At 53.7% G+C, this 70076-nt stretch overlaps 1 protein-coding gene and 2 pseudogenes across 1 annotated transcript; 1 reads left to right on the forward strand and 2 right to left on the reverse strand.

The window, feature by feature from the left end:
- Positions 1-2734: 2734 nt before the first annotated feature.
- Positions 2735-4274, reverse strand: LOC146764339 (uncharacterized). The gene has a single exon (XM_085565323.1). It carries the CDS (start codon positions 3981-3983, stop codon positions 3075-3077), a length of 909 nt encoding a protein of 302 aa, XP_085421449.1. The 5' UTR covers positions 3984-4274; the 3' UTR covers positions 2735-3074.
- Positions 4275-13186: 8912 nt separating this feature from the next.
- On the reverse strand, positions 13187-43228 carry LOC146764340 (uncharacterized; annotated as a pseudogene).
- A 1655-nt stretch (positions 43229-44883) lies between these two features.
- Positions 44884-57656, forward strand: LOC144248631 (uncharacterized; annotated as a pseudogene).
- The last annotated feature ends 12420 nt before the right edge of the window (positions 57657-70076 follow it).

Genomic DNA, 70076 nt, shown 5'->3' on the forward strand with positions numbered 1-70076 from the left:
CAGGCTTTTTATTTTTCTTTTTCCCTCCCTGGGTGCTTCAGGCAAAAAGTTTTGCTCTTGTTTCCCCCACTATCCAGAGAGCAGCATACTTGCTCTCTTCCATATCAAAAGGTTCTCTAGAGTTTACATAAATGTTTAATGCCTGGAAAATCCAGTCCTTGAAGTTTCCAAACACTGGCCAAAATAAATTATCACTACAGATGTGTTTTCCTCCCCATTCTTTTATACAATAATGTATCATTTTTGCCCTATCCTTCCCTTTCCTCGAAGGATATTCATCCCAAGATTTTATCATTAGACCTAACGGACTGTCAGGGGGGATCTGGGGAAGCGTTACCGGGGTCCCCGTCCCCATGGAAGCAGAGGGCTTGCTTTTCCTCTGTCCCATCTCCCAGGACACCTTCAGGCACACACACACTCGTGGCCCCTGTTGGTGCCCAGCCCCTCGCGGGCTCTGCAAACCGCACTACTCAGAGCTCTGCCCGTGCCTCGTCCTACAAGGACGTCTCACGCGTTATGTCCTGGGATCCCAGCCCAACCCAGCGGATCCCCACTTTTATACTCACGCTGTCCTGCGTCTTCGCCCGGCTTCGTGCACAAAGATTACGGGGTTACCGGTATCCCTTGTGCTCAATACCGAATTTGGGCTCGTCGGTAAGGGTCTGGGAAGGAAAAGCCTGCACCAGGGCCGCTGCAGAGGCAGCGGGGCGCCTCCCTGATTAGGAATTCCCACCCGGTCGCCCTTATCCGAGTCACGGCACCAAATTTGTTATGGACAAATTCAACTGGGGAGGCTAATTATAGATAAATCAATTAACAAGAATTTATTAAGCAAGCAGTATTAAGCAAAAGAACAGCGCTGGGCGGCCGGGGAGCCTCTGCTCTGCCACGGCGCACCTTCCCCCTTTGACCTTTTTGTTTTTATAGTCCCTTTTTATTTCCAGTTGACATATTTTCTCTCAATGCACTCTGCGCCGGTGCAATTGGTTGCTGGGGGTCTTTTTTTCTGCCCTTGGTGGTCATAGGAATGAAGGCTCCTCATCTTCCTTGCAGATTGTCCTTGGCCTAAAAGTTAACTTGTATATAATTAGTTACACAGTCTTCTATGCTAATTGCATTACCTACTCAGTTCAAATTATCTCCTTTAACACTCATTTTGATGAACAAAGACCATTTTATTTATTACACCTACACTCTCCCAGTGACCCCCAGCGTTTCCATCTCTCTGCTGCCCTCGAGCTCCCGGCCCGGCCCCGGCCGCCTGCTCCCATCCAGCTGAGGTGGTTCCAGGGCCAGCAGGAGCTCTCTGTGGTGGCCACCGACGTGGTCCCCAACGGGGACTGGACCCACCAGCTCCTGGTGCTGCTGGAAACCCCAACCTGGGCCGGGCTCACCTCCACCTGCCAGGTGGAGCACGTCAGCCTGGAGCACCCCCTGAGCTGGCACTTGGGTACAGGAGAGGAATTGGTGGTGCTGTGACAGCCACTGGGATGTGCTGGGAGCAACTGGGAGGGAGTTGGAGAGAGTCTGGTTTAAACTGGGAGAGGAGGTTAGGGGTTTGGAAGGGCTAAGAAGGTGTTTGAAGGATACTGGAGAGGGTGGGAGTGGGTTCTGGGGGTCCTGGTGGGCACTGGCAGGGATTTTGGGGGCGCTTGGTTTAAGTGGAAGGAAAAGAGTGAGCCTGAAGGAGTTGGATGGAGATTGGGGATGGAAAAGCAGAGATTGGGATGAGGTTGGTTGTGCTGGGAAGAGACTGGGAGGGGTCTGGGTGAATACTGGTGAGGCTGGGAAGGGACTGGGAGAGGTTTTCGGGGTCCTGGGGCAGAGGGGTCGGCTGGAAGGAGGCTGTGGGATCCTGAGAGGGACAGGAGGGGAGACTCCGAAGTTGGGCTTCGTCTTCCTGGCACTGGGAATCAGGTTCTACCTGTGCAAGAGAGTCTGGGGGGTCCCGGGGGGTCGTGTTCCCCCTCCCTCTGAATGTGAATGCTCCACCCGAGGCCCCCAGCCCGATGTCACCCCCCTTTCTCTGCCCACAGAGTTCCTGAGCCGCCGGCGGCCGCAGCCGTTCCCCATGGCCCCTGGCCCGGCTGGGACCCCCGCTCCATCCCCACGCTGATTTTGGGGGGGATTGAGTGTCCCCCAGCCCTGCTGTCACTCTGCCCCTGCCCCCTGCTCCCAGTGTTCCCAGTAAAGCTTCCCAGTTAAACCCAGCCCAGTTCATGGGGGCACTGGGGAGGGACTTGGGGGGACCCCACGGCGGGGCCGGCCCTGGGCAGGGAGGGCGGGTCCAGGTGGGGAACACTGCCTGCTGCGGGTCTGCCCGGCAACTGGTGAGTCATCAGCCCCGCTCGCTCTCATTGGCTGACTCTTCTCCACCGCGTTCTCTCATTGGCTGAGGAGAGGCCCGGTAGTGCAGAGAAGGAACGGGAGAGATCCCGCCCCGAGCACCGGCACGGGGACAACAGACCCGGCCTGGGCACAGGGAGGGAATTTATTACCAACCAAACCACGGCAGCACCAGGAGAAGGGAAAGAAATCCCTCCAGCACCTTCCCCCACCCAACGGGGATCACCCACAACAGGGTAATCCACCATGGAGAGACGGGGACATCCGAGTTTAGACCAAAGCCAATTCTATTGACTGTACCAGGTGTTTATACAGGGATTGACTTGTATGGTGCTTATAGAGGGCTCTGTTTTTGGTAACAATTTTCCATTGGTTACACATTCTTCGTGACATCCAGTAACCTGGGAACATTTATTTTATCACAAAGACTCACACCATGTTGCCTGGTCACTTCTTGCCCAGGGAGACTTCAAGTGTGTCTGTGTCTCCCACAGTTTCTGCACAGTCAGGCCTCAGATATCGGGCCCCTTTATCAGCTCCATTGCTTTACTCTCTGTTTTATTCCCCATACAGGGGCACCAGGGCTCTGCCCAACGGGGATCACAGGGGATCATCCAGCCCGGATCCTCCCATGGGGGATGGAGCTGCAGGAGCGCACCAAGCTCTTCCCTCACTCTCTTCCCTCACTTCAAGCTCTTCCCTCACTCGGGGCACTCACAGGGCTTCCTTTAGTGGTGCCTCCGTTGGTGTCGGGTCAAGGCTGAGCTCTGCATGAAGCCCTTCCCACACTCCCCACACTTGTAGGGCCTCTCCCCAGTGTGGAAGCGCCGGTGCACGGTGAGGTGGGAGTTTTGCTTGAAGCCCTTCCCGCAGTCGGGGCAGCGGAAGGGCCTCTCCTCTGTGTGAATCCGCTCATGACTTAGAACACTGGAGCTGGTCCGAAACCTCTTCCCACACTGGGGACACTCGTAGGGCCTCTCCCCAGTGTGGATGCGCTGGTGTTTTCTCAGGTATGAGCTCCACCCAAAGCTCTTCCCACATTCCAAGCACTCATAGGGCCGTTCCCCAGTGTGGATCACTTGGTGTTCGAGGAGGCTAGACCTGTCTTTGAAGTTCTTCCCACACTTCCCACACTCGTAGGGCCTCTCCCCAGTGTGGATTCGCCGGTGTACGGTGAGGGTGAAGTTGTGCTTGAAGGCCTTCCCACAGTCAGGGCAGCGGAAGGGCCTCTCCTCTGTGTGGATCATCTGGTGCTGGATCAGGTGGGATTTCTGTACGAAACCCTTCCCACACTCCCCACATTTGTAGGGCCTCTCCCCGGTGTGGATTCTCTGGTGCAGGATCATGGCTGAGCTGTTTCTGAAGCTTTTCCCACACTCCCCACACTCGTAGGGCCGTTCCCCAGTGTGGATCCTCTGGTGCTGGATCAGGCTGGATCTCCAGCTGAAACCCTTCCCACATTCCAAGCACTTGTGGGGCTTCTCCCTGCCATAAGGCTTCTGCACCAGCTCCGAGCTCTGGCTGGATCTCCGCCTGCCTTCCTGGCTCAGGGGGGCTCTTTCCTCCCTGCAGCTCCCTGGGCTGGGTTTGCAGCTCCTCCTCCTGCAGCATCTCCGGGGCTTTCCCTCCTCCTCCATCCAGCCACGCCCTGGCAATGATAAATCCTGATTTGAGGGAAAAACAAGAGGAGAGCACCTTAGACTGGAGGTTCCTCCTTGCCCAAATTCATCTCAGGAAGTCATTGGGAATCTTGTGTCTCTAACAACCTCCAAAACACCAAGATTTAGCCCAAAAATCCCACAAACTTCCAAGACACAGACCAAAATCTCCCCAAACATCACAGCTCAGCAAAAACCTCCTCCAAAACATAAAGATTTAGCTGCTACATAAAACCAAAGCACCAACATTTAGCCCAAGCAAGCTCAGAAACACCAAGATTCACCCCGTGAAAATCGTGGATCACCCTCCACAGCCACCTGCTGCATGTGGGGGCAGCAGCACTCCTGGGGCTGGGGGGAGGGTGGAACCTTCTGCTGCTTCCTCTTTCTGCTCCTTCTCCTCCTGTGTCTCTACTCTTCCTCACACTCCTCTTGCTCCTGCTATTCCTCCTTCTCCTGCACAATCCCACCCTCTCCTGCCACCTTCATCGTTTGACCATTCTGTTCCTCAAGCCTGCTTCTCCTTCCCTTCTCCTCCTGCCCCCAGGCCCAGCACCCACTGCCGGCTCCCTCTTCCCCCCACACCCACAGCATCCCAGCGCAGGGGCAGGGATGGAGCTGGGGCAGGTCGGGCTGGGGCAGCGCTGGGCTCTCGGCCGCTCCCGCCCGCACTCGGTCCCCACTGCAGCCGCTCCCGCCAGGACAGCGCGGGGGGGCCCGGCCTTGGCGCTGCCCCACTCCCACTCCCCAAATTCCCCTCGCGGGGCCATGGGGCCGAGGGGGGGCGCAGGTGGGTCCAGGTGGGGAACGCGGGGAGCTGCGAGTCTGCCTGGCAACTGGTGAGTCATCAGCGCCGCGGGCTCTGATTGGCTGAGCTCGGCCCGAGCCCTGGGGCTGCAGCACAGAGGGGACACCCTGCTCCAGGGGGGATGTCCCACAAACGGGGGACCCATGAAAGGAACAACAGGAAAGTGTCTTTACAAACAGATGCTCTGAAGCTGCTCGGAGATACGGCCAGGAACCTGTACATAAGGAAATGACAGGAGACACCATCAGTTTCAGAAAATGTTATCAATTGATGACACAAACTGCTGCTCAGCCAAGGTCCTGCACAATTCACGAACTTCCAGAAGAACAACAACAAAGACTTAACAGAGCCATAAATATAATTTCCTATATAACAGCAGGGAACATATCAAGGTGGGTATCTAGTAGGTGGACTGAGAAGTCTGTAGCTCTCAAGAACTTCAGCCAGTGGGGAAAGCAGAGGGAGATGCGGCCAGGAAAGTTCAGATGAAAAAGAGACTGTGTCCTCCAACAATTGGAGAGATCCCATGGGGAATGTCCCATGGCCTCTCCCATTTTTAAGAATGAAATTACTTTCACAGGACTCCTCTGTCTGCTTTGTGGACAGAATCCTCTGCTGATGTCTATTTTTCCACACACCCTGGGGCTCATCCCGAATTCCTTCCACCCTCCGGGGCGGCGGGCAGGGAGTGCAGCTGAAGGTGCCTCACCCACTTTGGGTGATCGGCTCCCTTGAATGGCGGCGGCACCGGGGATTGATTGGGGACCCGGGAGTGACCAGGAGACAGACGAGTGACACATCAGGGGGGTCTGTGGAGAGTCAGCAGGGAGAGAGCACTGAAAATCTCATCAGTGAGTGCCCTGGGATCCTCGGGGAGTGAACATGGCAGGGCACCCATGGAGGGGAGAAAAGGGAAAGCCAGGGAGGGGTCCTGGCCAAAGGGGTGATGATCCCAAAATGTCTCTGAAGGGTCCCTTGGGAGAATGTTGAGGTAGTTTACACATTCCCCCAGAGGTAATTAAGGACATGGACACCCAGGGAGGCAACAAGGGAAGTGGAGAAGGGATTTGGACAACAGGGGATGGATGATGTTGGTGTGCTGGGAAGGGATTGGGTGAAGGAGAGTGCAGCAATATTGTTCAGGCAAGAAGCAGCAGGAGGAATCTGTGTGGTAAGAAAAAGGATGATGAAAAAGAGGAGGAAGAGAAAAATACTCAGGATTATTTTGTTTTCCAGCACTGTTTTATCCTCACAATTTGCCAGCTGATCCAGATCCTTTCCATCCCTGGTTTCCAGGAGAGGAGAAGAAGGAGGTCAGGATGCCAGGGGTTTCTCTGCGCTGGCAGCGGCAGCACCGGGCGCAGAGGTGCGGCACCGGGAGCACGGGCTGGGGCCTGTGGGGAGCTGCGGGGCCGGGCCGGGGCTGTGGGGCAGCCGGGGCTCAGCGCCGGGCGCTGCCTGACCCCACCAGCCCCGGGCAGGGCCGGCAGTGGCCCCCGGCCCCCAGGAGGCTGCGGGACGCCCCGGCCGCTGCCCGGCCCCGGGGAGCTGCCGGCCCTGCCCGCCGGGGGGGCCGCCTTTGGACACTGCGGCAGGACAGGCACCGGCTCTGCCACACGGGCTGGGCAGGGACCCTGAGCACAACGGGGAAAACAAAGGAACAGCTGGGAAATGCAGAGTGCACATGGAAGGATCAGGATTTGCTGTTCAGGATTTGCTTTGGGTCCCTGCAGAAAGGAAAGGTTTTGCAGAAAGCTCAGCAGCTCTCAGAGGATGAGCACCCACAGGCAGTGACCGGGGCTGCAGGAGTGGCACAAGAAGGCCCTGCAGCACTTGGGCACAAGGGCACAGCAGCTGAAGGCAAGAAGGGATGAGCAAAAGGCCAAGCTGAAGGCAAAGGCCATGGCAGAGTTCCCACAGCCCCTGAGGGATCAACCCCAGGGCCCAAGGGGGCCCCAGCACCCAGGGCATGACGGGGTCGGCCACAAGCACCTGGCAGAGGCATTGCCCTCCTGGCCAGGGCAGAGCCCACCCAAACAGCCCCTGGGAAGGAGTCAGGGCTCCAGCTGCAGCCCACAAGGACACTGCAAGCACAGACAGCAGCACCCTCAGCAGGAGCAAGTCCACCCCTGCATGGACATGGATTGTCAGGGCTCTCTGAGCTCCCATCCCACCGGGGACCCACCACACTGGAGCCCTGGAGAACATTCAGGCTGCATCTGCATCCAGAAGAGGCCTCTCCTGATGGACACAGGGGCCTCTCCATCCACTCTGAATCTTACACCTAAGGAGGGAAAATTGTAAAGGAATGTTTTCATTATTAAGGGAATAGATTCGAAAGTTGAGCTGGTATCATTTGTTTAATCACTATTAGGAGCTGTGAGGGATAGGTTTGAAATAAACTAATTTATTTCTCTTCCTACTGTCATTTTTATGAACCAGGAAGGAATTTGATGGTGGCATTTTAATATTGTAAAAGGTGATACAGAGGCTACTGCTGCTGTACCTTTGTGTCAAATGTCTGGCAAGGCCTGTGCTGAAGGGAACCCAGAGGTGTGGGCAGCCCCAGGGGGAAAATTTGATGTGGAGCCTCTCCACATTACTTGGAAGCAACCAGGACAAGTGGTGTCTAAAAGCAACACCCTGTTCCAGGGGAGGGAAGGAAGGGCTCACAGCCTGGTACGGAGTCCCTGCTAAAGGCAGGGCTCTTGGAGCCAGGGATGTCTCCCTACAGCACTCCTATCCTGCCAGTCAGGGAATCAGATGGCTCCAATGAGGAGGACAAGGAGAAGTGGCAGACAAAGCCCCTGTGAAATAGCTCAATTTGCAATCTAAAAAATACCTTTTGAGTATCTGAAAAAGAAGTGCTAATGATGCAGAAAGAGGTTAAATATTTGGTAAACACTGGGACTGAAGATTCCGGGTAGATTGACCCAGAGAGAGTCTGGGCAATCTCAGAAGTAACATTTCCCAGGACCAAAAAGGAGCTGAGACAATACTGAGGATTAACAGGAAATTACACAGCCTGGATTGAGGATTCTCTTCCCAGCCAGGACATTGTAGGAATTTTTAACATCACACAGCCTCCATGCTGTGGTATGGACAGGAGAAAGTGAGCAAAACTTGGGAAAATGAAGAACCAAAAATATTGATGTCTCAGCTGGGGCTCTTCCAGACTCAGAAAAGAAATTGGAATTGCAGGTGAATGTTCAACAGGGCCATGCCAAAGGAATTCTTGGGCCAAAATGTTTCACCCAGTGGCCAAAGTGGCCTCATTGTCTGCAGAATTGTGCAGCCACAGGTTCACCGGGAACCGAGGCCCAAAACCTGATGACAACAGGATCTCCAACTGTTCCAGTCTGCCATCAAGTTCAAGCTTTGATCACCAAAAGAGCCTCGCAATGGATGAGCAGTGCTCGGTTATTACAGTGTGAAACTTGTGCAGTGGCACAGGAGGATTCAGAACTGAGCACAGGGGAAGGGTTTAACCCAGCCTCCTGTTTGAACAGCCCACAGAGGGGCTGGGAAGAAACCCAGCACTGCATTCAAGTGACACAGCTCCAGACCCAGCCTGGGGGAGATTCAGGAGACATTGCCTGGCCTCAGGCAGAAAATGTCTTTGTGGATGGCTCTTCAAGGGCAGCAGAAGGGAAAAGAGTTCCAAGATACGCTGTTATTGAGGAAAGGGAATCAGACAAAGCACAGGTTACCCCCCATGGTCAGCTCAACCAGCACAGCTGTGTGTGCTTGTAAGAGCCTGGCACTGAAATACCCTGAGCAGGAAGGCTTCAATATCTTCTGGTGACACCATCTCACCTAACAGTGGGGCAAAAGCAATTCTGATTGCTCAGCAACCACTGGATCACTTATTAAGGTATTTTTATAAGACATAATTCCAATAAAAGGGATTGTGGAAGAAACAGACTCAGAGAGCAGAATTCATTTTACAGGAAAGATCCTCCAGGGGCTTATGGCAGCTTTAGGAATACAGTGGGACCTCCGTACCCCTGGCACCCCCAGAGCTCAGGCTGGGTACAAAGAATGAATGGGGAAAGAAAGAAACACCTTTGGAAGCTGGGGACAGAAACCAAGATGCCATGGGTACGGCTTTTGCCATTGGCTTGGGCAAGAAGAGGAGCCAGAGCCAGGGCAGATATTCAATTATTTCCCCTTGCAATTGATCTTGGGAATTCCTTACCCTGGGAATTCTCCACCTAGTGCAGGGTGGAGATAAGGGATGCACATTTAAAGCAGTCTGTGGCCAGAATCCTGTCTCTGGTGCAATCTCTCCCCCAGGAAGCTGGGCTGGCACAGAGCCTGCCTTGGCACTTTGCTGTTGCCAACATCCAAGCAGGACATGGGCTCTGCCTAAGGAGTGCAAAGCAGCACCACTGGTGGCCAAGTGGCGTGGCCCATGCCAAGGGGCCCCGAGGCCAGAAACAGCCGCCAGCACAGCTGAACACGGGGGGACCCCTCAGCCTGGGCTCCAGGTCTCTGCAGCCCCGGAGATTTGCACTTCCCGCCTGCAGCAGGAGGATGGGAGGCCCCCCTGAGCCTGCACTGAAGGCAGCGCAGCAGCAGCCAGGGCTCCACAGCGGGGCAAGGCCCTGGGCCTGCCCACACCTCCTCTGCTGAAATCCTCGGCCTGGCCACCCTCCCTGGGCAGCTCCAGCCACCGGGGCCAGCCCTTGCTGCCACTGCTGCAGCTTCAGTGCTCGCTGGGCCTGCACTGCCACAGCTGCTGGGGAGACACCGGGACAATTCCACTCTGGCTCTCACTCACACTCACACACTGCCCTGCCTGCCACTGCATCCATGGAAAATAGACCAGCTCATAGACTTGAGCATTGTTAACCTTTGATTTCTCTACTCAGGCTTGCTTTGCCTTGGCCTTGGGGAAACAAATGTTAAAGGTTTTGTTAAGGGATGTTACACCACTCAGTGGAGATGAGTTTCACACCTCAACACACTGGGAATGGCCCAAAATATACCCACAAAGATAACGACCAGCAGCAAAACATCAACCCCAGCAGCAAACAGCAACCAACACCTACCCCAGACACTGCCCCCGGCAGGGCTGCAGACACCTGGTCTGCAAAAGGCTGAGAAGGAAATCCAGCACTTCCCACCTCATTAACAGCACAAACCAAGAAATCCGGGTCCAACAGGAAACCAAATACTAAAAACTGCACAACTTGAAACTACAAAACATTAAACCACTATGTTTAGACTGGGTCAGACTGTATCAAGTTTGGGAAAATTCGAGTAAAACCCACGTGTCATGGAACAATTTTCTCGGCACACCCGGTCTGTGTGGGGATGGAGTGATTTCTGTTGCACATCCTGGCCAGAATCAAGGAATGCCTTGACTCTAACACTAAACATATTGGTGGAGTTTTTCTTTTTCCTGCAGTTCCAGTGCAAAGTTTAGAGCATTAGAGTATTTTCGGAAATAATCCCACTTCTATTGCCAGTTATGTTTGGGTCAGAGATGTGAGAATGAACTTTTACTCTGAGGAGAAGTAGAAAAAACTGAATTGCCTTGGAATTTTTTGTGTATGTTTCTGTAAGAGATACCAAAATTTTGGTCTGGGTTTGTCAACATTCACCTTTAGGCTGCACTTTGCAAAACTAGAAGAGATTTAAAGGTGACCCTTTAAGTCACAAACACTAAATGGACTATTTGAAGGAAAAAAAAAAAGCAGCAGGTTGTGGGGGGGGCATAAGTGAGGCTGCTGAAGGCCTCTCTGGAAGACAATCTTCTTTCCAGGCAGCCAGGAGGAGCTTTAGAAATGCAAATTAACACTGCCAGGACAAAGTGGGACAATGTACCTGGCTCTTCTTGCCTGAGGCAGGAAGTGGCTGATTCCCTCTGCCCCTCACCCCAAGCTCTGCCTGCTTGCACAGATGGAATCTGCACAGCTGAAGGCAGAGCCCATGCTGAGGATCTCTGACTCTGCAACAGAAACGGCTGAAGCTGCAAAGGGAAACAGCAAATGGAGAATATCGGGAAAACTTCACTAAAATAAGGGGGGGATCATCCCTCTGCCCACTCCAACATCTGCTGTCACTGTCTGTGCTGTACAGGGTGTATCAGAGCACTGGGGATTTTGCTATAACAAGTTCAGGGAAATCAGTTGGAATTCAAGTATTTGATGATGGAATAAGAAAAAAATGCTCAATTGATGCAACCCTAGCTTGCGGGAACACCCTAAAATAGGGTAAAGTATTGAATGGCCACCAGAACAAATCCTACAACACCATGGACCAGCCCCTGGGAACCCAAACCAATTCATATCAGGAGACAGATAACCCATTTATCATTTCAATGGCATTATTAAATTATAAGCTGTCCTCCAAATAAGAACCAACCAGACAGCTCCAGCTCCTGACTTTCCTGCCGACCAAGGCACTGAAATGAGGAACACAACATTTCACCAGGGAATGGGATCAGATTATTTGTGAGCAGAAAAAACAGGATTTTGGGGAAAATTAAATGGCTCAAACTGCTGCTGGTAAAGAGATCACAAAGGAAAAGTGGTAAAAAAAGCTAAGAAAAGAAATAGGGATAGCAGTTTATGTATTGGTCCAAACATGGAAAGGATGGGAATGGGACACGGTTTCGTGGCTCCCTGGCACACCAGGGATTAAAGGAATGCTGCTTCTCCTCTTCTGTGCTGCAGCAACTCTCATCTTTTTACCATGCTCCACACCTTGGCAGTGCAGCTCATCCAGCAGCTGAGCCAGGGCATGCAGGTGGCAGCCAGGCCTCCTGATCCACAAACGGCTACAAAAGGACAGCGAATGAGGGCACCGAGAATAATCCCAAAAACAAAGAGGACCCGGGAAGGACAAAACAGAGTCAAGGAGTGAATCTGCCTGGAGATAGGGCCAGGCACTTGTAGATAAGGGGAGAAACCATCAGTTCCAATAAATGTTACAAGTTGACCCAGACAGCTGCTCAAAGTCCCGCTACATTCCCGAACCTCGAGAAGAACAAAGACTTAACAGAGCCATGAATATCGGCTGTTCTACAAAAGGAGGGTGCATATTAACGAGCACAGGCTCCAGGCGCATCGGGAAGTCGGAACCTTCCAAGGAACTCAGCCGGTGGGCAAAGGCAGAGGGAGATGCGGCCGGGAAAATGAGGATAAAAAGGAGGCTGCGGACTACAGCCACGGCAGAGAGCGCACGGCAAATGCCCCACGGCCTCTGCCCCTGCTCGGCAATAAAGTCACTTTGACAGGACTCCTCGCTCTCCTCCGGGCACACGAACCTCCGGCGACGGGAATTTCCCCGCCCGCTCCCGGCCGCGGGGCAGCCCCTCTGTCCTACCCACAGCAGCCGGGCCGAGCCAGCGCTGCTCCGGCAGCGGCTCCTGCCCGGCCCCGGCGGGAAGGAGACCGCGGGCAGCCGCTCCCGCAGCGCCCTCAGCCCGGGGCCGGCACGGGCCGGACACGGCACCGGCGAGCCGCCGGAGCCCCCTGCCGCCCCCTCCGCCCGCAGTCGGCCCCGAGCCCCCGCAGAGCCCAGCGCGGCTCCCACCTGCGCCGGGGCCGCCTCCGAGCTCCGCCGCCGCCGCCTCACCGCGCTCCGGCCGCTGCCGCCGCTGCCGGGCCCGCACAGCCGCTCGGCCAATGGCGGCGCTGCGCGGCCACGGCCGCCCTCAGCCCGCCGCCGGGGCCGCGCCGCGCCCCGCTCCCACCAATCAGCGCGCCGCAACCGCGACTGACGGCACCGGCGGCCAATGGCAGCGAGCTCGGGGCGGGCTCTGCGCACGGCCCCGCCTCGCCCCGCGCTCTCGGCGCCCCCGGGCTGCGTGAGGGGAAAGCCGGAGATGAGGAACAGCCCCGGCACGGGCCCGGGCCGAGCCGGGATTGAGCTGCCCACACAAACAAACTTCTCCGCGCCTCCCGCCACGGCTTTCCCGGCCCTGCGCCTCCCGTGCCTCCGCCTCTGCGGGAAGCCCAGGAGCCTCACTTCTCCTGCCCCTCGTTAGCGCATCAGTGCTTCGCTTTGATTTCCCCCGAAAAGGGAAACCTGCCCGAAGCCCTGTGGGTGGGTGGGGCAGGGGAGAGATTTCTGTCAGAAAACTCCAAAGACTCGGAGCAGGAGAAGGAGAAGTCAGTGCAGAGCCTTAAATGCAGCTTTCCCCACGCCTCCCTGCTCCCAGCTGCACCTCCTCCCCCGGCAGGGCAGGAGACAGGGAATGGGGCCATGCTCAGCTCATCCCCCGGGGCTTCTCCCTCTGCTCAGGGACAGGAGTCGTTCCCTGCTGCACCCTGCGCTCTCTCCCGGCCGAGACTTCTCCAGGAACTTCTCGGAGCGGAGTCCATCCCCTGGGCACAGCCCCCTCCGAGTGCTGCAGCGTGGGTCACTGTGCCACGGGCTCAGTCCTGCCAGGACAGGCTGCTCCAGCGGGGCCCCTCTGCCCGCGGGCTCACAGCCTCCTCTCAGGCATCGCCGAGCTCCAGCCCGGCTCCTCCAGGGGCTGCAGGGGATCTCTGCATCCCCATGGACCTGCAGGGGATCTCTGCATCCCCATGGACCTGCAGGGGGATCTCTGCATCCCCATGGACCTGCAGGGGGATTGTGGCAGTCCAGGGCGTCGCTTTGGCTGCCCTGAAGTCCTGGGTCCCTGGCAGGGGTCAGGAACCCCCCTGTACAGACCCCCCATAGACACTGTCTCTGATCTCTGTCGATGGAAAAGAGTTTTCAATCTTACAGGATGAATTACAAGCTCTGTTTGATATAAGTAATAAGAAAGTATGGCACGTGTGCAAAAGTAAAATTTTAGGATTCTCAATAAGTGGCCCAAAGGGGACAAGATGGAAGAAATTGCATGTGTCTTGTCCTTTTTCTTCTTCATGCCCTCCATGTTTCACTGTAGTTTTGGCATTTTTCTGTTGGTTTAGGCTGGGGACACACTGTTCAACGTAGGTGACAGATATTGGCACATTATTGTAAATATAGCACAGGTAGTTTCTGGTATTTAATGTTTGTAACATCCCACTGAGGACAGAGCCCCACACGCTGCCTTGCAGGACAGAGCTGCGGCAGGGCAGCAGAACATGTTAGAGATAAACAGAATAAACAACCTTGAAAACCAGCACAGACGATTTATTACTTCTTCTTTGGCAGCAGGGCTGACAGAGACTTCCTACAATCTTGGAATCATCAATACCACAGATTCCAACAGGGGATCTCTGCATCCCCATGGATCTGCAGGAGGATTTCTGCAGCCCTACTGTAATATATGTTATGGAATTATTCGTGCTTACGTAAAGTGTACAGGTAATAAGTTGTGCTTGTATAAAAATATTCTCAAAGTTATAAAAGACCACAAGCTGCAGCCGGGGAAAGATTGCAAAACCACAGATGGCAGCAGAAAGAAAGTCCTAATACACAAAAGAAAATTTCCACCAGAACCGGCAGAATTTCGCACAAAGAGCTGGGCATTTTGCACAGAACCGCCGGAATCGCACACAAATATTCGGGAATTTCGCGCAGACCCGCCCGGATGGCGAATCCCGGAGCCGCCCGCAGCGCGCCCCGCACGGCGGGGGCGGGTCCCGCCCCTCGCAGCCCTCACCTGCCGCCCAGGTGAGCTGGTGCAGCTCGGCCGAGGTGTTTTGTGCCACTGCGGGAAGGCGTTCTCGCAGCGCAGCGCGAGCGGCGCCTGAACCCGCACCTGGGCCCGCGGCCTTCACCTGCACGCAGCGCCGCGAGCGCTTCGGGATGAAACAGCGCTGCCGAGACATGGAACCCACCCCGGGCTGCGGCCCTGCACCCGCAGCACCTGCGAGCGCACCTTCGTGTGGAGGGACGGCTTCGTCAGGCACCGGGACACCTGTGCGGGGACAGCTGGCACACCTGAGTGACACCTGGATGACACATGGCACACCTGAGTGACACCTGAGTGACACCTGAGTGACCCCTGAGCAACACCTGAGCAACACCTGGCACACCTGAGTGACACCTGGGTGACACATGGCACACCTGAGTGACACCTGAGTGACCCCTGAGCAACACCTGAGCAACACCTGGCACACCTGAGTGACACCTGGCACACTTAAGTGACACCTGAGTGACACCTGGCACACCTGAGTGACACCTGAGTGACACATGGCACACCTGAGTGACACCTGGGTGACACCTGAGCGACACCTGGCACACCTGACACCTGAGTGACACCTGAGTGACACCTGGCACACCTGAGTGACACCTGGGTGACACATGGTACACCTGAGTGACACCTGAGTGACACCTGAGTGACCCCTGAGCAACACCTGAGCCACATCTGAGTGACACCTGAGTGACACCTGAGCCACATCTGAGTGACACCTGGCACACCTGGACACAGGTACATCACACCTCAGTAACACCTGAGTAACACCTGGGTGACACCTGGGCACAGGTAATGTTACAGCTAGGGACGGATGTCACACCTTGGCACAGGTGATGTCACACCTGGGTGGGTGCAGGGACACAGAGCCACCTGTGCAGGGACACGGTGATGTCACGTGCGTGACATTATCACATCTGGGGGATGAGACACCTGGGGACGGGGGGAACATCACAGCTGGTGAGGTGACATCACACCTGGTGGATTTAGTGACATCACACCTGGTGGAGTGACATCACACCTGGTGGAGTTGGTGACATCACACCTGGTGGGCTGGAGAGGTGACAGGGGAGGGGACAGGTGGGCACGACAGTGATGTCACGCCCAGATGAGCCTGGAGGTCACACACCTGGATGATGTCACAGCTGGGCAGGAGGGGTGTGTGGACAGGTGATGTCATGGCCAGGTGAGCTGGTGATGTCACACCTGGGTGGGGGTGAGGTCATAACCAGGTGACACCACACCTGAGTGGAGAGGTGATGTCACACCTGGGTAGGTGGGTGATGTCATAACCAGGTGACATCACACCTGGATAACCAGGTCCCACCCACACCTGGGCACCTGGACCCTCACACCTGCTTTCCTCTCACCTAGATCCCTCATACCTGAGTCCCAGCCCACCCAGATGTTGGGGTGCCTGCCCACCTGGATCACCAGTTCCCAGAACACCTGGGCATCTGCACCCCGCCCAGACACACCTGGATCCACCCAGGACACCGGGATCCCCCCAGAAAACACCTGGAGCTATGGAGGAACACCTGGAACTGCCCCCAGGATACCTGAGACCCCTCCCAGGCACACCTGGATGCCTCCTGAACACAGCAGGAACCCCCAGGCACACCTGGATCCCCCTGAATAACACCTGGGACACGCCCAAAACCACCTGGAAATGCCTCAGGGACACCTGGATCACCCCTGGGACATCTGAACCTCCCTCAAGGACACCTGGATCCCCCCAAAAACCACCTGGGCCCACCCAAAACCCACTTGGACCCACCCAGGAACACCAGGGACCCCCCAAACTCATTTGGACCCCCCCCAAAGCCCACCTAGAACCCCCCAAAATCCCACCTGGCCCCTCCCCCGTGAAATCACAGGTGTGGTCCTGCTCCCCCACTGCCCTGGGTTTGAAATTTTGGGTCGATTTGTGGCGATTCTTGGTTTCCATTGATAAAACTATCTACTATGGGGTGGGGCCAAGGCTGATTGGGGCGGGGCCTCAGGGGGGCGGGGCCAGAACGCGGAGCTGGGAATGGGGAGGGGCGGGGCCTGAGGGGGCGGGGCGCTCGGTGGGCGTGTCCAGCAGCGAGGGGCGGGGCTAAAACACGGGGCGGGGCCCAAGGGGGCGGGGTCAGTGTCTGGGGGTTCGTCCTGCCCCCACCCACCCCCCCAAATTCCCCCAGACCCTCCCTCACCGCCCCTCCCCCACCCATGGGACACACCCCGAAACCTCCCCAGCCCCTCCCCCCTCGGTCCCCCGGAGCTGTTTTCACCTGGGAACCCCCAAATCTTTGGGAATTCTCACCTGGGACACCCTAAAGCTCACCTGCACCCCTCCAAAATCTCCTCAGGACCCTGCAAACCTCACCTGGGACCCCCAAACCTCACCTGGAACCCCCCAAACTCTCACCTGAGACCCCCAAACTTCTCCTGGGACCCCCAGACCTCACCTGGGCAGCTGGGAAACCACAAATCATTGGGAATTCTCCTCTGGGACCCTCCAAACCCTCACCTGGGACCCCCTAAAGCTCACCTAGGACTTCCCCAAAATCTCCTCAGGACTCCCCAAAAGCGGCCAAAGGTGGGGTGGGGCCGGGGCGATGATGTCACCTCTTCCTGTTTTCCCTCCCCAGCCATGTTCCCGCGTGTCCCCAAGTGTCCCCGGCCGTGTCCCCTCCCCGGAGTGTCTCCAGCGGCCATGGAGCCCCACGAGGTGCGACAATCCTGGCTTGGGGGCGGGAGGGGACTGGGGGCACACGGGTGGCAGAGGGACAGAGGCGTGGCAGGAGGGGACAGTGGGGACACGGGGGGGCAGAGGGGTGGAGGGGACTGAAGGTGGCAGGAGGGAACAGGGAGGGACAGTGGGGGATGAGGGGGTGGCAAAGGGACAGAGGGGACAGCAGAGCCCTCCAGGGAGGGGACAATGGAACCCTGGGAGGGCACAGGGGCCACTGTAGGAGGCCACAAGTGCCACCAGGTCCCTGACACCTCCCTTGTCCCCTCCCAAGCTGTCCCCCCACCAGCTGCTGGAGGCGATGGTGGCCGTGGTGGCCACACTGGGCAAGCTGGTGGCCACCCTGAAAGAACTGACGGCCACCGTGGCCAGGCCGCACAGGGACGTGCTGCTGGCCGTGTCCCCAGAGTTCCTGCGGGTGGCTGTGGGGACCTTGATCTTTCACCTCCAGGACTACCTTTGCCACCGCCCTGTCCCCTCCCTGGGCCACCACCCTGTCCCCTCCCTGGGCTGGACCCTGGCCCACCTCGGGGACACCCCAGGGACCACCTGGGCCGATGTGAGAGCCCTGGCCAGCGCCAGGCGTGTCCTGGACAGGCTCATGGACAGCTGGGCCCGGCTGGCCAAGGGGGCCACCAAGCTCTGTGACGCCTGCAGGGATGCGGCCACCAGGAGCGGACAGCGGCTGGAGCTGCACCTGGGGCTGCTGGGGGACTTGGTGGCCGCGTGTGACGAAGCCACCGCGTTCCCCCGGGAGCTGCAGCGCCGGCTCGGGGACATCGAGGCTGCCCTGGAGGGGACAATGGAGGTGTCCCCTGATTTCCGTGCGGCCTTGGTGGCCACAGTGACCGAGGCTGAGCAGCTGTGGGAGGCCAGTGCCCGCCTGGCCACGCGTCACCTGCTGGGGACACTTGGGGACATCAACACCCTCTTCTTCTGTCCCTCTCCTGGCCACGGTGGCCGCGTGGTGGCCGAGCGGGGCCAAAGAGCCATGGAGGACATCCCGAGGCTGCTGTGCACAGAGCAACATCACCACTGGGCTGTAATCAGGCCGGTGTCACCTCTGCAGAGACTCGGGGACATCCTGATGGCACTTTGGGAGCACTTGGGGACACTTTGGGAAGGCGTGTGGCGACGCTGGTGGGGGCAGGGGGGTGAACGAGCCTCCCCTCAGTGCCCTGCAGGAGACCCGGCTGGGATTTGGGGGCCGGGGGGGTCCCCAGGCAGCCCCCGCTGCTGAGCACTGACCCTGCCTAGGGGGGTGCCAGGACCCCCCAAAAACCGCACCCGCACCCCCTTCAGTGCCCCCGAACCCCCTCGAGCCCTGACCCCCCCCTCACCAGGCACTGGGACGAGTGGAGACCCCCCCTCGGTTTTCTGGTGGTCGAGATGACCCCGAGATTGTGAAAAGTCCTTTTCTCCCAGCCCACGCGGGCAGAGAAGGAGTCGAGATGTGGAGCTTTGCTTCTCAGGGCCGTTTATTTTCCCTTGTCTCTAACACGCTTTGTCTGCTCTGCTGAGCTCTGTCTGGCAGCTCGGTCTGTGGCAGCCTCCCTGCCCTCAGGGCGCTGTTTGCCTTTTACACTAAAAACTACCTGTACTGTGTTTACATTAACGTGCCAATATCTATAATTTATGTTGGACAGTGAATAGAATAGTGTCATCATCTCAGCAAGACATGGAGGGCAAGAAGAAGGAGAAGACAGTCAGGACACGCCCAAATCCCTCCATCTTCTTCCCTTAAACCCCGTATTGTAAAACCCTAAAATTTTACTTTTCCACCCTGTGTTAATTCACCTACCACGCTACTCAAACCCTTGTATTTTGTAATTCCTCATACAAAGTTGGCAATTTTCTCCAGGGGCTAAAACCAAAGCCACTGTTGTTCTTGACACCGTGCCAAGGTCTCTGAGCCCACTGCCAGGGTCTCGAGCCATCCTGGCAGCCAGAGGAATGTCCTGGATTCCGACACCCCCCAATTACCGAGCAGTGGGAGCCCCCCGGGCACTGCCCCCCCCTCACCAAGCACCGGGATAGGGAACGAACCCCCCAGGCACCGGGACAACCCCGGCAGCAAAACCCCCATGCACCGGGACAGGGACCGGGCCCCCCTCGTGCTCCGACCCCCCCAAGCACTGGGCCTGGATTCCCCTTTGTGTCCCCCACCCATGACGGAGGTTCCATCCCCTCCCCTTTGATCCCCCCAGAGCTGTGGGACCCCCAGGAACAGTGCTGTGACTGGGGGGGACCCCAAGCACTGAGGGGGCTTGGGGGGTTCACCAGCACCAGGGGAGTCCCTTAGGGTTTGGTCTTTCCCCCTCCCCCCACCCGCCCCGTTATCTCCCAGGACCCCCTGTTATCATCAGGGTCTCCCCCAGTTTACTGGGACCCCCCCAATACCTGCTTCCCCTCTTCACCGATCCCCCCAAAAGCACTGGGACCCCCTGAGCCATGAGCCCCCCCAGTGCACCAGGACCCCCCACTCACCTCCCATCCCCCATCCATGGGAACCCACCCAAATCACAGCAGCACAAGGAGAAAAAGCCAACACCTTCCCCACACCCAACAGGGATCACCAGGACCACGGATCATCGGGGCTCTGCCCAACTGGGGTCACTGGGGATCATCCAGGCCTGATCCTCCCATGGGGGATGGAGCTGCAGCAGCACAGCAAGCTCTTCCCTCACTTCAAGCTCTTCCCTCACTCTGAGCACTTACAGGGCTTCCCTTAGTGGTGCCTCTGTTGGTGCTGGGTCAAGTTTGAGCTCATGGAGAAGTTCTTCCCACACTTCCCACACTTGTAGGGCCTCTCCCCGGTGTGGATGCGCTGGTGCTCAGTGAGGTGGGAGTTTCGCTTGAAGCCCTTCCCGCAGTCGGGGCAGCGGTAGGGCCTCTCCTCTGTGTGAATCCGCTCATGTAGGAGGACACTGGAGCTGGTCCGAAAGCTCTTCCCACACTCCCCACACTCGTAGGGCCTCTCCCCAGTGTGGATGCGCTGGTGTGTTCTAAAGTCTGAGCTCCACCGAAACCTCTCCCCACATTCCAAGCACTCATAGGGCCGTTCCCCAGTGTGGATCACCTGGTGCTCGATCAGGCCAGACCTGTGTCTGAAGCCCTTCCCACACTTCCCACACTCGTAGGGCCTCTCCCCAGTGTGGATGCGCTGGTGTCTTCTCAGGCCTGACCTCCTCCCAAAGCTCTTGCAACATTCCAAGCACTCAAAGGGCCGTTCCCCAGTGTGGACCACCTGGTGCTCATTCAGGCCAGACATGTCTTTGAAACCCTTCCCACACTTCCCACACTCGTAGGGCCTCTCCCCAGTGTGGATGCGCCGGTGCACGGTGAGGTAGGAGTTGTGCTTGAAGCCCTTCCCGCAGTCGGGGCAGCGGAAGGGCCTCTCCTCTGTGTGAATCCGCTCATGGAGGAGGAGATGGGAGCTGGTCCGAAACCTCTTCCCACACTCCCCACACTCGTAGGGCCTCTCCCCAGTGTGGATCCTCTGGTGCCGGATCAGGTTGGATCTCCAGCTGAAACCCTTCCCACATTCCAAGCACTTGTGGGGCTTCTCCCTGCCATGAGGCTTCTCCACCAGCTCCGAGCTCCGCCTGGATCTCCGCCCGCCTTCCTGGCTCAGGGGGGCTCTTTCCTCCCTGCAGCTCCCTGGGCTGGGTTTGCAGCTCCTCCTCCTGCAGCATCTCCGGGGCTTTTCCTCCTCCTCCATCCAGCCACATCCAGGGAATGACAAATCCTGGTTTGAGGGAAAAACAAGAGGAGAGCTGCTTGGACTGGAAGTTCCTTCTTCCCAAGTTCATCTCAGGAAGTCATTGGGAATCTTGTGTCTGTAAGAACCTCCAAAACACCAAGATTCAGCCCAAAAATCCCACAAACTTTAAGACACAAATCAAAACCTCCCCAAACATCACAGCTCAGCAAAAACCTCCTCCAAAATATAAAGATTCAGCTGCCACATAAAACCAAAGCACCAACATTTAGCCCAAGAAAGCTCAGAAACACCAAGATTCACCCCGTGAAAATCATGGATCCACTTCCACAGTCACCTGCTGCATGTGGAGGGAGCAGCGCCCCTGGGGCTGGGGGAGGCTGCAGACACAGGGAGTGGTGGAACCTTCTGCTGCTTCCTCTTTCTGCTCCTTCTCCTCCTCCTCTTGTGTCTCTACTCTTCCTCACACTCCTCTTCCTCCTGCTATTCCTCCTTCTCCTGCACAATCCCACCTTCTCATGCCACCTGCACCGTTTGACCATTCTGTTCCTCAAGCCTGCTTCTCCTTCCCTTCTCCTCCTGCCCCCAGGCCCAGCACCCACTGCCGGCTCCCTCTTCCCCCCAGCCCCACAGCATCCCAGCGCAGGGGCAGGGATGGAGCTGGGGCAGGTCGGGCTGGGGCAGCGCTGGGCTCTCGGCCGCTCCCGCCCGCACTCGGTCCCCACTGCAGCCGCTCCCGCCAGGACAGCGCGGGGGGGCCCGGCCTTGGCGCTGCCCCACTCCCACCTCCCCAAATTCCCCTCGCGGGGCCATGGGGCCGAGGGGCGCGCAGGTGGGTCCAGGTGGGGAACGCGGGGAGCTGCGAGTCTGCCTGGCAACTGGTGAGTCATCAGCGCCGCGGGCTCTGATTGGCTGAGCTCTGCCCGAGCCCTGGGGCTGCAGCACAGAGGGGACACCCTGCTCCAGGGGGGATGTCCCACAAACGGGGGACCCCATGAAAGGAACAACAGGAAAGTGTCTTTACAAACAGATGCTCTGAATCTGCTCGGAGATAGGGCCAGGGAGCTGTAAAAAAGGAAATGACAGGAGACACCATCAGTTTCAGAAAATGTTATCAATTGATGACACAAACTGCTGCTCAGCCAAGGTCCTTCCCTATTCATGAAATTCCAGAAGAACAACAAAGACTTAACAGAGCCATGAATATCGTTTGCTATATAACAGCAGGGAACATATCAAGGTGGGTATGTAGTAGGTGGATTGGGAAGTCTGTACCTGTCAAGTGCTTCAGCCAGTGGGGAGAGCAGAGGGAGATGTGGCCAAGAAAGTTCAGATGAAAAAGAGACTGTGTCCTCCAACAATTGGAGATATCCCATGGGGAATGTCCCATGGCCTCTCCCATTTTTAGGAATGAAATTCCATTTACAGGACTCCTCTGTCTGCTCTGCGGACAGAATCGTCTGGTGATGTCAATTTTTCCGCACACCCTGGGGCTCATCCCGAATTCCTTCCAACCTCCAGGGCGGCGGGCAGGGAGTGCAGCTGAAGGTGCCTCACCCACTTTGGGTGATCGGCTCCCTTGAATGGCGGCGGCACCGGGGATTGATTGGGGACCCGGGAGTGACCAGGAGACAGACGAGTGACACATCAGGGGGGTCTGGGAAGAGTCAGCAGGGAGAGAGCACTGAAAATCTCATCAGTGAGTGCCCGGGATCTTCGGGGAGTGAACATGGCAGGGCACCCATGGAGGGGAGAAAAGGGAAAGCCAGGGAGGGGTCCTGGCCAAAGGGATGATGATCCCAAAATGTCTCTGAAGGGTCCCTTGGGAGAATGTTGAGGTAGTTTGCACATTCCCCCAGAGGTAATTAAGGACATGGACACCCAGGGAGGCAACAAGGAAAGTGGAGAAGGCATTTAGACAACAGGGGATGGATGGTATTCGTGTCCTGGGAAGGAATCAGGTGAAGGGGAGTGTGCAGCAATATGGTTCTGGCAAGAAGCAGCAGGAGGAATCTGTGTGGTAAGAAAAAGGATGATAGCAAAGAGGAGGAAGAGAAAAATACTCTGGATTGGGATGTTTTTCCACAGAGTCTTAACCTCACAATTTGCCAGCTAATATTTTGAATTCCCAGTTGCCCAAGACAAGAAAAGCAGGAGGTCAGGATGCCAGGGGTTTCTCTGCGCTGGCAGCGGCAGCACCGGGCGCAGAGGTGCGGCACCGGGAGCACGGGCTGGGGCCTGTGGGGAGCTGCGGGGCCGGGCCGGGGCTGTGGGGCAGCCGGGGCTCAGCGCCGGGCGCTGCCTGACCCCACCAGCCCCGGGCAGGGCCGGCAGTGGCCCCCGGCCCCCAGGAGGCTGCGGGACGCCCCGGCCGCTGCCCGGCCCCGGGGAGCTGCCGGCCCTGCCCGCCGGGGGGGCCGCCTTTGGACACTGCGGCAGGACAGGCACCGGCTCTGCCACACGGGCTGGGCAGGGACCCTGAGCACAACGGGGAAAACAAAGGAACAGCTGGGAAATGCAGAGTGCACATGGAAGGATCAGGATTTGCTGTTCAGGATTTGCTTTGGGTCCCTGCAGAAAGGAAAGGTTTTGCAGAAAGCTCAGCAGCTCTCAGAGGATGAGCACCCACAGGCAGTGACCGGGGCTGCAGGAGTGGCACAAGAAGGCCCTGCAGCACTTGGGCACAAAGGCACAGCAGCTGAAGGCAAGAAGGGATGAGCAAAAGGCCAAGCTGAAGGCAAAGGCCATGGCAGAGTTCCCACAGCCCCTGAGGGATCAACCCCAGGGCCCAAGGGGGCCCCAGCACCCAGGGGATGACGGGATCGGCCACAAGCACCTGGCAGAGGCATTGCCCTCCTGGCCAGGGCAGAGCCCACCCAAACAGCCCCTGGGAAGGAGTCAGGGCTCCAGCTGCAGCCCACAAGGACACTGCAAGCACAGACAGCAGCACCCTCAGCAGGAGCAAGTCCACCCCTGCATGGACATGGATTGGCAGGGTTCTCTGAGCTCCCATCCCACCGGGGACCCACCACACTGGAGCCCTGGAGAACCCTCAGTCTTCGTCTGAAAATGGAGAAAATGTGTTTGTGGATGGCTCTTCAGGGGCAGCAGAAGGGAAAAGAGTTCCACGACACGCTGTTATTGAGGAAAGGGAATCAGACAAAGCGCAGGTTACCCCCCATGGTCAGCTCAACCAGCACAGCTGTGTGTGCTTGTAAGAGCCTGGCACTGAAATGCCCTGAGCAGGAAGGCTTCAATATCTTCTGGTGACACCATCTCACCTAACAGGGGGGCAAAAGCAATTCTGATTGCTCAGCAACCACTGGATCACTTATTAAGGTAACTGTAAAAGAAGTAATTAATATAAAAGGGATTGTGGAAGAAACAGACTCAGACAAGCAGAACTCATTCTCCAGGAAAGATCCTCCAGGGACTTATGGAAGCTTTAGGAATACAGTGGGACCTCCAGAACCCCTGGCACCCCCACAGTTCAGGCTGGGTACAAAGAATGAATGGGGAAAGAAAGAAACACCTTTGGAAGCTGGGGATAGAAACCAAGATGCCATGGGTACGGCTTTTGCCATTGGCTTGGGCAAGAAGAAGAGCCAGACCCAGGGCAGATACTAAATTATTTCCCTTGCACTTGATCTCGGGAATTCCTTACCCTGGGAATTCTCCACCTAGTGCAGGGTGCAGATAAGGGATGCACATTTAAAGCAGTCTGTGGCCAGAATCCTGTCTCTGGTGCAATCTCTCCCCCAGGAAGCTGGGCTGGCACAGAGCCTGCCTTGGCACTTTGCTGTTGCCAACATCCAAGCAGGACATGGGCTCTGCCTAAGGAGTGCAAAGCAGCACCACTGGTGGCCAAGTGGCGTGGCCCATGCCAAGGGGCCCCGAGGCCAGAAACAGCCGCCAGCACAGCTGAACACGGGGGGACCCCTCAGCCTGGGCTCCAGGTCTCTGCAGCCCCGGAGATTTGCACTTCCCGCCTGCAGCAGGAGGATGGGAGGCCCCCCTGAGCCTGCACTGAAGGCAGCGCAGCAGCAGCCAGGGCTCCACAGCGGGGCAAGGCCCTGGGCCTGCCCACACCTCCTCTGCTGAAATCCTCGGCCTGGCCACCCTCCTTGGGCAGCTCCAGCCACCGGGGCCAGCCCTTGCTGCCACTGCTGCAGCTTCAGTGCTCGCTGGGCCTGCACTGCCACAGCTGCTGGGGAGACACCGGGACAATTCCACTCAGTTACACTCACACTCACACACTGCCCTGCCTGCCACTGCATCCATGGAAAATAGACCAGCTCATAGACTTGAGCATTGTTAACCTTTGATTTCTCTACTCAGGTTTGCTTTGCCTTGGCCTTGGGGAAACAAATGTTAAAGGTTTTGTTAAGGGATGTTACACCACTCAGTGGAGATTAATTTAACATCTCAACACACTGGGAATGGCCCAAAAGAGACCCACAAAGACAACGACCAGCAGCAAAACATCAACCCCAGCAGCAAACAGCAACCAACATCTACCCCAGACACTGCCCCCGGCAGGGCTGCAGACACCTGGTCTGCAAAAGGCTGAGAAGGAAATCCAGCACTTCCCACCTCATTAACAGCACAAACCAATAAATCCGGGTCCAATAGGAAACCAAATAATATAAACTGCACAACTTGAAACTACAGAATATTAAACCAGTTGATTTAGATTGCTTCAGACAGCACAAATTTGGGGAAAACCTAGTAAAACCCGCATGTAATGGAACTATTTTCTCTGCACACCTGGGCTATGTGGGAATGGAATGATTTTTGTTGCACATCCTGGCCAGAATCAAGGAATGCCTCGACTCTAACACTAAAAAGATTAGTGAAGTTTTTCTTTTTCCTGAAGTTTCAGTGCAAAGTTTAGAGCATTAGAGTATTTTTTTATTACTCATACTTCTATATAGTGCTTAGGTTTGGGTAAAGGATGTGAGAATCAGTTTTTCTTCCGAGAGGAAGTAGAAAAAACTGAATTACCTTGAGCCTTTTTCTCTATGTTTTTGTGAAGCTGTAAAAGATACAAAAATTTTGATCTGGGTTTTTCAAAGTTCACCTTTAGGCTGCATCACTAGAAGAGATTTAAAGGTGACCCCTTAATGTTTAAACAGGTAGCCTGGATAGGAGCTTTAGAAATGCAAATTAACACTGCAGGGGCAAATTGAGGACAATGTACCTGGCTCTTCTTGCCTGGGGCAGGAATTGGCTGATTCCCTCTGCCCCTCACCCCAAGCTCTGCCTGCTTGCACAGATGGAATCTGCACAGCTGAAGGCAGAGCCCATGCTGAGGATCTCTGACTCTGCAACAGAAATGGCTGAAGCTGCAAAGGGAAACAGCAAATGGAGAATGTTGGGAAAACTTCACTAAAATAAGGGGGGGATCATCCCTCTGCCCACTCCAACATCTGCTGTCCCTGTCTGTGCTGTACAGGGTGTATCAGAGCACTGGGGTTTTTGCTAGAACAAGTTCAGGAAAATCAGTTGGAATTCAAGTATTTGATGATGTAATTAGAAAAAAGCGGTCAATTGATGGAGTCCCAGCTGAAGGGAGCACCCAAAAATGGGGAAAAGATTAATGGCCACCAGAACAAATCCTACAACACCATGGACCAGCCCCTGAGAACCCGAACCAATTCATATCAGGAGACAGAGAACCCATTTATCATTTCAATGGCATCATTACATTACAAGCGGTCCTCAAAAGAAGAACGAACCAGACAGCTCCAGCTCCTGACCTTCCTGCCGACCAATCCACTGAAAAGAGGAACACACATCATTTCACCAGGGGATGGGATCAGATTATCTGTGAGCAGAAAAAACAGGAGTTTGTGGAAAACTAAATTACTCAAACTACTGCTGGTAAGAGATGACAAGTGAAAAGTGGTGAAAAGGATAACAAAGGAAATAGGAGAGCAGTTTATGTATTGGTCAATCACGGAAAGGATGGAAATGGGACACGCTTTCCTGGCTCCCCACCAGACCAGGGGTTAAAGGAATGCGGCTTCTCTTCTTCTGTGCTGCAGCAACTCTCATCTTTTTACCATGCTCCACACCTTGGCAGTGCAGCTCATCCAGCAGCTGAGCCAGGGCATGCAGGTGGCAGCCAGGCCTCCTGATCCACAAACGGCTACAAAAGGACAGCGAATGAGGGCACCGAGAATAATCCCAAAAACAAAGAGGACCCGGGAAGGACAAAACAGAGTCAAGGAGTGAATCTGCCTGGAGATAGGGCCGGGCACATGTAGATAAGGGGAGAAACCATCAGTCCCAATAAATGTTACAAATTGACCCAGACAGCTGCTCAAAGTCCCGCTACATTCCCGAACTTCGAGGAGAAGAACAAAGACTTAACAGAGCCATGAATATCGGCTGTTACACAAAAGGAGGGTGCACATTAACGAGGACAGGCTCCAGGCGCATCGGGAAGTCGGAACCTTCCAAGGAACTCAGCCGGTGGGCAAAGGCAGAGGGAGATGCGGCCGGGAAAATGAGGATAAAAAGGAGGCTGCGGACTACAAGCACGGCAGAGAGCGCACGGCAAATGCCCCACGGCCTCTGCCCCTGCTCGGCAATAAAGTCACTTTGACAGGACTCCTCGCTCTCCGCCGGGCACACGAACCTCCGGCGACGGGAATTTCCCCGCCCGCTCCCGGCCGCGGGGCAGCCCCTCTGTCCTACCCACAGCAGCCGGGCCGAGCCAGCGCTGCTCCGGCAGCGGCTCCTGCCCGGCCCCGGCGGGAAGGAGACCGCGGGCAGCCGCTCCCGCAGCGCCCTCAGCCCGGGGCCGGCACGGGCCGGACACGGCACCGGCGAGCCGCCGGAGCCCCCTGCCGCCCCCTCCGCCCGCAGCCGGCCCCGAGCCCCCGCAGAGCCCAGCGCGGCTCCCACCTGCGCCGGGGCCGCCTCCGAGCTCCGCCGCCGCCGCCTCACCGCGCTCCGGCCGCTGCCGCCGCTGCCGGGCCCGCACAGCCGCTCGGCCAATGGCGGCGCTGCGCGGCCACGGCCGCCCTCAGCCCGCCGCCGGGGCCGCGCCGCGCCCCGCTCCCACCAATCAGCGCGCCGCAACCGCGACTGACGGCACCGGCGGCCAATGGCAGCGAGCTCGGGGCGGGCTCTGCGCACGGCCCCGCCTCGCCCCGCGCTCTCGGCGCCCCCGGGCTGCGTGAGGGGAAAGCCGGAGATGAGCAACAGCCCCGGCACGGGCCCGGGCCCGAGCCGGGATTGAGCTGCCCACACAAACAAACTTCTCCGCGCCTCCCGCCACGGCTTTCCCGGCCCTGCGCCTCCCGTGCCTCCGCCTCTGCGGGAAGCCCAGGAGCCTCACTTCTCCTGCCCCTCGTTAGCGCATCAGTGCTTCGCTTTGATTTCCCCCGAAAAGGGAAACCCGCCCGAAGCCCCGTGGGTGGGTGGGGCAGGGGAGAGATTTCTGTCAGAAAACTCCAAAGACTCGGAGCAGGAGAAGGAGAAGTCAGTGCAGAGCCTTAAATGCAGCTTTCCCCACGCCTCCCTGCTCCCAGCTGCACCTCCTCCCCCGGCAGGGCAGGAGACAGGGAATGGGGCCATGCTCAGCTCATCCCCCGGGGCTTCTCCCTCTGCTCAGGGACAGGAGTCGTTCCCTGCTGCACCCTGCGCTCTCTCCCGGCCGAGACTTCTCCAGGAACTTCTCGGAGCGGAGTCCATCCCCTGGGCACAGCCCCCTCCGAGTGCTGCAGCGTGGGTCACTGTGCCACGGGCTCAGTCCTGCCAGGACAGGCTGCTCCAGCGGGGCCCCTCTGCCCGCGGGCTCACAGCCTCCTCTCAGGCATCGCCGAGCTCCAGCCCGGCTCCTGCAGGGGCTGCAGGGGATCTCTGCATCCCCATGGACCTGCAGGGGATCTCTGCACCCCCACGGACCTGCAGGGGGATCTCTGCATCCCCATTGTAATATATGTTGTGGAATAATTCGTGCTTATGAAAAATATACATCAAGTCAGTTGTGCTTGTACAAAAAGATTCTTAAAGTTTTAAATGACCAGTGGCTGCAGCCGGGGCTGGAGACACCACAGTTGGCAGAGAAAGAAAGACCTAATTTACAAATGAAAAAAGGTAGCTTGGTGCAGAGATGGGCCCTTTCCGGGGAAAATCCAGGAGAGTCCCAACGTTTAACCCCTGGTCTGCTGGGGAGCCACGAGAGTGTGTCCCATTCCCATCCTTTACATGCTTGGACCAATACATAAACTGCTTTCCTATTTCCTTTTTTATCTTTTTCAACACTTTCCCCTTGTCATCTCTTTGCCAACATCAGTTTGAGTAATTTAGTTTTCCACAAACTCCTCCTTTTTCTGCTAACAGATAACCTGATCCCATCTCCTGGTGAAATGTGTTCCTCATTTCAGTGGCTTGGTCGGCAGGAAGGTCAGGAGCTGGAGCTGTCTGGTTGGTTCTTATTCCGAGGACAGCTTGTAATCTAATGATGCCTTAGAAATGATAAATGGTTTCTCTGTCTCCTGATAGGAATTTGTGAAAAATGCTGATCATTAGGTTTTTAGAATTTTAAAAGTTTACTAATAATAAAATGGTGAAAAAAATAGGAATAGAATTAGACTGATAAAAATTTAGAGTTAGGACAATTACAAGACAATAAAAAGGAAAGAATATCTGAGGTCCAGATGCTCTCAGGCACTTAAGCCAAGAGGAATGTACCTTGTGAATGAAGGAATCACCCCTAAAACAATACACTGTTGCATATTCATATATCCTTTATGGTTATACATACATTCTATTTGAAACAAAAAACTCTGTCTCTTGTATGTCAACTGCTTTCTTTAATTCCCACGGGGTCTTCAAGTCTGAGCCAGGCATGAAGAAATCAGCTTCTTCTAATAAGAAAACCATAAATTGCTCTTCTCTGGAGGATTTGCGTGTTCCTTGAAACGAGTATCTCATTCCTTAAACACCCCCCCCACACACACATACATAGTTTCTTTTTTAACTACTAAAGCTTCATTTTATCTACAAAGCTACATTTACCATACTGTTATATGCAGCAGATATAATTGGCTCCATTTCTAATATGATATATGTGATATTGAATATTTGTTAGATTTGTTAGAACACTCTAACACTCTACACGTTTGTATTAGGATTCCCCCCCTCCCTCGCAGGTGAGACCGGGTGTATATTGGAAACTGATTTACAAGTAAGAAGGTGCGGCTCCCCAGGAGATGGGCCATGGCTGGGGAGATACAGGAACCCCCGGTGCTGATCCTTGCCTGAAGGACCCGAGATGGATATCATGGAAATCCTTGGGCAGACACAGGTGAATGCAGCGTTCCCTCCCGTAAATTTCATCAAGGGATTCAACAAACTCCAGACACTAAATTGTTCTCCCTCATCACCAAAAAAGAAAATCTTATTAACATGTGGACTCTGAAGAGAAGACTGACTGCCGAAATCTTGGCCTCAGGCAGAATTTTCCCTATAAAAACCGCTTGTGCCAGGATGGAGGTGTGTGGGCTTAGAGGAAAACCTCTGCTGAGGCTGACCTCTTTGTTGAACACCCAGGGCCGACCCCGGGCTCCACTCTGTTCTTTCCTTGTGGCTGGCCAGGTACAATTTGATTGCAAAATAAATATTTTATTTTTTCATATTAATTTGGCTGGACAAATTTTCATTTATAACAGTTGTAACACATAAAAGGAAGAATCCCCATTTCTTCCACCATCCCATCCTCAATACATTACCCCACCAGTTAGTTTTTAACACTGTTTTCCCATTTTTGGATTGGTGTCTGGGTTGTTTTTTTCTAGGATGACCTCCCCATTGTCATCTATTTTCAACAGTCTGATACATTAACCTTTCCACAGAAACCCCCTTCATTAGCCAATAAACAGTCTAAAGCCAGCCTATCCTGGTACACTGCAGTTTTTCCCCTTTTTGCCTGCAGGTACTCAATTTGGGTGGGTCTGTGGCTGTTGACATGGGTGTGTGTACCAAAAAGGAACTTTGGTTTCTTTCCATGTAATACTTTCTGTAGCATTTGTGACATGATCTTGCTTGTATCTCAGAAGGGAAAAGACAACAAATGGGAGACAGAAACAGGAATGACAGAGGTCTGGCATGGCTTATACCCCCACCTCCCCTGCCTGTGGGGTTGCTGCCCACAGCAGGTACGTGTGATCTTCTCGCTGGTGAGTACAGTGCTCAATCCAGGCTTGCCCTCTGTTTCCCTTGTCACTCCTTTTTGCTGATTTTTCTATGCAAGTCCTTTTCAACACTCCTTTGGTGTGTTTTGGTGTTGTCCATTTTAGATGTGATAGTCCATTCCTCACGTTTCTTCACAAGTCCTCTGCCTCTGTTTCCCACTTTCTCTAACAACCTGAATACCACGTTCTTTCAACTACTCAAAAAGTCCTTTCTCTCAATATACCATTCAACACAATCCACCTGCCTCCAAGGAGATAAAGTAAAGCTCAGAATAAACAATCTACATTATATATACTTCCATTCATCTACATTTACTCACTTTTATTTTTCACTCACTTTCACATACAAGGTACCTTTTACTTTCAAACAGTCTACATTACATATCTACACCCTGAGTGCTCATGGAATGTTAATCCATCAACCCAGCAGGTTTAATCCTGGATGTCTCTCAACCCAGCAGAATTTTAGGTGTTACTGTTTTCCAACCCCAGATCCCCTTGGACATTTTTAACCTTCAGTCCAGCTGTGTTGTCCAACCCCAGATCCCCTTGGGCATAACCTCAACACGCAACCCTGAGTGCTCTTGGAATGCAAATCCCCCAAATCCTCCTCTGGAAGGAGCCCCCAGAAAACAAACCCCCACGGCTCCTCCCCACCCACCTGATTCGGGAAGAACTTTCTCTGAGAGAAGTGGAAAAGAACCTGTTTATTTAACTAACAAAACAATCCCCAGCACTAAAAAAAATGAACAACACCAGATGACAAGAAAACTCTTTCACCACTCTGCAGAGATGACAAATCCAGAAAGTCTCTCCTGGGGGTGGTCGCCCGGGTCTGGGCGCTGGGGATTGCTCTGGGCACTGGGGATGGCTGCTGCAGATCACAGAGCGCAGGCTCCCGGTGCTCCTCGGGGTTCCCAGGTCCCAGTCCAGAGCAGGTTGGATGGTATTCAGGAAAGGGAAAGGGAAAGAAACAGTCCAGGGGAAAAATTGGACTGCCTAGTTAAACTAACTAACAGGAAAAAGCAAAGGCAAGAGCGGAAGCAAGAGCAAGCAAACAAAGCCAGCAAAAGCAAGCCAAGCCAGCCCACACAAGCCTCTTGTGGAGAACAGACCATGGGGGGAGGTGAGCCAGCTGATAACAAGACAAAACAAACCTTCACTTTCAGAGTCAGTTCTGAGAGCACAGAACAGAATATCAAACATGAACAGAACCTACAACTGGGGATACAAACACCAGAACCTCACCCTGGGACACCTGGGTTTCCACATCAGCAGGAGACAGTTCCTGACAGTCGAAGGGTCAGCGGCAGGGTCCTCATCACACCCGTTCCTTAAATGTTATCTGGCCATGCAGACGGTTTTAGCTACTTCCACAAGTACTTTAAATCAACATTGGCTGTTTCACAAATACCTCTGAGTTATTACTGTCAGTTAGTTACAAAAATAAAAGCATTAGTTATTATCTCACAACTACAGCTACTTCTGCAAAAGTTAACATTCTAATGCACAAACCATGGCATCCACTTCAATATTTTGCAAAAGCCAAAAGTAGTATGTATGTTTTTCACACTGTGCACAAACTAAGCTATCATCCAAGAATGACGTTCTGAGGATATGAGCTACACAGGGGCCAGGGCATTGGCCACAAAAAGCTGACAAATTATATTACAGCAAAAGCAGTTAAAAGTGATTACAAACTATACTGCATCAAAATCGTTGTGACTAAGAATAAGTTGCAGAAGTCAAGACATAAGAGCAAAAGCCACCAACTACATAGTTCTCTATAACAAACCCAGGGCAGGTGTTTCCCTTGCAGGGAGCACTGGGGCCTTCCCCGGGCCCCTTCTGCCCTCTGGCAGAGCCGGTGGCATTTTCCAGCACACGCAGTTTGTAACCAAGAGTCGGGTGCAGCCCAGAAGGCTCCGAGCGCCTCCTCCCAGGCTGACTCTGCAGATCCGAGGCTGCTCTGGGCTCTGCCAGGGCTCTGCTGGGGCTCAGCTCTGGGCCAGGCTGGGCCCGCTCTCCCCTCACATTGCTCCGGGCAGCCGAGTCACAGAGGGAGGAGGAAGGGACACCTCAAGGGAGTTGAGGCTTAAGAGAGTTTTTATTCAAAAAACTGCCATACCAAACAGGCTGTCATAAGAGCCATAACAAACAGGCTGTCCTAACTACCATAACCAACTAGCACTGCTAACTACCATCACTAACTAGTTGTCCTAACTAACTACTGTAACTAACAGCTGTCCTCCAGTGCTTCATCTCCTCTGCTGCTGCCTCAGTTGCTTTGCTGCGGTGATCAGAGGGGTCAGGCTGGAGAGAGGCTTGGCTGATGATAAAAATGGGTGCTGCCCAAAGGATAAAAAAGAAAGAAATGAACTGTTACTTTCCAGAGCAACTTTCTCACAGACTCTGTTGCAACAGGACAAAGGGAAATGGTCTGAAACTCAGGAGAGGGAAGCAGGCTCAGGTTAGATCGCAGGCAGAATCTTTTTGCCAGGAGTGGGGAAACACTGACAGAAGGTGCCCAGAGATGTGGGAGGTGCCTCCTCCCTGGGAACATCCAAGCTCAGGCCAGGCAGGGCTCTGAGCACCTGAGCTGCCTGAAGATGGCCCTGCTCCTCGTGGGGCACCAGGGGCAGATGCCCTCGAAAGGACCCTGCCAAGCCAAACCCGGCGAGGATTCTGCTTGCTTTGCGTGTGGAACGCAGCGAGGCTGGAGACTATCGGAGGGGCCCCAGCAGAAAACCCCTCCCTGGCACTGCTGCTTCCCCTCAGCCGCTCGGCATTCACCTGCAGCAGCTCCTGGGCAGACCAGCGCTGCTCCTCGTCCGGCTCCAGGCTGCACTCGAGGAAGTCCCGCAGCAGAGCCGACAGGCGCCGGGGCTCCTGCAGCTGCGGGGTCCCGTTGTGCCGGATCAGAGCGCGAGCCTGCAGGAAAAGCAACCTCAGCGCTCTGCCAGCTTCCTTCCCACCCACAGGTGCTCAAAGCGACCCCGGGTTATCAGGACCACCTCCAGGGGCACTTTCCTCCCTGGCAGAGATGCTGCTCACAGCTCATTGTCCTGTGCCAACCAAAAAACCCAAACCCTGGTGCTGCCACAGCCATTGGAAAGAGCTGATGCACTTGCTTCACATTTTCAGGTCATCCTCACAGCCAGAAGAGCTGCAACAGCATAAATCCCAAAGCAAATTGTTGCTGGAGACTGTGGAATATTTGTCTGTGTTGAGGCTCAAGTCCTCTGGGAATTCCCTTCCCCAGGTGCAGAAACCTCCAGCTGCTGCTCCCAGTGCAGGGTCACCCTGTGCTCACAGGGCTCTGCAGCCCCTGGAGAATTTGCCTCTTACCATGGCCCTCGTTTCCTTGAAGTAAGGAGGTTCTCCTTCCACCATCTCGATGGTCACAATGCCAAAGGACCAGATGTCCACCTTGGGGCCATAAGGAGAACTGGTCACAACTTCTGGGGCCATCCAGTGAGCAGTGCCCACCATGGAGCTGCGCCGGTCCTGCTCAGAGCTGAGCTGAGCACAGAGGCCAAAATCAGCTGAGGACAGAAACAAACACTGTCAAAGGCAGCTGGAATGAGGAAACCAAGCACCAAGACTCCCCACTCTCAGTCTGAGAATGCAGTAGTGAAGTCAGCTGGAAAAGTGCTGAGGGCTGTAGCCAAGGGAAGGTGGAACTGGACCCTTAAAGAAACCCTCAGCTTTTGTGCAGTGGCTTTTACTGATTCCCTTAAGCTTTAGATTCCAACTCCTGCCCCTCTGGGGGGGCCATACACAGAGCAAAGCCACCCCTGGCACCCTGCTGCTCTCCGGAGCTCTCTGCAGGGGCAGCCGCTCTCAGCTGGCAGCAGGGGCCGGGCAGTGCCCCCAGCAGCCCTTGTGGGGCTCTGGCCGGCACTGGGAAGCAGCCCCACAGCCGCACCCGGGAGCGCCGTGCCTGGCCAGGAACACCCACCCAGCTTGACAGAGCCGGCCATGCCCAGGAGGATGTTGGAGCTCTTCAGATCTCTGTGGATCACCCGGTTTGCATGGAGGAAATCCAGGCCCTGCAGGCACTGAGAGAGAACAAGAAACACCAGGACAAAAACCAATGGCCAGAATCTATCACACAAGAAAGGACAGTTCTGAATTCTGCCAGCAGCAGCTTTGCTGTGACAGGCCAGGAGTGCAGAGCAGACAGGCTCCAGGCAAACGGTTCAGGGCAAAGCTGAGAACAGCACATCAAATCCAGAACAGACAGAGAGTGCCACAACAGCAGGAAAGAGAGCAAGAACAGAGCAGAAGTGCAGCGATGCTGGCAGGCCGTTCACTGCAGAGGCTCCTTCTTCTCCAGCTCATAAAAACAACAGAGAAACAGAGCCCTGAGCATGGAGCCACTCCTGTTCTCACGCCTCTGTGGAAGGACCATCGTGTCCAAGCCGTGGCAGCCACAGGTAGGATCCCTCACCTCCCGACTGACAGCTGCCATCTCTCCTTCAGCCATGCGTGTCTGTCTGACAACGTCCTGCAAAGTTCCTCCATCCATGTATTCCATCACCAGCCAGAGATCTCCGTCAACAAGGAAGCTGGAAAAGAAAAGCAGTGACATGGAGACGAATGTGCAGTGCTCAATTCCCCCATGGAAAAGTCTGGAGTGCAGTTTTGTTTCCAGGTCACTTGTCCATGAGGACAGAATCCGATGGAGAGACATTCCTGCCAGGCTGCAGAGTCCTTGGAATCTGCACAGTCTAAAGGAGGAGACACCTGTGAGAAAGGAGAGGCCTTAGATGGCAAGCAGGTGAAAAATGCAGTTTAGCAACAGCCCAGATCAGTGTGGAACCACAACACTGGCCCCCAGCTGGTTCAGCTTCTGAGCTCATCAGTTCCACCATTCCCTGCAGAACAAGGCACCACAACCCCCAGGGTTATCCAGGGGAGGAGGCCGTGCAGCACTTGGGACAAAAGCAATCAGAAAACCTTTCAGAAAGTCCCTTCAGAAACAGGCAATGCCAGTGAAAAATGGGCAAATGAGGCATTTCTGGAAACAAGGCCCTGGTTTTCCTGATATCTGCAGCAATGGAAAAGGGCTGGGAAGAAGAAGCCAAGGGAAATAATTTCTGCTGTGGTTTATCAGCACTTGCTGTAAGACACAGAAAACGGGGTCAACTTGAAGGAAAAAACAAACCAAAGTAACCAAAGCACACGGAGGGAGCGAACTGCCAGGCTGCTGTTTTGGGAAGATACGGCTGGGTCAGGCATTTTCAAAACAGGCTACAGACTACGGGTGCCAGGAAAGGTAAAGGCAGGGCCCGTGCACGGGGTGAGGCCTGGAGCACTCACCTGTCCAAAGAGTTGACAATGTTGGGGTTCTTCTTGTCCTTCAGGAGCAGGAGCTCATTCACAGCGTGTTCCCTGTTCTGCCCTCTGAGACTCATTTTCTTTATGGCCACCTGAGGGGACATTGCAGACCTTTAACTGGAGGAGTCTGTGGCAGGAGGCCACAGCCAACACGGGGCGAGGCTTTTTGGAGCGACGGAGCTGGGCTGTGCCAAACTGCCCTGGGATGGGCACCAGAGCTCAGCAAGGGCCACTCCCACAGCCCATTGCTCTGCTCGCTGGGGCTGCTTACAGGACACACGGCCAGAGACATTTGGCCTTGCAAGCTCTGCAGAAATGGCCCCTCAGCTGTCAGCCTCCAAGCTCTAACCACATTCTCTGCACCTACAGTCTTCTCATATGGCCTCAACACTCTCATTATTATTCAAACACATTTTGCAAGCAGGAGGTAATTCTGGTTCTGTGAAAACAGTGCAAAACAGCCAGTAACCCTTTAGCAATTCTATGGGATTTGGTCATGATTTCAGATGCAGCTACTCTGTTTGGGATTGCACAACAAAGCAAACACACACATCCATTGCTCAGGTGATCCCTGTCACAGGCTGTCACTGACCCCAGACCCAAAAACAACTGCAGGGTTTAGGAGAGAGCTTTGCTCTGGACATCCATCTTCTCATTTCTCTCCCTCTCTCTCTGTGGACAGCTGAAGTGGAATTAAATCCCCAAATTGAGCCCAAGCAGGACCTCTCCCTAATTAGGCCTTGAGGTACCCTTTAAAGATGAAAGGCTGGATGGAAAAACTGCTAAATAGTGTTCCTGTCTGAGGCTGGGGTGAAGATAAATTGGGCCTCAGTCTCCAGCCCTGATCCATTCACACTTTTAAATATGAAGAGGAAGCCAGCATGTCCTGCTCTGACAGACACCGCTGCCCTCCTTGCATCCCTTTGGGCACTCCAGAAGGACCAAGTGTGTCCCAGCTGTGCTCTGCAGGCTGACACTGCTCTGCCTTCAGAGGAGCAGCCTGTGCAGGAAAGCTCTGCTGGCCCCCAGAGCTGCAGCCACAGCTCCCAGCAGAGGGGAGAGCCCTGGAGAGCTGCCAGACGTGCTGGGCGTGTTGGCACTGACCTCTCCTCCAGTGGCCCTGTCGAGTCCTTTGGAAACGGTTCCGAAAGCCCTGGAGACAAAACAGCAGAGAAGAAAGAAGCAGCGCTTGAGGCCCTGGGAGTGAAAGCCAGCCCAGACAGGAGATCTCTGCTGCCTGCAGTGCTCACAAACACCTGGGTGCATCAACCCTTGTAACAACAGCGCAGCAGCCACCAGCCCTCTGCCATGCCAGGTGTGCAAGAGAAAACTGAGACCCAACACGAAGGAATTGGGCTGGAGCCAATCCCAAATGTCCACGCTGAATTGCTTTAGTTCAAAACCTGAAGTGAGCAATGGGTGTCTAAAGAACTGGAAAAGAATGCATTTCATCCTTTTCCATTTCCTGCCTAAGACCTGCAGGATCCACAAGGGTCCTGCCATCAGGCAGGTGATGCATTTTCCCCCAGAGTGCATCAGCTCTGTGTCTGTTGCTGAATGTATGGGCTCTATGAGCTGTGCTAGAATAGAGCACTCATTAGTTCATCTCTGGTTCCTGTTTCCAAACCATTAGCTTGTTAATGCTGACCAGAGAACATTTTTTGAAGCAAAATATTTGAAAGAAATCTCCTTGAGAACTGTTTTCTGACAGTCTCCAGATGGTGAGTGGCTCTTTTAAGCAATCCAGTTCCAGACACAGAAGATCTCCCAGGTCCTGCTCCTTGCTGCAGGCAGGACACTGCCAGCCTCAGGGGCCTGTGACGGCTCCTTCTGACCACAGTTCTCAATTCTGATCAGGACTGAGAGACAGCAGGATGGCACCCCAGTGTCTGAAGGTGTTTGGAGCTCTCCTGACTTCTCCCTTGATCCTGCACCAGCACAGCCCCTGGGCTGCTTGTGCAGAAGTAGCTGCCATGCACTTACCCTTGGCCAATCTGCTCCACTTCCAGGTATTTCTCGGCAGGCTCCTCCACGCTCACAATGTTCCCTGAAAGAAACCACGTGGAAGAGGCTCCCTCCCAGAGCCAGACCCTGCCAGAGCAGAGCCAGAATGCAGCCCCACTCCCTGGGGCCGTGAGCCCCTTGGTCTCAGCTGGAGAAGGACAATAAATGCCCCTGTGACATTCAGCTGCAGAGCAACGCTGGCTGCAGCTGATGCCGAGACACACACACAGCCCCTGCTCTGAACACAGGAACAGAGCAGACGTACTCAGCTGCACCAGGCACCACTCCCCTCTCCCCTCTGGCTGCAGGGCTGTGCTGCTGTCAGAACCTTCAGCCCAGGATCCCACAGCGGAGGGAGGTTCCGTGTCCTCTTCCCAAGCACAGGGAGGTTCTCCATCCTCTTCCCAAGCACAGGGAGATTCTCCATCCTCTTCCCAAAATGCTGCAGGTTCGCCATCATCTTTCCAAGCCACGGGACATTCACTGTCCTCTTCCCATGCTGGGAGAAGTTCACCCTCCTCTTTCCAAGGCACAGGATGTCCTCTGTCCTCATCCCACACCATGGGGGCTTGGCCATCCTCGTCCCGCACCAGGGGACATCCACTGCCCTCGTCCCACACCGGGAGATGTCCACTGTCCTTGTCCCACGCCGCGGGAGCCTCGCCGCTGTATTCCCACAGCGCGGGATGTTCGCCCTCGTCTCCCAGAGCAGCGGGAAGTTCACTGTCATCTCCCGGCACCGAGGGAAGTTCACCAGCGTCCCCCAGAACAGCGGGGAGCTCACTGCTGTCTTCCTCCTCTTTGGCCTCCTCTTTGGGAGCAGAGGGAGCCAGAGGAGGGGCTGGTGCTGCTTTTGTGCCCTGTGGACAGACGGCAGCGTGAGGGACAGGAAGTTCTATCTCAGTGATCACCTTATTTATCCTCAGCTGCACATCCAGCTGCACGAAGCAGAAATTGGGTTTGGAGTCCTTCAAACTAACAATGGGCTAAAGTCGACATTGCCACTTATTGTTGGGAATTCCATATTCCACCGTGGCTAAAGCCAGCAAGCAATCCTCTGCCTGCAAAACCAGACCTGTAGCCCTTCAAAAGCTCTGCAGCAGAAAAGGAGAAATCTGCTGGGGATCCCTTTGCTGCTGCTGCTGCTGCTGCAAAGACTCTGACAGGAACTTTCCTTCAGCCTCCTAAGCTGGCACTCGGCTGCCACACGCCAAGCTCACAGCTTGCTGCACAATTCCAAACACCAAAGGTTCCTTTCCCACTCACCGGAGGAGGAGCTGCTCGGAAACCACACATGAGGTGCCCTGCAACAGGAGAGGGAACATGAACCAGATGCTGTCAGGGAAAAACTGCCTGTGGTGGGAAATGCCACGGAGCAAGGCAACCCCGAGAGAGCATTTTGCTTTCCCAGCGTCCCTCCAGGAGCCACAGTCCCTTCCCACAGCAAGAGAACAGCACAAAATGCTGGGCTGGGTCAGTTCTTGGCTGGGCAGGGAGTTCCCGGCTCTGCTGCCACAGACTCCCCGCTGGAGGGAACAGAACCCCCCAGGGCTCATTGCAAATGCTGTGCACGCCCCGCTGGCTGCAGACACCCCCTTTTTCAGCTGCAGCTGCTGGCAGGAGCTCTCCCAAAGCAATGGTGCCTTCATGGCCATTTGGTTACAAAGTCAGCTCGGGTCCAGAGGAAGAACAGAAAGCACACAGCAAGCCCAAAGCCACAGCACCGAGGGAAAACCTCGACTTACGTGCCAAGTGGGTTAAAAAATAGCCCGAATAAGCCACAGAGTACAGCGTGCAAACTGCAGCAGCCACGTGCTGGATCATTTTGGCTGCGCTGCACACGCCTGCAGACTGCAGCCCTGCAAGCACACAAGGACACCCGTCAGGGCTGGGCTGGTGCTGAGAATGCCTCGGGCAGGAGGATCCTCCGGCAAGGAGCAGTGCCCAGAGCCACTGGGGACACTGAGGCCTCCGTGTCCCACAGCCACGGGAGCACCTCGGGGATGTGGCAGTGCTCCTGTGACATCACAGCAGCAGCTCACGCAGAAACCTCCCGGAAGGTTCTCCTGGGTCACAAAGGAGCACAAAGAACCCTCCCAGGGCACAGCCTATTGCCCAAAGGCTCCAGGAGGAGCTCTGAAAATGCAGCAAACAGGGACACCCCATAGCCCAGCCTGAACACTGAGGAGGAACAAGGACGGGAGCACAGCAGAGGAAACAGGACCTTTAGTCACTGCTACTTCTGACTAAAGCCAGCAAGCCGTGTTCCCGCTGGGATCTTTGTTCTCGCTCTAAAAACAAGCAAGGTGCTCCACTCTAAATATACAGAAGGCAGGAACTGGGCAGGAGGTGGGATTAGGAAGGAGGAGGAGGAGGGAGAGAGGAAAAGGAGGAGGAATAGGAGGAGCAGGAGCAAGAAAAGGAGGAGAAACAGGAGGTTCCAGTGCCCCCTGAGGCCGCAGCACCCTTGGCCCCGGGACCATCGCCCCCAGCTCATCCTGCAGGTGAGAGGGGAGGGGGAGCTCACCCCAAATCTATCGGGGGGGTCCCTAAGAGGGTTTTTTATTGGGGTGTGTTGGTAGCTTGCAGATTGTGGAATTGAGCCCCAGATGTCGTCTGGGAGGCCCAAATAAAACCTGGGAGGTTTTTTTCTCTGTGTGTGTGTAGGTTTGGATCTTTCAGGACCGCAAAGCTGAGCCCCCTGGGGGATCTTTGGGAGTCCACGTGGCCATTGCCCAGTGTCACCAGGGGGAGGACATTGGTCCTGGGGACCCCCGGGGGAGCAGAGGAGGGGAACCCCTGGGACCCCCGGAGTGGGGAGAGCAGAGAGGGGCGATCCTGGAGCTGAGGGACCCCTGGCTGACTGGAAAGGGGGGGAGCCTGGAGAGGAGGAACCCCTGGGACCCCTGGGATCTCAAAGTAGAGCATCAGGGGAGAAGGGACCCCATGGAGCCCCAACAGCCCCAGGATCATCCCTAAGCAAGACACCTGAGAAGGGGGAACCCCTGGAGACATTGGACCCCCATCATCCCAAGGAAAGGAAACCTCTGGAACCCCAAAAGTGGAGAGATCAGAGATAGGGAACTCCTGGGAGAGTTGTTTTGGGCTGAACCTTGATATTGTGGAGATTTTCATGGACACAAGAGTCCTGCTGAGTTCTAGGAATGGACTTGGGCAGGAGGAGCCTCTACTCCAAGGCGCTCCCACCTTGGTTTTCCCCAAACCAGGATTTTTCATTCCCAGGGTGTGTCTGGATGGAGGAGGAGGAAAAGCCCCCGAGATGCTGCAGGAGGAGGAGCTGCAAACCCAGCCCAGGGAGCTGCGGGGAGGAAAGAGCCCCCCTGAGCCAGGAAGGCGGGCGGAGATCCAGGCGGAGCTCGGAGCTGGTGGAGAAGCCTCATGGCAGGGAGAAGCCCCACAAGTGCTTGGAATGTGGGAAGGGTTTCAGCCACAGCTGCACCCTGACCCAGCACGACAGGATCCACACTGGGGAACGGCCCTATGAGTGCTTGGAATGTCAGAAGAGCTTCAGGTGGAATTCAGAGATCATCACTCACCAGCACTTCCACACCAGGGAGGCCCTGCGGGTGTCCTGAGTGGGGGCAGAGCTTCGTGCGCTGCTCCAGCTCCATCCCCATGGGAGGATCTGGGCTGGACGATCCCCAGTTGTTGCAGCCTGAGCTGCTACAAGGAGAGTCCAGGGTAAAGAAGCAGAAAAGCCCTTTGCATGGTATCCACGGATGTTTGATTCAGCCACGCCGTGAGATGTTCAGGGTTTTCCCCAGCACACCCATCCCCCTGCTCCAACTCTCAGCTCTCCCTGTCCCGAGGAGTCGGGGTGGGGGTGACCCTGGTCCCTGGGCAGTACAAAGATGAGGCCCAGTCAGGGAACAGGGAGGGAGTGGCCCAGGGACACAGGAACAGACACAGGAACAGGGAAAGGAGCAAACGGAGTCCAACAGCCCCTTGAGGGAAGCCTCCCACGTCTCCCCAAATCAGGGAAATGCCCCCCAGGGTCCCCACAATTCCCCTTTTTATATTATTAAGAAAGCTTCTCTGGAGGATCAACTGAATCAACACAAAATGACAAAAACAATCAAAAGCGCTCATACGACAATTTTCAAAATGCAAACAATTCTGAGTCTCTAATGTCCAAATAGATTTTCTTAGAGCTGGCAGGAGGGATGTGGGGTTTTCTTAGTCCAGTTTATCAGGAGATGGAGTCAGGAGCCTTCAGTAGGGACTGGTTCTCTGGCCCCTGTGGCAGTGCTGCTGGCTGTGACAGACTCTGTACGAGGTAATGTAGGTGGTGGTGTGCCTGTTGGAAACTCCAAATAGAAATCATTACCTTTTAAGAAAAAGATAGTTACTTTAGGAAAATCTTCCTTTCTTTCCCCCCAATTACACTCCCTCGGGTATTATGAAGGAACTCTGGGGAAAGGGACTAGTGTAGGGAGGCCATGGAAAGGGGGAAAAGGAGGTAGGAATTTGTGGGAACATAAAAAAGGGGTAATAGGACAACGGAAAGGAAAAGGGGAAAGTGGGAGGGGGGCAGGGAGGCCACAGGAATTGGGGAAGGGTATTAGAAGAAGTGAGATTTATCGGACTGGAAAGTTGTTTTGATATGGAGGTGGAGTCTTGGATGGAGGATGGCTTATTGGTCTTCTGTGCTCTTTCAGCTTTTGGGCTGTTGCTGGGATTTGGTTGTTGGTTTTGGGTTTTATTTCCTCAATAGGAGTGTGGAGGACTTCCATGACATGGGTAATATTTTGCAGGTTTGCAGTTTGGTGCATGTTTGCCACCTTGCACTGGAACTCCACCAGGTCCTGTCACATCGGCTGCTTGGGGGCCTTTTCTTCCTTGTATTATATTAAATTCCACAATTTCTCCATCTCCTAGACTGTGGAGTTATTTCCTGGGGTTATTCTTTTTTATAGCAGTCTGATGAACAAGCACATCTTGTTTGTTATCATTCTGGGTTATGAAACCGTATCTGTTTTTGACATTGAACCATTTCCTGTCCCCAGAACGTTCAAGGCAAGGACTTTTTTACCTTGGCCAGCGGGTTTGCGTGTGTGTTGGTGATGCTGGACGTGGCGCCGGTGCTGGGGCGCTGCCGTGCGGGGCTCGTCCCGCTCCCGGCGCTGGCGGCCGCGCCGAGGCTCGGCCCCTTCTCCTTCCCGGCTCTGTCCCGGCCGGTGCCCGCGGACGCTGCGGGCGCAGGAGCTCCGGAGCAGCAGCGGGGCGGGGGCGGCAGTTTCGCCCCAGGACTGCGGTTCTGAGCCGCCCCCGGCGGGGCTGCCCGCCCGCCGGCCTCGCCCGCCCGCCCTCGGCCCCGGGGCCGCGGCTGCCGCTCGTTGTCTCCGTGCGGGACCGCGCCGCGCTCCCCGCCCGTTTCCCGGACGCTGCGAGGGCTGATCATTTCTAGGTGTTCTGGAGAGGGCAGCGAGGTGAGTTAAAGTGCACAGGAGGCCAGTGAGGGCAGTTTGCTTGGAAATGGCCCAACTGGCCACAGTTCAAGCACCTCTCGTTGTTAATGGGCACCACTGCCTCCCCCACCCCTTTGCTCACGGCCAGGGCTAAAGCAGTTTCTGAAGAAGAGGCCTTAGTGCAGGTGTCGACCATCTGTGGGATGGGTGGCTCTGGATCTTGGGGAAGAGCTCCGAGAAGCTTTTTGGTTTCCGGGTTGGCGTTAGACATTGCCATTTTTCCCAGGAGTTCATCCCTGGCCTCTACATTATCAATTTGGCGATCGATGGCCTCTGGGAGGTGGTCAACAAACTTAACAAATGTCTCTTCAACCCCATGATGGATTGAAGAAAAGTTTTGGACAAGGGTGGTTCCATCAGGGATTTTTAAAAGAGCAGTCTTTGCAGCAGATTTGATGTCATCTAAGACATTGTTGGGCAGCATGACCTGATCCTCTGGTCTGCTAAATTCCCCCTCTCCTGCCAAAGCCTCAAGGCCTTCCTGGCCTTCGCCTAAAACTTCACTCAAGTCATACTTGGATAGGATTGGCTTTAAAAGTTTTTTCCACTGCAATAGTGCAGTGGTAATGTAATGGAAGGCATGGGGAATTAAGGTATGTCCTGCAAAAGTTTAGTCCAATACATTTTTAAAATATGGAGAATTGCGGCCGTAGTCTCTGGCCACTTTTCTCAACTCCTTCCCCTCAGTGTGAGGAATCCGCTCCCATCGTGGCTCCTTTCCCCGTTTAATGACGACAGGCGCCGCAAGGCAATCGAGATCTCTCACCAAGTCCAGGTCCCCATTCCGCAGGGCTCCTCCCTGATCCGTGTCCAGCCTCCTCCCGGCCTGTTGTTACTGCCGGGGTGCCGCCGTCCTCATCCTCTTCGGAAGGTGGGTCGGGGCGGGCTGGAGCGCGCAGCCTCCGGCGGAGCGGTGGGGCCCGGTGACTCGGGGCCTGCAGGCCAGCATGGCGGGCTTCCAGCCAGGCCCGCGTTCGGTTCCGCGGCGTGGGAACCGGGATGGGCTGCAGAAGGAGGGAACCACCCTCAAGGGCCCACTCGGGGATGTGGGCAGGGGACAGAAGGGGCTGGTCCTGATGGTGACACCATCGACGCAGCTGCGAGCGCAGGGGAGGGACCCGAGGCGGGGCTGTACAACTGACATTCCTGGAGCTGGGGACCAAACTGGGGACAGGGCAGTCGGGGACAAGGGAGCGGGGAAGGCTCGGGCTGGAGTGGCCAGGGCCAGCCCGAGAGAGGGACTGAGTGGGGCAGGAGGCAGCAGGGAGTAGGTGACAGCCCTGTGCCCATGGGCAGGGTCTGGCTCCCATCCCACCCTTAGGGGAAGCAGGGTTAGGATCAGGGAGGGAGGAACACGGGGAACAAAAACCAGGGACCCCACTTTCTCACTTAGGCTTTACTAATTTAAAAATCAAATTGAAAATAGGATTAAACTTGCCCACTTTATAATTCCCCCCCACTTGTATATCATAAATGCATCACCCAGCTTTCCCCCAGAACGAAACTGACAAAACATCTTCCTGGGAAGCCTCAGGAAAGTGCTCAAACAAAAACCGAACAAAAGTTTTAAGATCCCTCTTTTTAAATGAAACATTCCCTAGTACTAAGGTTGCTTTAATCTGAATATAAATCTCTCGTTGAGCTGGGGATAAATGATTGTCCATGTTCCCCAAACAACCCAAAATTCCCCACCACGAGGCAAAAGGATTAACTTAAGATAAATGTGTTTGTGTGTGGTGCTCTCCCCTGGGCACCTGGCAGCCCACGCTGCGAGTACTCACCAATGCGAGGGACACAAAGGAAAAGCGAAACCTCGAGGGGGCTGGTGGGCTCCTGCCGGTCCTTTGGATTCTGAAAGCTTCCCTTCCAAAGCGGCAGCCTTCCCTCAGAATTCCAAAGGGGTGCCGACAGGCCAGGAGAAACAGTTCTCACAAAGCGAAGGAAGAAGCTCCTCCTGGAGCTGGTCCCAAACAGCGCTTGAATTCCCAAAGATCCCGGATCCGATGACCTTCAGGAGACGCTCTCCGGGACTGGACAACTGCCCAAGGTCCCTGTTCTGGGAGCCATTTGTTCCAGCCTGAACAGCTACAAGGAGAGTGCCGGGTAAAGAAGCAGAAAAGGCCTTTGCATGGTATCCACAGATACCACGGGACAGATACTCCAGGGACAGCAGCCAGGTACTGCAACAGCGACCCGCACGTTATGGAGCAAAGAAGGACTGCGGTGGGCTGGCTCTGCCGGTACAACCACGAGTATCTCAGCCCGTTCCTCACGGAGCGCCGAGGTGAGCGTGGGGCAGAGCGTGTGCCCTCGAGCCCTGCTCTGGCAATGACCCTGAGGGCCCTCAAAACCTCCCTGGGAATCGCCCCAGAGCCCTCAGCCCTCCTTGTGCCCATCCCCGAGACCTTCTGTCCCTGCCACTGACCCCCGTGGCTCTCCCAGTCCATCCCAGTCTCTCCCAGCGCCTCCCGGCTGTCCATCTCAGCCTGGCGTGGCGCTGCCGCCCCTCAGCCAATCAGAGCGCGAGTCTCTGATGACTCATCAGTTGCCAGGCAGACCCGCAGCGCCGCGTGCCCCGCACTGGACTCGGCCTCCCAGTGCCGCGCGCTTCATTCCCAGTTCCTCCCAGTGCCGCCCCAGTCCCTCCCACTCCTTCCCAGCCCATTCCCAGTTCCTCCCAGTGCCGCCCCAGTCCCTCCCACTCCTTCCCAGCCCATTCCCAGTTCCTCCCAGTGCCGCCCCAGTCCCTCCCACTCCTTCCCAGCCCATTCCCAGTTCCTCCCAGTGCCGCCCCAGTCCCTCCCACTCCTTCCCAGCCCATTCCCGGTTCCTCCCCAGTTCACTCCGAGATCTCCACCCTCTCCGAGTGCCCCCCATCCTCTCCCCTCTCTCTGAGTATCATCCCAGTCTTTCCCAGTTCATTCCCAGTCCCTCTCAGTCCATTCCCAGTCTGCCCCAAGGCCACACCACCCCTCCCACCTCTCTCCCAGTTCCCCCCAGCTGATCCCAGTGTGTCCCCGCTCTCTCCCAGTGCCCCCCACCGTGTCCATCTCGCTGGTGCCCTCGAGCTCCCGGCCCAGCCCCAGTCACCTGCTCTGCTCCTTGGTGGATTTCTACCCTGCTCCCATTCAGCTGAGGTGGTTCCAGGGCCAGCAGGAGCTCTCTGTGGTGGCCACCGACATGGTCCCGAATGGGGACTGAACCCACCAGCTCCTGGTGCTGCTGGAAACCCCAACCTGGGCCAGGGTCACCTCCACCTGCCAGGTGGAGCACGTCAGCCTGGAGCACCCCCTGATCCAGCACTGGGATACAGGTGAGGAATTGGGGGCACTAGGAGAGCCACTGGGATGTGCTGGAATCACCTGGGAGGGAGTTGGAGAGAGCCTGGTTTCAACTGGGAGAGGAGGTTGTGGGTTTGGAAGGGCTAAGAAGGGGTTTGGAGAATACTGGGGAGGGTGGGATGGGGTTCTGGGGGTCCTGGTGGACACTGGGAGGGAGTTTGGGTGTGCTGGGTGTGACTGGGAGGGATGAGAGTGAGCCTGGAAGAGTTGGATGGAGACTGGGGATGGAAAAGCAGAGGTTGGGACAAGGTTAGTTGTGCTGGGAAGAGACTGGGAGGAGTCTGGATGACCCCTGGTGGGGCTGGGAAGGGACTGACAGTTTGGGGGTCCTGGAGCAGTGGGGGGCAACTGGAAGGAGGCTGTGAGATACTGAGAGGGACAGGAGGAGCTTTGGTGGGTCCTGGGGATGTCAGGAAGGGATCAAGAGGGAGGTTTCAGGGATCCTGAGTAGGTTGGGAGCGACCAGGAGGGTGCTTGAAGAGGCTTGGGTGCCTGTGAGAGTTTCTGGGGGGTCCTGACCCCTGCGGACCACCCAGAGATGCTGCTGGATGCTGCCACAGCAAGATGCTGACGAACTGGGGATTCTGTGTTGGGCTTCATCTTCCTGGCACTGGGGATCGGGTTCTACCTGCACAAGAATAGGGGGGTTCCGGGGGTTGTGTCCCCCCTCCCCCAGAATGTGAATGCTTCCCCGGGGTCCCCAGCCTGGTGTCACCCCCTTTTTTCTGCCCACAGAGCTCCTGAGCCGCTGGCGGTGAGAGCCCCTCGCCGTGACCCCGGGCCCGGCCGGCACCCCCTGCTCCATCCCCACGCTGATTTTGGGGGGACCTGTGTCTCCAGACCTGCTGTCACTGTGCCCCTGCCCCCTGCTCCCAGTGTTCCCAGTAAAGCTTCCCAGTTAAACCCAGCCCAGTTCATGGGGGCACTGGGGAGGGACTTGGGGGGACCCCACGGCGGGGCCGGCACTGGGCAGGGAGGGCGGGTCCAGGTGGGGAACACTGCCTGCTGCGGGTCTGCCCGGCAACTGGTGAGTCATCAGCGCCGCTCGCTCTCATTGGCTGACTCTTCTCCACCGCGTTCTCTCATTGGCTGAGGAGAGGCCCGGCAGTGCAGAGAAGGAACGGGAGAGATCCCGCCCCGAGCACCGGCACGGGGACAACAGACCCGGCCTGGGCACAGGGAGGGAATTTATTACCAACCAAACCACGGCAGCACCAGGAGAAGGGAAAGAAATCCCTCCAGCACCTTCCCCCAGCCAACGGGGATCACCCACAACAGGGTTATCCACCATGGAGAGACGGGGACATCCGAGTTTAGAACAAAGCCAATTTTATTAAGTGTACCAAGTGTTTATACAGGGATTTACTTGTATGGTGCTTATACATGGCTCTGTTTTTGGTAACAATTTCCCATTGGATACACATTCTTTGTGACATCAGGTCACCTGGGAACATTTATCTTATCACAAAGTCTCACACCATGTTGCTTGGTCAGTCTTCTTGCCCAGGGAGACTGAAACTGTGTCTGTGTCTCCCACAGTTTCTGCTCAGTCAGGCCTCAGATATCGGGCCCCTTTATCAGCTCCATTGCTTTACTCTCTGTTTTATTCCCCATACGGGGACACCAGGGCTCTGCCCAATGGGGGTCACTGGGGATCATCCAGCCCGGATCCTCCCATGAGGGATGGAGCTGCAGCAGCACACCAAACTCTTCCCTCACTCTCTCCCCTCACTCCAAGCTCTTCCCTCACGTGGGGCACTCACAGGGCTTCCCTTAGTGGTGCCTCCGTTGGTGCTGGGTCAAGGTTGAGCTCTGTGAGAAGCCCTTCCCACACTTCCCACACTCGTAGGGCCTCTCCTGGTGTGGATGCGCTGGTGCACGGTGAGGTTGGAGTTTTGCTTGAAACCCTTCCCGCAGTCGGGGCAGCGGTAGGGCCTCTCCTCTGTGTGAATCCGCTCATGTAGGAGGAGATTGGAGCTGGTCTGAAACCTCTTCCCACACTCCCCACACTCGTAGGGCCTCTCCCCAGTGTGGATGTGCTGGTGTCTTCTCAGGTGTGAGCTCCGCCCAAAGCTCTGCCCACATTCCAAGCACTCATAGGGCCGTTCCCCAGTGTGGATCACCTGGTGCACCATCAGGCCAGACATGTCTTTGAAGCCCTTCCCACACTTCCCACACTCGTAGGGCCTCTCCCCGGTGTGGATGCGCTGGTGCACGGTGAGGTTGGAGTTTTGCTTGAAACCCTTCCCGCAGTCGGAGCAGTGGAAGGGCCTCTCCTCTGTGTGAATCCGCTCATGTACAAGGAGATGGGATCTGGTCTGAAACCTCTTCCCACACTCCCCACACTCGTAGGGCCTCTCCCCAGTGTGGATCCTCTGGTGCACGATCAGGTTGGATCTCCAGCTGAAACCCTTCCCACATTCCAAGCACTTGTGGGGCTTCTCCCTGCCATGAGGCTTCTCCACCAGCTCCGAGCTCCGCCTGGATCTCCGCCCGCCTTCCTGGCTCAGGGGGGCTCTTTCCTCCCCGCAGCTCCCTGGGCTGGGTTTGCAGCTCCTCCTCCTGCAGCATCTCCGGGGCTTTTCCTCCTCCTCCATTCAGCCACACCCTGGGTATGACAAATCCTGGTTTGGGGAAAAAACAAGAGGAGAGCTCCTTGGACTGGAGGTTCCACCTTGCCCAAGTTCATCTCAGGAAATCATTGGGAATCTTGTGTCTGTAAGAACCTCCAAAACACCAAGATTCAGCCCAAAAATACCGCAAACTTCCAAGACACAAATCAAAAACTCCCTAAACATCACAACTCAGGAAAATACTCCTCCAGGATATAAATATTCAGCTGCCACATAAAACCAAAGCACAAACATTTATCCCAAGCAAGCTCAGAAACACCAAGATTCACCCCATGAAAATCGTGGATCCACTTCCACAGTCACCTGCTGCATGTGGAGGGAGCAGCATTCCTGGGCTGGGGGGAGGCTGCAGACACAGGGAGGGGTGGAACCTTCTGCTGCTTCCTCTTTCTGCTCCTCCTCCTCCTCCTGTGTCTCTGCTCTTCCACACACTCCTCTTGCTCCTGCTATTCCTCCTTCTCCTGCACAATCCCACCCTCTCCTGCCACCTGCATCTTTTGACCATTCTGTTTCTCAAGCCTCCTTCTCCTTCCCTTCTCCTCCTGCCCCCAGGCCCAGCACCCACTGCCGGCTCCCTCTTGCCCCCAGACCCACAGCATCCCAGCGCAGGGGCAGGGATGGAGCTGGGGCAGGTCGGGCTGGGGCAGCGCTGGGCTCTCGGCCGCTCCCGCCCGCACTCGGTCCCCACTGCAGCCGCTCCCGCCAGGACAGCGCGGGGGGGCCCGGCCTTGGCGCTGCCCCACTCCCACCTCCCCAAATTCCCCTCGCGGGGCCATGGGGCCGAGGGGGGGCACAGGTGGGTCCAGGTGGGGAACGCGGGGAGCTGCGAGTCTGCCTGGCAACTGGTGAGTCATCAGCGCCGCGGGCTCTGATTGGCTGAGCTCTGCCCGAGCCCTGGGGCTGCAGCACAGAGGGGACACCCTGCTCCAGGGGGGATGTCCCACAAACGGGGGACCCATGAAAGGAACAACAGGAAAGTGTCTTTACAAACAGATGCTCTGAATCTGCTCGGACATAGGACTAGAGGATTGTACATAAGGGTGTGACAGGAGAATCCATTGGTTTCCGAAAATGTTATTTGATGCCACAGACTGCTGCTCAGCCAAGGTCTTGCTAAATTCATTAACTTGGAGAAGAACAACAAAGCCTTAACAGAGCCATGAATATCATCTGCTATACAAAAGTGGGGTGCATATGAAAGGGGTAAGCAGTAGGTGGATTGACAAGTCTGTAGCTCTCAAGTATTTCAGCCAACACAGAAAGGGAAAGGGAGATGCAGCTGGGAAAATTAGGATGAAAAGGAGACTGTGTCCTCCAACAATTGGAGAGATCCCATGGGGAATGTCCAATGGCCTCTCCCTTTTATTAGGAAAGAAATTACTTTTACAGGATTCCTCTGTCTGCTCTGTGGACAGAATCCTCTGCTGATGTCAATTTTTCCACACACCCTGGGGCTCATCCCGAATTCCTTCCATCCTCCAGGGTGGAGGGCAGGGAGTGCAGCTGAAGGTGCCTCACCCACTTTGGGTGATCGGCTCCCTTGGCTGGCGGCGGCACCGGGGATTGATTGGGGACCTGGGAGTGACCAGGAGACAGACGAGTGACACATCAGGGGGGTCTGTGAAGAGTCAGCAGGGAGAGAGCACTGAAAATCTCATCAGTGAGTGCCCTGGGATCCTCGGGGAGTGAACATGGCAGGGCACCCATGGAGGGGAGAAAAGGGAAAGCCGGGGAGGGGTCCTGGCCAAAGGGATGATGATCCCAAAATGTCTCTGAAGGGTCCCTTGGGAGAATGTTGAGGTAGTTTGCAAATTCCCCCAGAGGTAATTAAGGACATGGACACCCAGTAGGGCAATGAGGGAAGTGGAGAAGAGATTTGGACAACAGGTGATGTATGGTGTTCATGTGCTGGGAAGGGATCGGGTAAAGGGGAGTGTGCAGCAATATGGTTCAGGCAAGAAGCAGCAGGAGGAATCTGTGTGGTAAGAAAAAGGATGATGGCAAAGAGGAGGAACAGAAAAATACTCAGGATTGGCTTGTTTTCGAGCACCGTTTTTTGTTTTTTCCTCAGAATTTGCCAGCTGATACTTTCAATTCGCAGGAGAGTAAAAGCAGGAGGTCAGGATGCCAGGGGTTTCTCTGCGGTGGCAGCGGCAGCACCGGGCGCAGAGGTGCGGCACCGGGAGCACGGGCTGGGGCCTGTGGGGAGCTGCGGGGCCGGGCCAGGGCTGTGGGGCAGCCGGGGCTCAGCGCCGGGCGCTGCCTGACCCCACCAGCCCCGGGCAGGGCCGGCAGTGGCCCCCGGCCCCCAGGAGGCTGCGGGACGCCCCGGCCGCTGCCCGGCCCCGGGGAGCTGCCGGCCCTGCCCGCCGGGGGGGCCGCCTTTGGACACTGCGGCAGGACAGGCACCGGCTCTGCCACACGGGCTGGGCAGGGACCCTGAGCACAACGGGGAAAACAAAGGAACAGCTGGGAAATGCAGAGTGCACATGGAAGGATCAGGATTTGCTGTTCAGGATTTGGTTTGGGTCCCTGCAGAAAGGAAAGGTTTTGCAGAAAGCTCAGCAGCTCTCAGAGAATGAGCACCCACAGGCAGTGACCGGGGCTGCAGGAGTGGCACAAGAAGGCCCTGCAGCACTTGGGCACAAAGGCACAGCAGCTGAAGGCAAGAAGGGATGAGCAAAAGGCCAAGCTGAAGGCAAAGGCCACGGCAGAGTTCCCACAGCCCCTGAGGGATCAACCCCAGGGCCCAAGGGGGCCCCAGCACCCAGGGCATGACGGGGTCGGCCACAAGCACCTGGCAGAGGCATTGCCCTCCTGGCCAGGGCAGAGCCCACCCAAACAGCCCCTGGGAAGGAGTCAGGGCTCCAGCTGCAGCCCACAAGGACACTGCAAGCACAGACAGCAGCACCCTCAGCAGGAGCAAGTCCACCCCTGCATGGACATGGATTGTCAGGGCTCTCTGAGCTCCCATCCCACCGGGGACCCACCACACTGGAGCCCTGGAGAACATTCAGGCTGGGTCTGCATCCAGAGGAGGCCTCTCCTGATGGACACAGGGGCCTCTCCATCCACTCGGAATCTTACACCTAAGCAGGAGAACTGCTAAAAATGTCTTTGAGTATTCAGGGGAGAAGTAGGAAAGAGGAGTGGCTTTATTCAACCACTTATAGCATATGTGGGAAAGGGTTTGAAATGCAAGAATTTTTACTTGCTCCTAATTGTGACTATAGTTTACTGGGAAGGGATTTGATCGCTAAACTGGGAATGCAAATTAACATTATAAAAGCTGACACAGAGGCTAGTTCTGTTTTACCTTTGTGTCATATGTCTGGCAAGGCCTATGCTGAAGTGAACCCAGAAGTGTGCGCAGCCTCAGATAAATGGGGAAAATTAGATATGGGGCCTCTTCAAAGTACTTTGAAGCAACCAGCACAAGTGTTGTCTAGAAGCAACACCCTATTCCAAAGGAGGGAAGAATGAAAAATGCATATTATATGATTGGCTCATTGCAAATATTAAAATGAATACTATAGGTGTTATGTTGGAAAGTAATGCTCTAGTAATCTCTTTTAAGTAGTGCTGTATTAATCTCTTTTAAGTAGTGTGCTACATACAGTTTTTAGCCTGTAGCATGAGATTAAAATAGAAACTATGTGACATAAGATACTTTTTGTAACTAGCTCAAGGAATGGAAAAGATAATCAAGAAATTCTTTGCATTATTGAGGCTGGATAGAGATCACAGCAACAGACAATTGGAACCCCAGAAAAGAATCATTGCCTCCTTTCCAGAAAAGCTCAGACTTCCAGGAACCAAGAAGGCTGATTTACAACATGGGGGGGAATCTAAAATTAAGCAGAAACAACCTGGTTTGAAAGGAATGTTTGAATCATGTATGAGATATATGAATATGCAATAGGCCATTGCTTTTAAGGGGTAGTCCTTTATAAGCAAGGTGTGCTATTTGGTGGAGTGCCAGGCAACCAGACTCCATAATTGTTTACATTTATTGTCTCTTATTGTCCTAATTTTTATGACTATTTTCTTACTAATAAAGTTCTAAAATTTTAACAAAAGTGAATGGTGTTTTTCACAGGAAGGAAGGGGAATTAGACAAAGCGCAGGACAAACCCACAGAGCTGTGTGTGCTTGTAAGAGCCTGGCACTGAAATGCCCTGAGCAGGAAGGCTTCAATAGCTTCTGGTAACACCATGTCAGCTAAAAGGGGGCAAAATCAATTCTGACTTCTTCAGCAACCACTGGATCACTTATTAAGGTATTTCTAAAAGAAATAATTCCAATAAAAGGGATTGTGGAAGCAATAGAATCAGACAGTAGAACTCATTTTACAGGAAAAATCCTTCAGGGGGTTATTTCAGCTTTAGGAATACAATGGGACCTCCAGAACCCCTGGCACCCCCACAGCTCAGGCTGGGTAGAAAGAATGAATAGGGAACTAAGGAAACACCTTTGGAAGCTGGGGATAAAAACCAGGATGCCATGGGTACAGCTTTTGCCATTGTCTTGGGCAAGAAGAAGAGCCAGACCCAGGCCAGATATTCAATTCAATCTCCCATGGAATTGATCTTGGGAATTCCTTACCCTGGGAATTCTCCACCTAGTGCAGGGTGGAGATAAGGGATGTACATTTAAAGCAGTCTGTGGCCAGAATCCTGTCTCTGGTGCAATCTCTCCCCCAGGAAGCTGGGCTGGCACAGAGCCTGCCTTGGCACTTTGCTGCTCCCAATGATATGTATGCTTGTTATAATTTGCACCAATGTAATATTGTTGTATTTGGTTAAGGGAAATATGATTTGACACGTATAATATTTTGTTATTGCAAAGCACACACGCCAGCACTGAGAACTGCCCCCCCCCCCCCATATTGGTTACACCAATACCGGCTTTCTTGGACAAAGCCTCATTTACAATTTAACACATGTGGCTCGCCTGAAGATGGGGAGATGGGCTGCTCAGAAGGGCGATACTGGAATGCCTGGGCACTGATCATCCTGGTAACAACCCTAGATTGGGATTGCTGAACTCCTCCAGGCTGATACATCTGAAAGCCACGGCTCCATAACTCCATCAGAGGATCGAGGATCATCCACACCTGGACTTGGATTGTTCAACCTTGACTCAGAGAAAAGAACTTTATGAATATGTGGGACTTTGAATAGAAAGAAAAGGCAGATGGCTGAAATCCCAGCCTTGGGCAGAAAATTTCCTGTAAGAACTGCAGGGTCCAGGAGGGTGTGTGTGTGCCTAAGGTAGGGGAACCTCTGCCAAATGGCGTCCTTCCTGTCACACACCCAGTGCCGACCCCAGGCTCAGCACTGTCCTTCTCCTTGTGGCTGGCTCAGAGAGAATTTGATCCTAAATAAAATTTTCATTTTTCATTTTTATTTGGATGGACAAATTTTCATTTATAACACCAACATCCAAGCAGGACATGGGCTCTGCCTAAGGAGTTCAAAGCAGCACCACTGGTGGCCAAGTGGCGTGGCCCATGCCAAGGGGCCCCGAGGCCAGAAACAGCCGCCAGCACAGCTGAACACGGGGGGACCCCTCAGCCTGGGCTCCAGGTCTCTGCAGCCCCGGAGATTTGCACTTCCCGCCTGCAGCAGGAGGATGGGAGGCCCCCCTGAGCCTGCACTGAAGGCAGCGCAGCAGCAGCCAGGGCTCCACAGCGGGGCAAGGCCCTGGGCCTGCCCACACATCCTCTGCTGAAATCCTCGGCCTGGCCACCCTCCTTGGGCAGCTCCAGCCACCGGGGCCAGCCCTTGCTGCCACTGCTGCAGCTTCAGTGCTCGCTGGGCCTGCACTGCCACAGCTGCTGGGGACACACCGGGACAATTCCACTCACACTCACACTGCATTAGCTGGGTTGGTGGAAAATGTAGCAAGTTTCATTAAAAAAAAAAAATTATTTCTCTACTCAGGCTTGGTTTGCCTTTGCCTTGGGGAAAGAAATTTTAAAGGTTTTGTTAAGGGCTGTTACACCACTCTGTGGAGATGAGTTTAACATCTCAACCCACTGGGAATACCCCAAAAGATACCCACAAAACATCAGTGCCCAGCAGCAAACAGCAACCAACACCTACCCCAGACACTGCCCCCGGCAGAGTTAGAGGCACCTGGTCTGCAAAAGGCTGAGAAGGAAATTCAGGAGTTCGAACCTAATTAACATCAGAGGCAAAGAAATCTGGGTCCAGTAGGAAACCAAATACTAAAAACTACACAACTTGGAAGCAATGAACATTAAACCAATGGAATTAGATTAGTTCAGACTGTATAAATTTAGGAAAATCTAGTAAAACTCACATGTCATGGGATAATTTTCTCCACACAGCCGGCCTATGTGTGAATGAAATGATTTCTGTTGCACATCTTTGCCAGAACCAAGGAATGCCTTGACTCTCTAGCACTAAAGATATTGTTGGATATTTTTTTTTCCCTGCAGTTTCAGAGACAAGATTACACTATGAGAATAACTTTCCGTAATAATTGTCCTGGCTTGTAAGATAAGCAAGTATTCTATCTGCGGTCTGTTGGAGGTTGGGCAGTTTTCTTATCTCTTCCAAGAACAATGTCTCCCTCTGGGGAGATATCTTCAGTTCATGGACCATTGAATTGACTCACTGCATGACCGGTAAAGTTACATCATCCCATTGTGAGATGCTCCACCCAGAGGGAGGAGCCAAGCACCCCTACCTGCATAAAATCTGCACTTTTTGGGACACTGAGCAGCTATTAGCTAGATTCCCAGAAAAGCAGCTCTTTTCTCTGCTGGATTCCCAGAGGAAGACCAAGCCCAACTACTACCAGACCTTCAAAGAAAACTCCACCCTTCTAGAGATCGCCAATCCAGCAGCATTTCATCTGCCACTCCAGGAAAAACAGCCACCATTTAACTGGACTACTGCCAACACCCTAACTCCTCAGGGTGTTAGGTTTCTGATTCTATCACTAGTTTTGTTTGTACTAATTACATTTTTATTATTATTATTTTTATTTAGTTTTTCTCCTAATAAGGAACTGTTTTTCCCATTCCCATATCTTTACCTAAGAGCTTTCTTTGAAATTGTGGTAATTCGGAGAGAGGGAGTTTACCTTTTCCATTTCACAAGAGGCTTTTGCCTTCCTTCACAGACTCCTGCCTTTCCAAACCAAGACAGAGCCCTTGGACAATCTTCCACCCCTGTACCTGAATTCTCCTCCCCAGGCTCAGGCCCCTGTGCCTGCACCAGCGGGGCACCCGCCTCAGCCTGCACAGGCACAGGCACCGCCGTGTAACACACAGCCCTCGGCTCCGGTGCTGCCGGACCCATCAGGTCCCTCCCAGCCCCACCTGCACCACAACAGGCAGACGATCCCGGGCACACACCTCCCCCTGGGAAAACTGCTTATCCTCCAGCTAGCAGAACACGGTGCAAGACACGGAGAGAAAACCATGACGATAGTGAGGAGGAAGGGGACAGACCCAGTCTTTACCCTCTAAGGGAAGTACCAACCGCTCCCGGAGTCATTGGGTACGTAAATGTGCCGATCAATATGGGAGATGTAAGAGCTTTCAGCAAGGAAATGCGGAAATTAATGGATAATCCTCTAGGGGTGGCAGAGAGGCTGGATGAATTTTTGGGGAACATCATCTATTCATATGATGACATCTGCGCCATTCTAAGGTCGTTATTCAACGCTGAGGAATGGGACATGATACGGCAGGCTGCAATAAATGATTGAGAACACAGGAATCCCCAGGGAGGGAGTGGCACGAGAGAAAGCCTGAACAGAGGCCATCATAGAACACCCAGGCAGAGAAGGATCAGTCTAAAATGATAGGGCTAAGGAACATGGTAATACAGGGAATTTGGGGGATGGTACCAAAGGGACAGAACATTAGTAAAGCATTGGGGGAATGCCAGGGGAGGGATGAAATACCCACCAAATGGCTGGAGAGGCTGAGAAAGAGCCTCCAAATGTATTTGGATACCAACCCTAATTCACCTGTTGGGGCTATTCTGTTTAAAACACAATTTGTTGCTAAATCATGGGAGGACATATGGAAAAAGCTAGAAAAAAGAGAAACTTGTCAAGAGAAAAGCCTCCAAGAATTGTTAAGGGAGACACAGAAGGTTTACATAAGAAGGAATGATGAAAAATAAAAAGCACAGGCAAGGATACTGGTGGCGCAATAAGGGAAGTGCAAAAACAGGAGCAGATACAAAATCCCGGAAAGCTGGCACAAACACAACAGCCCCAGGGAAAACCTAACCCCTCTCAGAAGAAAGGCATAAACAAACAGGTAAGCAGCCCTGAGTGCTTTTACTGTAAACAGAAAGGGCACTTTAAAAGAGACTGTAAGAAGAGAATGAAGGATGAACAGATCTTCCAGGAGGATTAGAGGTGTCAGGGGCTTTATAATTTGGGGTCCAGAACACCTGGAGAGCCCTTGATAAAATTAAAAATTAGACCCCAAAAACAAGAATTGGTGGTTTTGGTCAATTCAGGCGCAGAAAGAACTACAGTTCAGCGACTGCCACCTGGATGTACTAAAAGCAAGGATTCAATGGTGGTCATTGGGGCTAAAGGGGAACCCTTTAAGGTTCCGGTTTTAACAAATGTGGAAATAGAAAATAAGTTTTATCTGGGGAACATAGTACTGGTAGAAGAAGCAGATTATAATTTACTGGGGGGGAATCTAATGGTAGCTCTGGGGATAAGCCTGATAGCACAGGACTCCCAGCTCACAGTAAGTTTATACAAAATAACCGCTGAGGACAAAAATGAGATAAATCCCAAAGTGTGATTTGGGAAGAGGCGGGGAGGTTAAACACTCCACTCAGGAAGAGGCGGGGAGGTTAAACATGGAGCCAATTCACACTGAGATCCAGAGACCGGAGGATCCAATCAGGATTAAACAGTACTGCATTCCCATGAAAGGCAGGAATGGACTGAAGGCTGTAATAGAAGATCTAAGAAAGAAAGGCACATTGGAACTGTGCATGTCAAGACATTACACTCCTACCTTGGCAGTACAGAAGGCAGATGGTAATTACAGGCTGGTGCAAGATTTGAGGGTGGTAAATCTATTCTCTGTACTCACCAAACCTATTTGGACAAGCCCTTGAAAAACTCTTAAGTGAGTTTGTGCCCGTTAAAGGGACCAAATTACTACAATACGTAGATGACCTATTGGCAGCCGGACTTAGGGAGGAGGATGTGTGGGACCATAGCACTATTAAACTTCTTTGGGGAAAAAGGGTTGAAGGTCTCAAATTGAAATTACAGTTCACAGAGCCTGAGGTCAAGTACCTAGGGCATTGGTTAACAAAAGGTAAGAAGTTGGATCCGGACAGGATAACAGGTATCATTACTTTACCCCCTCCATGAACAAAAAAGGAGGTCAGGCAGCTGCTGGGGCTTCCAGGATACTGCAGGCAATGGATCGAGGGATATAGTGAGAAGGAAAAGTTTCTTCATGAAAAGCTTATCACGGACAAGCTAAAGTAGACAGAGCAGGATGAGGAGGGTTCCAAGAAATTAAAAGAAACCCTCGTGGCAGCTCCAGAGTTGAGCCTCCCTGATGTAAAGAAACCTTTTCAGCTGTTCCTGGACATCAGTAATCACACTGCCCATGGGGTTTTAATGCAGGATTGGGCAGGGGCCAAGAAGCTGGTGGGGTATGTATCAAAGCTTTTAGATCCTGTAAGCAGGGATCTTACAAGCAATTGTAGCAGTGACAGTATTGGTGGAGGAGGCTAAGAAGGTGACTGTTACAGAATTTCTGAGAGAGAGGGCATGATTTATGTCTGAAGTGAGAATTGAGCTTCCCCTCAGTCTAGGCCACAGATTTGGGGCTTGTGAGGCCTTCCAGCCTCCGATGCAGTTAGAAATTAAGAGCTTGTGGCGCAGACAGAAATTGTATTAAGGTGTGATGCGAAGCACTGGGCTGTCTGGGTGTAAAGTAGTATAGGTTTATAGTGTAAGGTTTAGGCCACTTTAAGACAAAGGTAAACAATGTTAGCTTGCCAATGAGAGTGCTTTGTAAACTATAAACTGTATAGAAGTGTATAAAAACTGCCATTTTCTCTTGAATAAATGGAGAACATTGCATTAATCATATTGGTTGGATGTGTGTTCTGTCCTGTCCAGCTTCCCGTTATCTGAGGTCCCTGGTCGCAGGTGACCGTCGGGGCATTCTGCAGCAAAAGGCTGACAAGTGGCCAACTGACGCCAGGCTCCTACAATATGAGGCTGTATTAATCCACTCCCGGGATTTGGAATTGTGAACTACCTTGGTGCAAAATCACGCACGATTCCTGGCTGGGGAAGCCGCAGGAGTGCCTTCCCATGACTGCGCAGAAGTGGTGGAGCTGCAGATCAAAATAAGGCCAGATGTAGAAGAAGGTGAAAAATGGTTTGTGGGTGGTTCTGCAAGGGTCATAGATGGGAAAAGGAAATCAGGATATTTCCTGATGGCAAAACCAGGGAGGTAGTGGAATCAGGACCCCTGAATCCCACATGGTCAGCACAAGCTTGTGAGTTGTACGCAGTATTGAGGGCCCTGTGGAAATTAGAAGGGAAAAAAGGAACAATTTTTACAGATTCAAATTATGCATTTGGGGTGGTACACATATTTGGAAAGATTTGGGAAGAACAAGGGTTACTCAATACTCAGGGAAAGAGGCTAGTGCATGAAGAAATAATCAGGCAAATCTTAAAGGTTATAAGGGGGCCAGAGGCAATTGCCATAGTCCACGTGAAAGGGCACCAGACAGGAATGCAGTTCAGGACCCAAGAGAACAATTTAGCAGACAAAGAGGACAAAAGCGTGCCTCTAATGAAGGTAAGTACCCCAGGAATCGAAGAAGGGGAGTTTCAGGAATATCCTCCCCACCCCTTCCTGAAGGAAATCGAGGGGTACAAGAAGATAGGAGGCCAGCTAGAAGGAGGTAAGTGGAAATTGCCAGATGGGAGGGAGCTGTTGTCTAAAGACTACAGCAGAAACATCCTGAGGAGATTACATCAACAAACACACTGGGGATTCCAGGCCCTGGCAGAGCAATTCCCTGGATTCTTCAGGTGCAAGAGGATTTATGAACTGGTAAAACAAGAGGTGCAGGGGTGTATGATTTGTCAAAAGATTAATCAGGCAAAAACACGGCAGCTGGCACTGGGAAGTCACCCAGTGGCATACAGACCTTTCAAAAGGATTCAGGTAGATTTTACTGATCTGCCTAAGGTGGGGAGATATAAATTTTTATTGGTAATAGTGGACAAACTAACCCACAGGGTAGAAGCCCTCCCGAGCTCTCAGGTGATGGCTCAGACAGTATCAAAATTTCTACTAGAAGAAATCATACCCTGATGTGGGTTAGTAAAATACATAGATGCGGACCAGGAGACACACTTCACCTCAAAAATTATTAGACAACAAGCCAACGCTCTGGGGATCCAGTGGGAATACCACACCCCATGGCATCCTCAGAGCTCTGAACAAGTTGAAAGGATAAATCAAACATTAAAGGTTCAATTAGCAAAATTGATTCTGGAAACAAAAATGTCCTGGTTAGAGCGCCTCCCCTTAGCCTTGCTGAATATCCAGACCATGCCTCACTCCGAGACTGGAGTGTCACCTTTCAAAATGCTGTATGGGATGCCATATGAACATGGTATGCCAGTGGGGCATCCGAGGATAGAAGATGCACAGACACAGCCGTATCTCATAGCCATAAGTAAGAATCTGCAGGAATTGCAGAAGCAGGGAATAATAACACAAGGTGCCCCTTTAGGTTTTTCCACACATAAAGTACATCCTGGGGACAAAGTGCTCATAAAAACGTGGAGAGAAGCCCCACTGACACCTCACTGGGAAAGCCCTTTTCTCGTCCTCTTAACCACAGGTACAGCAATACAAACAGCAGAAAAGGGGTGGACACACGCATCCCGAGTGAAGAAGGTCGAGCACCAGGAAGAGATGCCAGAGTGAAAAGTCATCTCTCCTCCTGGGGATTTGAAGATAACCTTGTGGTGCCCAAGTAAATGACTGACAGGGATCTGATAACGTGCACTGAACCTCATTGTGAATGTTATCCATTTGTATATTTCAAATGTGAGTATTGTAACAAGGTTTGGGTCACACACTGTAGAAGGGAATATTGGCCAAAGGGTTTATGTGATAAGTGCCTAGAAGGGGAACTAGCCATATCTTAGAGCTGTGGGTCTCAGATTCAGTCAAAGAAAGAAACTGAGAGTTTCTAGCCAGGCAAAAAGCTGGGAAAGAGCTGGGAAAGAATGTAAATAATGCTTTATTTCTCTTGTTTTTCACATTGTTTATAGTTAAGTTCTATCACTGTGTGTCAAGCCCTTTTGCACCAATGCTCTGGGTTGTTTTCACTTCAGAACAAATAGATTTGATCCTTGCTAAGCTCTGTATAAAAGAGCTGTGTATTTTGAATAAATGGGAGTTTTACTCTCAGCAGCCTTCTGAGTCAAGTCTATTCATTCCCATCCTGCCTCGACAGCAACAAGAGCTTGCCACAAGCCTAGGAATAATCGAAGCGGACTCTGAGATCTGCTTTCATTTGTTTCAAAACAGGCTAAGGGGAAAATTGAGATCAAAAGCTCAAATCATTACTGTTGAGTGCCGGAGGTTAAATAAAGTACCCTGCAGTGCAGATACAGTTAAACTACCGAGGTGGAGCATCTTTAAACGGAGGTATGCAGCTCAGTCCAGGTATGACACCACAGAAGACTATTCTTGCTGCTGAGAAAATGGTTTACCTCACCACTGGTGGCAGCCCAGTGAGCACAGGCAAAGGCAGAGGAATAATAATCGTGGGGATCCTGATCAATCTGAGTCCAGCAATGTGCCTCAAGACCAGCACGCGTTGCACTAACTGGCCCAGCACAGAGGTGTGAGGCCCCGGTGAAGGTGCGGGCTCTGCATACAGACTGTCCGGAGAGCACACGGGGAATCGGAGGCTCCGACAGCCCCAGCCCCAAGGAACTGCGGCAAGGGTAAGATAAGCGGGCACTGTCCCATAAACGGCACCCAGCAGGGGATACGCAAGCTAAAAGAAAGAATAAGGTGTTACTCACAAAGGGCGACCCCCAAGGACAGGCAGTCAGAGCACAAGGTACATAAAAGAAATGTTGAACAGATATCTGTCCCAATCTGTGATAAATGTAACCGCACAGTATGGACTGGGGGAAGGATGGAGTCAGTGTTTGTAGCATACTTTCAGGCTAACCCATTGTGTTATGACAATAACCACTTGGGAATGGGTGTTATGGGTGGACAGACATACTGGGTCGGGAAGAACTTAAAATATGAGACCAAGATGTCCCTCAAAAATGAGCCAGTTATCTTGGACCTTTTAGAGGATTAGGATGACCGCCTTTGTTTGCAATATGACAGGATGTTCTGCTTTTCAAGAACAAAGAGGGAGTGGACCCGGAGAGCAAAATTAAACAGGTATCACAGGAACTAAAAAGACAAGAGGCAGAGATGAGAAAAAGAAGGATGGAGCAAGAAAGGCTGAGAACCCTAAGCGAGCAATATGATCAGCTCAAAAAACAATATACCAGTTGGAGTTTCCCTGCCTCCGATCAAAACCTATTTGTGGATCTGATGCAAGAAACTGCAACAGAATTGGGGCTGTCCAATTGCTGGATCTGCAGAGGGCTCAAGTCTGCAGAGAAGTGGCCTTGAAGAGGTGAGAGCTTAGCTCTAGATCAACTCCTGAAATGGGATAATGCTATAATTGGGACATTTTGCATTAGCAGGGAGGGAAAGGAGCACACTGAAATGGTGGGATACACTTCATGTCTGTCCACTCCAACAGTAAATTCCTTTAACAAAAGCAGAATCTGGCAGCCAGAAATCCCTACTGGAGTACTCCAGTACCTAGTAGGTACCTAGTAGGGTACTGGAGCTGGGAAAAAGGCACTAAATGTGAATGGAGAGAAAAAAATTGAACACTGCTGGAACAAAGGCTCTGGAGCTAACCTTTACCAATCCTTAGATGAATTAAGAGGATTCTGGAGTAAACCCAAAAACACAAAAGTCAGGTGGAAAGCCCTGAATGGTTTATATTGGATTTGTGGGAAGAAAGCATACAGCAAACTACCTCAGTGGTGGAGAGGATCATGCACTATTCAATTGATCAGACACGTTTTCTTTACCCTACCTCAATCAGAACACAGCTCACTAGGGGCCCCCTTATACAAAACTTTGAGCAGAAGAAGAAGGGATTTGAAAAAGAAATTCCCTATCTTCGGTGGGGGTCAGACCTGGGGCGAGAAGTGGCCAGCAGAAAGAATAATAGAGGATTATGGTCCTGCAACATGGGCCCAGGATGAAAGCTGGGGGTATAGGACCCCAATTTATCTGTTAAACCGACTAATAAGATTTTGGGCAGTGGTAGACATGGTCTCTAACCACACCTCAAATGCCCTTGAGCTGTTGTCTAAACAACACTCCCAAATGAGGGCCTTTGTGTATCAAAACAGAATAGCCCTGGACTATTTACTAGCAGAGGGAGTAGGGGTCTGTGGAAAGTTTAATGAATCATAATGCTCTATAGAGATTGATGACTATGGAGAAACCATCAGAGGCCTGTGACAGAAATTAAAAGGGTAGCACATGTCCCAGTACAAAAATGGAACTCCGTACTCCAAGCATCCTGGTGGGATCATCTGTTTGATGGAGCATGGTGGAAAAAGGTAATATTTTTTTATATTGTGTTCAATAGCTGGGATCATATTCCTACCCTGCCTGATACCATGCTTTATCAGGTCGATACACTCAGTAGTGCAGGGTATGCAGGTGGCTGCCATGCTCACAGACCCAGAATGTGCTATGGGAAAAACAAATCAGGTATCAAAAATAATGAAATTGGGGGAGGAAAATCTACATGGTAGGGCAGCAGATGCTTTGGCCAGATTCAAAGAGCAGATACAAGGAGAAGGGGATGTCTACAAATTGTACCAGGGAATTCCAAGACAAGAGTGGGATAATAAGCCTTCAGGGAACTAAGAGGATTATTTCCTTCTTATAAAGAACTAGGAAATGGGATAGTAGTATAGGGTAAAGTCACACATAATTATGTAGAAAGTTTAGAAATCAGGAATTACTATGTTTATGTAGAAGGGGAGGGATTGTTTTGTGTATATGGGATAATTCATGCAGATAAAAATTGCCATATATATTTTATGTATGTATTGGTAAGAAATACCCTTATAAAAAGATTTTTAAGCACACAAGTCAGTGTCCGGGATTGCATCACAGCGTTGAAACCACCTGGACAAGAGGAAGGAGATCTTCATTTACAAATGAATGAATGTGGCCAGCCCAGAGATGGGTGTTCCTCAAGGTGATCCACCAGGATGATGAATACCTGATAAATATCTAAGACTGAGATAGCTGGAGCCATCTGTGAGATACATCTCAATACTGGATTCCTGGATTCTGGGAACACATCGTGGATGTTTATCACTCCCCGGACATGGTTTTGTTCCCTGGATGTTTATCACTCCCCGGCCATGGTTTTGTTCAGCTCCTTGCAGAGAAAGAACTCCACAGGAATATGTGCAGACCTGAAAGGAAGAAAAGGGACTCTGCCTCGGGCAGGAAAAATCATATAAAGACCTCTCAGCAGGACAGTCGGTGTGAAACAGAGGGGACCCTCTGCTGTAGCGATCAGACCTGTGTCTCGCCCAGCACCGGTACCCAGGCTCTGCACTGACCCTTTTTGACTGGATTGTGGCTCTTCTTTTTTTTTTTTTCTCTAAATTTATACTTTGATCATTTAATAAATTTTCATTAATTAATAAATTGGAGCATTCATTTATCACAAAGGTGATCCTTTAACTCATTAACAGTTAATAGTGTGTTTAAAAATATGCTTTAAAAAGAAAAAATAAAAGCAGCATATTCTGGGGTGGCCACATATGAGTCATCCAATGGCTGACCTGGAAAATATTTTTCCTTCCAGCAGCCTGGAGAGGAGCTTAAGAAATGCAAATTAACAGTGCTGGGGTAAAGCATGGACAATGTATTTGGGTTTCTTGCCTGGGGCTGGAATTGGGCTGATTCCCTCTGCCCCCTCATCCCAAACTCCACCATCTCCCACAGATGGAATCTGCACAGCTGAAGGCAGAGCCCGTGCTGAGGATCTCTGACTCTGCAACAGAAATGGCTGAAGCTGCAAAGGGAAACAGCAAATGGAGAATGTTGGGAAAACTTCACCAAAATAAGGGAGGGATCATCCCTCTGCCCACTCCAACATCTGCTGTCACTGTCTGTGTTTTATAGGGTGGATTCGAGCATGGGGGTTTTGCTACCACAAGTTCAGAAAAATCAGTTAGAATACAAGTATTTGATGTTTACATTAGAGAAAATCAGTCAATTGATGGAGCCCCAGCTGAAGGGAGCACCCCAAAATGGGGAAAAGATGAAGGGCCACCAGAACAAATCCTACAACACCATGGACCAGCCCCTGAGAACCCAAACCAATTCCTATCAGGAGACAGATAAACCATTTATCATTTCAATGGCATCATTAAATTACAAGCTGTCCTCCAAATAAGAACCAACCAGACAACTCCAACTCCTGACCTTCCTGCTGACCAAGCCACTGAAATGAGGAACACAACATTTCACCAGGGGATGGGATCAGATTATCTGTTAGCAGAAAAATGAGGAGTTTATGGAAAACTCAGTGACTCAAACTGCTGTTGGCAAAGAGATGACCAAGGAAAACTGGTGAAAAAGCTAACAAAGGAAATAAGAAAGCAGCTCATGTTCTGGCCCAAATGTGGAAAGGATGGGAATGGGACACGATTTTGTGGTGCACTGGCAGACCACGGGTTAAACGAATGCTGCTTCTCCTCTTCTGTGCTGCAGCAACTCTCATCTTTTTACCATGCTCCACACCTTGGCAGTGCAGCTCATCCAGCAGCTGAGCCAGGGCATGCAGGTGGCAGCCAGGCCTCCTGATCCACAAACGGCTACAAAAGGACAGGGAATGAGGACACCGAGAATAATCCCAAAACCAAAGAGGACCCGGGATGGACAAAACAGAGTCAAGGAGTGAATCTGCCTGGAGATAGGGCCAGGCACTTGTAGATAAGGAAGCAACGTGAGAAACCATCAGTTCAATTAAATGTTACAAATCGACCCAGACAGCTGCTCAAAGTCCCGCTACATTCCCGAACTTCGAGGAGAAGCACAAAGACTTAACAGAGCCATGAATATCGGCTGTTCTACAAAAGGAGGGTGCACATTAACGAGGACAGGCTCCAGGCGCATCGGGAAGTCGGAACCTGCCAAGGAACTCAGCCGGTGGGCAAAGGCAGAGGGAGATGCGGCCGGGAAAATGAGGATAAAAAGGAGGCTGCGGACTACAGCCACGGCAGAGAGCGCACGGCAAATGCCCCACGGCCTCTGCCCCTGCTCGGCAATAAAGTCACTTTGACAGGACTCCTCGCTCTCCGCCGGGCACACAAACCTCCGGCGACGGGAATTTCCCCGCCCGCTCCCGGCCGCGGGGCAGCCCCTCTGTCCTACCCACAGCAGCCGGGCCGAGCCAGCGCTGCTCCGGCAGCGGCTCCTGCCCGGCCCCGGCGGGAAGGAGACCGCGGGCAGCCGCTCCCGCAGCGCCCTCAGCCCGGGGCCGGCACGGGCCGGACACGGCACCGGCGAGCCGCCGGAGCCCCCTGCCGCCCCCTCCGCCCGCAGCCGGCCCCGAGCCCCCGCAGAGCCCAGCGCGGCTCCCACCTGCGCCGGGGCCGCCTCCGAGCTCCGCCGCCGCCGCCTCACCGCGCTCCGGCCGCTGCCGCCGCTGCCGGGCCCGCACAGCCGCTCGGCCAATGGCGGCGCTGCGCGGCCACGGCCGCCCTCAGCCCGCCGCCGGGGCCGCGCCGCGCCCCGCTCCCACCAATCAGCGCGCCGCAACCGCGACTGACGGCACCGGCGGCCAATGGCAGCGAGCTCGGGGCGGGCTCTGCGCACGGCCCCGCCTCGCCCCGCGCTCTCGGCGCCCCCGGGCTGCGTGAGGGGAAAGCCGGAGATGAGGAACAGCCCCGGCACGGGCCCGGGCCGAGCCGGGATTGAGCTGCCCACACAAACAAACTTCTCCGCGCCTCCCGCCACGGCTTTCCCGGCCCTGCGCCTCCCGTGCCTCCGCCTCTGCGGGAAGCCCAGGAGCCTCACTTCTCCTGCCCCTCGTTAGCGCATCAGAGCTTCGCTTTGATTTCGCCCGAAAAGGGAAACCTGCCCGAAGCCCTGTGGGTGGGTGGGGCAGGGGAGAGATTTCTGGCGGAAAACTCCAAAGACTCGGAGCAGGAGAAGGAGAAGTCAGTGCAGAGCCTTAAATGCAGCTTTCCCCACGCCTCCCTGCTCCCAGCTGCACCTCCTCCCCCGGCAGGGCAGGAGACAGGGAATGGGGCCATGCTCAGCTCATCCCCCGGGGCTTCTCCCTCTGCTCAGGGACAGGAGTCGTTCCCTGCTGCACCCTGCGCTCTCTCCCGGCCGAGACTTCTCCAGGAACTTCTCGGAGCGGAGTCCATCCCCTGGGCACAGCCCCCTCCGAGTGCTGCAGCGTGGGTCACTGTGCCACGGGCTCAGTCCTGCCAGGACAGGCTGCTCCAGCGGGGCCCCTCTGCCCGCGGGCTCACAGCCTCCTCTCAGGCATCGCCGAGCTCCAGCCCGGCTCCTCCAGGGGCTGCAGGGGATCTCTGCAGCCCCATGGACCTGCAGGGGATCTCTCTGCATCCCCATGGACCTGCAGGGGATCTCTGCATCCCCACGGACCTGCAGGGGATCTCTGCATCCCCATGGACCTGCAGGGGGATCTCTGCATCCCCATGGACCTGCAGGGGATCTCTGCATCCCCATTGTAATATATGTTGTGGAATAATTCGTGCTTATGAAAAATATACATCAAGTCAGTTGTGCCTCTAGAAAAAGAATCTTCAAGTTTTAAATGACCAGTGGCTGCAGCCGGGGCTGGAGACACCACAGTTGGCAGAGAAAGAAAGACCTAATTTACAAATGAAAAAAGGTAGCTTGGTGCAGAGATGGGCCCTTTCCGGGGAAAATCCAGGAGAGTCCCAACGTTTAACCCCTGGTCTGCTGGGGAGCCACGAGAGTGTGTCCCATTCCCATCCTTTACATGCTTGGACCAATACATAAACTGCTTTCCTATTTCCTTTTTTATCTTTTTCAACACTTTCCCCTTGTCATCTCTTTGCCAACATCAGTTTGAGTAATTTAGTTTTCCACAAACTCCTCCTTTTTCTGCTAACAGATAACCTGATCCCATCTCCTGGTGAAATGTGTTCCTCATTTCAGTGGCTTGGTCGGCAGGAAGGTCAGGAGCTGGAGCTGTCTCGTTGGTTCTTATTCCGAGGACAGCTTGTAATCTAATGATGCCTTAGAAATGATAAATGGTTTCTCTGTCTCCTGATAGGAATTTGTGAAAAATGCTGATCATTTGGTTTTTAGAATTTTAAAAGTTTAATAATAATAAAATGGTGAAATAAATAGGAATATAATTAGACTGATAAAACTTTATAGTTAGGACAATTACAAGACAATAAAATGGAAAGAATATCTGAGGTCCAGATGCTCTCAGGCACTTAAGCCAAGAGGAATGTACCTTGTGAATGAAGGAATCACCCCTAAAACAATACACTGTTGCATATTCATATATCCTTCGTGGTTATGCATACATTATATTTGAAACAAAAAACTCTGTCTCTTGTATGTCAACTGCTTTCTTTAATTCCCACGGGGTCTTCAAGTCTGAGCCAGGCATGAAGAAATCAGCTTCTTTTAATAAGAAAACCATAAATTGCTCTTCTCTGGAGGATTTGCGTGTTCCTTGAAACGAGTATCTCATTCCTTAAACACCCCCCCCACACACACAGACATAGTTTCTTTTTTAACTACTAAAGCTTCATTTTATCTACAAAGCTACATTTACCATACTGTTATATGCAGCAGATATAATTGGCTCCATTTCTAATATGATATATGTGATATTGAATATTTGTTAGATTTGTTAGAACACTCTAACACTCTACACGTTTGTATTAGGATTCCCCCCCTCCCTCGCAGGTGAGACCGGGTGTATATTGGAAACTGATTTACAA

Source organism: Lonchura striata, chromosome 35 (assembly GCF_050655825.1).
Source record: "Lonchura striata isolate lonStrDom1 chromosome 35, ASM5065582v1, whole genome shotgun sequence".
Lineage (NCBI taxonomy): Eukaryota > Metazoa > Chordata > Aves > Passeriformes > Estrildidae > Lonchura > Lonchura striata.

Bases quoted from the DNA above. Each gene is read 5' to 3' on its own strand.
- LOC146764339 (XM_085565323.1), bottom strand. From the start codon at position 3,983: ATGGAGGAGGAGGGAAAGCCCCGGAGATGCTGCAGGAGGAGGAGCTGC.